The following is a 71,822-nucleotide window of genomic DNA, read 5'->3' as shown; positions in this document are numbered from 1 at the left end:
GGGCCCTCTGCTGATGTGGTGTGCAGGTCACATCACCCCAAGCACTCTCCCTGGTTCTGCCTGCTGGGGAATCACAGGTGAGAGAAGGAAGCACCTGCACTGATTTCACAAGGTTTTGCAGTGAAAGAGGAGAGTACAAGCAAGAGCACCCTGTGCTGTCACCCAACAATGACAAAATGCATTTTAATTCTTGGTTCCATCTCCATGGTCCAACACACTGGGATGACTCCTGGGGGGGAAACAGGCTGGGGAAAGTTCCTCTGAACAGCACAATTGCTGCAGAAATAGTGCAAAATTGTCCCAGCAAACCCCAGCAGAGTGAGGAGGGTTGTGGAGACTCACCCAGGACATGGTGAGAAACCAGGGCTGTCTTGAAGGACTCCACCAAGAGTGGAAGAATCAGGGAAAGCTCACTGGCACTTCTGCTGCCTCTGTTAATTCAGGAGCTTAGGGCAATTTGGGTGATTTCATTCTAATCAAAATCTTTTCCTATTTCTAATCCCTCCAGCAGATTAAATATTACCAAAAGGAAAACCGACACCCACGCACAAAGCCTGGGCAGGGCCAGAGTGCAGTTATTTATTGGGGGTCATTAGGGTTGAAAGACAGGCCCTTTTGGCCAGCTAAATACCCAGAAGGGAAGGACAAGCAACAGGAGAGATCTCTATCACCCTCTAAGTACTTTCTTGTTCTCTGCTGTGGAAAGAAATAGCCTGGAATGAATAAAATTCAAATTAGTCCCTGTTCAGTGAGATGGAGCTGTGCCAAGTGCTGCCATTTACTGAAGTCCTTCCACATCTCTGCTAAAAAGGAAAGTTCTCAACAGTGACATCTTGGAGACAGAATTTGTTCTGGGCACAGGCTGCTAACAAAATGTATGTACTAATGTAAAACTCTCAGGGACTTGGAGTTTCTGCAGCCCATGTCTAAACACTGCTGAGGGTAAAAACAAATAATATTATCATTTCTGCTTGCTTCAAGAAAAGGACACATTTATGTTTTTCCATGTTTTTCCATGTAAAATGTTTAAAATGAACTGTGAAAATTCTGCTTTGAACGCATGAGGGAATACTGCAGATCCTTTTCTCCCTTTCTTGGTGTCACACATTTCTATGTCAGGCACTGCCCGGATGTTTCCCAGGCAAGCAGGTGGTAATGAAGTTATTTCCCTCAGCACCAGGAGTGTTTGGAGCCATGGCCATAGCTCAGCATCTCCTGCACCTTTCATCTCTTGCTGTTAATCAAAGGAGCAATGAAAAGGAGCCCAGGAATGAGGTGTAGATAAATATGAATTATTGAAAGTGGCTAGGAGGAAAGCACTGCAGAAACAGGAGGATCTGTCATTTAAGCTCCAGGTAAGAGAGCTTAAATGAGAGAAGTGAATGTGGAAATGCTCTGAGTGCTGTTTGTGCTGCTTAATAGGGAGCAGGGGCTGTTGCTTGTAGTTTGCAGCAGTGTCTTGTCCTCACTCCAGCCAAGGGGAAAATCATCCTGTCATACCCCATCCTGTCCTGCTTACACTCATCCAAACCAGCAGTGGATAAGTAAAAAATTTTTGGGAGAAGAGAAACTTCACTGGAAAAATTTCTTTCCCTTCAGGAGCCTTTGTGGCATTTTATTTAAGACATTTTCTGTTGTCTTTTTAACGCATTTAGATGAAATTTTAGGTCTTCCCTGAAACACTGAGGGAAGGATTTCCTTTCACCTCATGCTAGCAGCCACTCAACAGCTGTGGATGTGTTACCCATAATCTTCTAAGTTATTTTACCATTTCTTCATAAGACAAAACTTTCACGTCTTTAAATGATTTTGCCAGCCCCATTCATTTCAAATTCTGCAAATCTCTTTCAAACAAAGAAATCCAAAGCCACAGGAGGTGAGAATTTAGCAGCACTCCCATTTAATCCATGATCCATTGCATCTTTGCAGAAATCTCCACAAGCACCTTTTGATTTGTTTGGTGGATAAATTGAACAAATGGAGTCACTTTCTGTTTTGCTGTGTGCTAGCCTAACATGCTGTAAAACCAGCCAGCATTTCTGCTTTCCTGACTCTTGCTTTTCATTGCATTCATCCCTCTTCCTACTTCATGCCTGGTTTGCTTTAGATTAATCCCCCACAGTGGACACACAGTAATTTCCTCAGGTACAGCCTGAGTTTACAAGTGCCTTCCATCTTCTCTAATCTCTCTGTCTCTGTGTCTATCCTGCCAGGCATTTCCCTTGATTTTATTGTTAATTAATGCATCTTTGCAGTGTTTACAACAAAAGCTGGGTTATAAACATGACTCACAGATCCATCCCTTGCCCAGTCCCACCTTTGCTGACTCAGTGTGATGGCAATTTTTAGATTATGGTGAATGAAACATTTGCTGATTGTTTTTCCTCCCTGCCCTTTTAGCAGCCACAGCTGATAAGCCCTCATGACTCCGTGGGATAAGAGGAGGTGGGGAATCCAGATGGAGAGAGCAGAATGATCACTTCACAGGAGGCAATGCCAGCTTTGGGCAGGGAAGCTCACAAGGAGCACTTAGACCTTCCTGAAGTTCCTAATCCTCGTGCCAATCCAGCTCTGGAGTGCCTCAATCAGTGCAAAAGCTCCTCTGCACAAAGGGGTGATGGAGCAGCCAGAAATCAGGGCAAAGTGGGATTATTGACAGCAGGGCAGGAACCTGAGCCACCCCTTGGGGCTTGCAGGGTGCAGGGTTTTGCTGCTGGCAGCCCTGGGTGCTGGGAGGGCTCTGGCCCCAGATGGGGAATGGGAATTCCAAACAAACAGGGAAAGGCTCTGTGGGGAGGAACGGGCAAACCAAGGGCTCCAAATTCACTTTTGAAACACAAAGCTGCAAAGAACCAGGGCTGTCAGGCGGGCTGGAGGTCTCATGAGGGAAGGGCTTGGTTCACAGAATCGCAGAATCAATCACAGCATCACACAATCACAGAATAACGAGGTTGGAAGAGACCTCTAAGATCATCGAGTCCAACCCATGCCCTCACACCTCACCTAGACTATAGCACCCAGTGCCATGTCCAGTCTGTTTTTAAACACCCCCAGAGATGGTGATTCCACCACCGCCCTGGGAAGAGCATTCCAGAACTTTATTATTCTTTCAGTGAAAAATTTCTTCCTAATATCCAACCTGTACCTTCCCTGACGTGGCTGGAGGCTGTGACCTCTGGTTCTGTCAGAGACCGACCCCAGCTGTCTGCAAGCTCCCTTCAGGAAGGTGTAGAGAGCAACAAGGGCACCTCTAAGGCTGTGGTGGTGTTCACAGAGGTCCCAGGATGAGGGAAGAGATGAGGATCTGACTCCATGTTTCAGAAGGCTGATTTATTATTTTATGATGATATATGTATTATATTAAAACTATACTAAAAGAATAGAAGAAAGGATTTCATCAGAAGGCTTGAAAGGAAAGAAATGGAATGGAATGATAATAAAATCTTGTGATTGACCAGAGAGTCTGAGCCAGCTGACTGTGATTGGCCATTAATTAGAAACAACCACATGATACCAATCCCAGATGCACCTGTTGCATTCCACAGCAGCAGACAATCATTGTTTGCATTTCGTCTCTGAGGCCTCCCAGCTTCTCAGGAGAAAAAAGGATTTTTCCTAAAATGTGTCTGTGTCATAAGGCTCCTCTTGTCCAGGCTGAGCACCCCCAGCTCCTTCAAACACTCCTCACAGGGTTTGTGTTCCCTGCCCCTCTCCAGCCTCGTTGCCTCCTCCGGACACGCTCAAGCATCTCAGTGTCCTTTCTAAACACGTTCCTGCCCTGGTGATGGGATTTTAAAAGATGTTCGGTGTCAGCCTCATAAACTCACGCCCAAAGCAGAGCCAGGGACTCTCACAAGGGGGAAAATCTCTCTCCTTCCCTCTCCAAGGGGAAAGGGCAGCTCCCTCCAGGGGCAGAGCCTGGGCAGCTCTCCCAGCCCTGCAGGGACTGCTCTGCCAGCACAGCTTCCCTTCTAAGAGTTCTTACATGATCAGATAATATCTTTATATTTCAGCCTCAACAAGGCTAACATTTCATGGATTAAAATCCAGATCCCAAGGAGAACCAGCCAAGTTATTAAGAAGAGCTCAAGGGTACTTTTCAAGAACAGTGTGGTGCTAAATACACAACAATGAGCTTTATGCATATTGCTTTTAACACAAGGTCTCAAGGCTTGGGAAGAAACATAATTGGAATGATTTTTTTTTCTTACATTTAATGCATCATAAATGGAGAACTGGATTTGTATGGCAATTTAAAAAGTACGGTATTAAGAAAAACAAGAGGAAGAAATCAATCTCACCAGTAAAAACTAAAAAAGAAAATATATTCTCAGACCTTCCTTCACTAGTTTTAAATGATTTGAGAAATAAATTATAACAGGAGTGGGGGAAAAAAATCAACAGCATTCAGTATTCAAACCCACCTCACCTGCTTAGCAATTCATGTTTTAATCTGGCAGTTTGTCACAGTAGCTAATGGAATTTTAACTCTATTTCTCTTTCTGTTTGAAAGCTGAAAGCACTTCTGTGTTTTATTCTTGAGCTAGATAACTTTAAATAATCGGTCTTTCTAGTAACTTACCCACCTGATAAAAAGCTGTCTTCTCCAGCAGAATTGGTTGAAGATCAAATTTTAATACCTCCTGTCCTTCTCCCTGAATGGGAGTCTGTTGTCATGTTTCAGTATTGCAAACACAGTTCTTACAAGGCCACAGTAATGGTATTTATTTGATTTATGGCTAGGAGAGTGAGGCACAGAGATACTGAGTGGTATGGCTGGGATGACAAAGAGAGAATTTTACAATGACAATTGGATTGTGACCACAATATTCCCTTTTAATTCTACACCAGCCAATGGTAGATACTTCAGGGTGCACTGTGAGTCAGGTGTGTGTCTGTGTGTACAGGCAGAGCTCAAAAAATAACAGCACTGGTAGGCAGACACATCCATAACAGAGCTCTTGCAACATCTGGTTAAAATATTCTTCAGATTTTCTTCCTAGAAAATTAACACCTTTTTCTGTCAGTGTTCCTCTTTAAATCCTGAAATGGTGCAATTTTCTCTAACTCATGGTGGCACAAGGACAGTCCCTCTGTCACCTGGCCCTGCAGAGACAGCTTCTCTTTGAATCAAACCTTTTTCTGTCTTAATCATCTCTGCTGTTCCTGGCTGTAGAAATGCATGAAAATGGTAAAAACCCCAATCTTGGCACTCAAAGCAGTCAAATATCAACTTTAGAGGGTCACCAGAAAGAGAAATTATTATCTCTGTGGCTGTATCCTGTACTCTATATTGGATATTTGTGGTATTTCAGTGATCCTGAGCTGCACCACTGAAATGAGTCCCTTGGTATCAGTCATGAAAATGGTGTGATTCAGAAATGCTCTGGAACTGAAATAAAAAGCACTTGGTAAGAAAAGCATTTATGAAGTTTTTCTCACAGTTTATGTTGTCAAGATGTTTCCAGCTCTGAGAGAAACATCAAAATGCACAGTCCAAATGTGCCTGCAGAGCTGGAGAGAAAATGGAGGGAAAACTTCATTTGTCAGCAGCAGCCTCCTGCTGATTATCACCAGGCCTCTCTTTCCAACCCCTGAGCTCTCAGTGAGGTCAAAAATGCTGACCAGACTTGTTTCCTGATGTGCTCAGACAGATGTACCCTTTGGTTTGGACCTCCAGGTGCTCAGAATGGCAGAAAACCTTTCTCAAATAGAATCCACTGAGTCACAAGGCTGGAAGAGACCTTCAAGATCATCGAGTCCAACCCAGCCCCAACTCCTCAACTCAGCCCTGGCACCCAGTGCCACATCCAGGCTTTGTTAAACACACCCAGGGATGGGGACTCCACCACCTCCCTGGGCAGAACATTCCAGAACTTTATCATTCTTTCTGTAAAAATTTTTTCTAAATATCCAGCATGTATTTCCCTTGGTGGAGCTTGAGGCTGTGTGCTCTGGTTCTGTCAGTGCTGCTGCAGACAGAGCCCAGCCCCAGCTGAGCACAGGAGCCTTTCAGGAGCTGTAGAGAGTGACAATGTCACCCCTGAGTCTCCTTTTCTCCAGGTTTGTGTGTGGAGCTCAGGGTGAGACTGCTCACCAGAGCTGGAATCAGGAGATTCCAGATTTTCTGGGTCCTGTTCTCCAGTCTCTGTCTAAATCCAGATCCCACAGCACCTGGGCATTCCCTCCTGATCCATCTCCCACAGCACTCAGCCCCAAGCCTGGCACTCAGCTTTTCCTCTGCCCATGCCACACAACATTTTAATTCCTCAAACCCTTTTAAACCTAAGTGATTCATCCCTTATGCAAAATTCATTGGGGTCCATGGAGGAATGATTATCCCTTTAGGATTCCTTTCCTCAGCCACTGTTTCTTAACAGGCATAATTTTCTAGATAGCCCAGAGGAATAAAAGCACAGAAAACTTCAGGAAACTCCAGCAAAGTTGGCTCAGGTTCAGTTTTCATGCATGGAGAGGAGAGAAACAACACAGAAATGCGTGTGTTACATGACATGAACATTATTTTACATTTACAGAGCAAAGAAGTGCCCCAAATGGTTCATTTGCTTCAATGGTAATTCAGATGTAACCCCTTTCAGCTTTCATCAGATTTGATAGAGAAAAAAGAAACTTTTACAAAGGCAAGGAAGGAAATAAGGAATAAAACAATGCCAGTAATATGTGACCCAGTCTTCCAAGACAATTTGTGGCACAACAGGACCGTGGATCATGGCTGGGGTTTCCAAGGACAGGGATGAACCAGCAATATTTTATACAATATTTTATAAAACAAACCCTGGGTACCCACAGCCTGATTTACCACATGCTCCTGGGCCATTGCAGCATTATTCTGCTGGAATCAATAATGCTGCAGCTTGGGAAGACTTGAATAATGAAGAGGTGGATCGAGTGCTTTACTGTCAATTTAATTATTCATACAAACGAGGCATTTGGCAAGAGAGGGGATTTCTATTGATTCATAAAGGCAAATTATGGGGGAATAAACAGGAACATGAACCAAACATTGCTGGACTGAATAAAATGTTGGCATCAATCCTTCAAGTTTACCTTGCAATGTGTAATGTCATAATTAAATGGAGCAAAGGAGGCCAAGCTATTCTTTATGGCCAGTGAGTAGCAGAGGGATCTGAAAAGAGGCTGAATTTCCATGTAACAAGGCTATCTAAATCCAATTAATTCCAGAAGTGCCAACCACCAGCGAACACAATGGAAGCATTTAAATGCATTTTTGGGTGTTTAAATGTTCTTTTCAATCACGTGTAATTTGTTGTTGTTTTTTTTCCCAAATAACCGAAAAATTGTTTTATTTATCATCAGCATTCACATGGCACAAACAAAGAACCTGAGGAGGGCCAGGGCTATAACTTGGCTGAGGCTTAAAGGAGAATCAGAGCTCACAGACAACAGGCTGGGCACTCAATCAGTAAAAGAAACAGCATCAAATAATTTTGTGTTGAAATTGCACCCACTGGAGATGCAGCACTGAAGATGCTGATTTCTAAGCCAATGAATGAGGAGGCTTTGAAAATTAATTTCTTTTCCTCATTTTTTCCCCTCCTCTTTTCCAGTGCATTCATATTTCCTTAAATAATTATTTTGATTTACACTTTTGTTTTCCCCCCGACTTTAAAAGCCTGAGATGCATCTTGTGGTAGAGATGCCAGGCAAAGCAATTATCTTGGTATTATATTTAAGCATCACAAAAAGCCTGTTTGGGGAGGGAGGAGGATTGACAACAGTGCTTTTATTAAATTACAAGCTGCTCCCTGCAGAATGCTTGGGAGGCTGGAAGCACTGAGCATTTCTGAGTGAGATTGCCCATTATATACAGACATTATATACAGGAGATTCTATACATGCACATATGGGTATAAAGAGATAATTCAGATCTTTTTAGCTCTTCTGAGAGGGAAATACTGTCAGGTAAATATTGCAAAAGGGGCAACACCAAGCTCAGAGAGCCCTGAATGCCCTCAGGTGTCTCAGCACAAGCACAAGGTCACACCAGCAGCCCCCTGTACATCATCCACCAAGAATTTTGGGGGAAAAAGAACAAGAAAAGCATCCAAGTTGTGCTAAAACATCTCCCTGGTGCCCAGGAATAGGTGGGTTGCTGACTTTCTGTGCCAGACATTGGATCTGCCTGGGGAACCTTCATTGCATAAATTTCTCAGCTCTTTCCTAAATACTTTACACTTTTGGCCACTGCAGCAGCATGTGCCCATAAATCCTACAGTTTTATTATGGGCTCTGTGGAAAAGAAGAAATCTCTGTTTTCTGTCTGTATCTGCTCTTCATACAGGATGCTGGCACAGCTGCAGAGAGCAAAACAGGAGAGGTGAAATCGCAGGTGAGCAAGTGAACGCCACCAGCTTTCCACCTCCTGCAGCATCAACCCTTATCAATCCCTGAGTAAAGCTCCTGTGAGGGCTTTAATTACTGAAATCTTCAGGGGAAATGTGCTGCCTTCAAAGGACAGCTCTGCCAGGTTCTCGTGACCCAGGGACAGGGTTTGCACTGAGCCATCACAGCCACAACCTGCTGGGCAAGCAGCTCCTCCCTCAGCAGCAGCACCCTGCCCTTCTCTGCAGCAGGAGAGGGGAAGGGCTGCCAGTTCTTGGCTCCTTTTTTCTACCTCTGCCTCAGGATTGAAGCTCTCCGGGTGATAGTTGGTGTTTATTATTTCTTATCTATATTACAAGTCCTGAGCTCTGCTAACAAGCTACAAAATGGCCAACTATCTTCCTATACAAGGTCTTTTAAGGCAAAACTGTCCAATTAAGAAATGACACCTAAATTATTTTCACTTTTAACCCAATAACTAATCACTCAAAGTTGCAATGTGGACTTTTCTGTCCAATTACAAAATACCACCCAAACCCATGGAGAAGAAGGTGAGGAACAACCAGCACCACCCTAAGACCCTAAAATCTCAAAACCTCCATATTTTCCCATATATATTACTCCATTCTAAAACCCCAAACTCACAGTTTTCCACCCTGTGATATCACACACTTCCAATCAAACTCCACATCCATAATCCCAGTGCTCTCAATCAATTTTGGAAGCTTTCTCCACACCCTCAGGTCAAATATTTTCAGTATTTTCCTGTGGGTCTGTGCCCTTCAGCACAGAAAGTTGAAAATTCTCAGCATCCAGGATTCCAACAAAGGACTAAACCAAATCACAGGAGAAGGGCAAAGCTACCCAAGGAGGGAAACAAGGAGGAGAGAGGAATGTCAGCCATGCCAGCAAATCAGTGAAGCATATGGAAACTGCATTTAAGGCATAAAGGGTGCGTAAGGAGCTGATATAACCAGATGGCTAAAGAGCAAGGAGGGAGCAATTCCAGAAATTGTGAGGGAAACAGAGAACAGAGGAAGAAATTAAGGATTACCAACTTCATACTGAAAAGGGCATGGAGAATTTAAAAGGAAAACTACAGCAGTAGTGGTGAAATTTTTTTTTACAAAGTGAAAAACCACATCAGCAGATGTGAGAACTGAGGCAGGAATTTGCCTTTCTCACCTGCAGAGAGATATCAGTGCTGAGGAGATTTCCCACAGATGTGGCAGAAGGGTCCAGGGGGGCAGAAACATGGACAGGACAGCTCTGGGGTGAGGGGCATGTTTCAGTCCTTCAGAGCTGGGTTCCTCAGACACCAAATCAGGCATTTTTCTTTTGTGTGCATTCATTAATCAATTTCAATAGAAATATTTCTATCCATTCTCTGTCTCTGACAGATATTTGTGTGATTCTAGCCAGCAATGAGGTCCTGATCTACCACAGACACAGCTGCAGGTCCCAATAAAACAAGTATTGGAGTACCCAGTCTTAAAAAATAAAACTTAAAATTAAAGTACATGTATTTCTTGATAAATAAATGTAGCACTCCAATCACTCAATTGCACACAGAATTTTCTCATTGCTTTGGATTTATTCACCTTCTTGTCAGCTGCCCTCAGAAAAATAACCTTTAACAACACCATGCAAGGGCTTCACAAGGTAGGAAGGAAATGCTAATTGGTTTTATCCTTTTGTGAAACAATCCATCCAAAGTTAATTAGAATGGGTTTACTTTTTCCTCACAGAAATAATCCATAGGAAAGACTGATGGGCAGAGCAAGCTGAGTCCTGCACAAAGGTGCAGGATTTAAGTGATTCTGAGCTGTGCTCCCAGAACTCTGCAGCCTTCAGGCATCTCTCTGGTCTTTCTCTGTGGATGGCATAATTAGGCTTTGAATGAAAACCCCAGAGGTGAGGCCTGATAAGAAGTTAATCTTGTGGGCACCTCGTGGGCCTGGAGAGATGTGCCCCAAAAGCCCAATCAGCAAAGGCTCCCTGTCCCAGGCTGTGCCACAGCCTTGCTCAGAGCTGAGAAAAGCTGAGGAGCAGCAGCTCAGGGCTCCAGCAGCCCCTCACTCCTCACAGGGGTGACCAGCACCTGCACTTTGTGCCCATCTCACTTCTCCTGGTGACCTTCACACTCCCAGTGTGGCATTTAAACCCCACAGATTCACACATTGCTCTGAAAACAGGATTCACCTCAGAGCCTGCTGGCTACAGACAGAGCCAAGGCTTTTTGGGGAGCCCCACAGGAGGGACCTGTCCACAGAACCCGACCCCAGGTTTCCTGGACCCTCTGACTGAGGCCAATTTGTGTGAAAGCAAGCAGAATTTGTGTGAAATCTGTGCCATCCCAACTGCAGAACCTAAAAGCATTACAGCAAGCTCAACTCCCTACAGCCATGCATGAGCAAAGCATGATAAGGTTTGGTAAGGCTGGATTAATGATAAGGTTTGATAAGGTTGGATTAATGATAAGGTCTGATTTCCCATCACCTGTAAAGAGCAAAGGAAAAAGTTCTTGGCTGTTGGAAAAGCACTGCAGATCTGGAAAAGAGACCTCTGCTTTACAAGCTAGAGGTCGCTTCTTTTATGGAAGGAAAGCATTTTCCTAACAGCCAAAGGAATGCTGAGGCACAGCATGCACGGACCCCACAAATTTCCCTTTCCATCCAGAGATATTAAAGAGCAAACCCCAGTTCTGAGAGGGATGCAGGTCATGGAAAGTGCTGCTGGAAAACTGAAGTGGTTTCTCCAGCCCAAGCGACTGTAGCATGACTATGATGGAAGGAGTTAATAGACACTGAAATTGTTTTATTAAGTAGATTTGCCAGAATTTACTGATTATCAAACCTCATTAGCCGGGGACTTGTACTCCGTGTTCTTCCCCAGTTGCTGCCTGCTGGATACACGGAGGGATGCTGGAGAGATTATTGCTAAGCCCTTCCCCCTTCCCTCTCCCCTCCTCTTCCAGGACCACATCGACAGTCCCGGGGGAAGAGAGGAGGGACAGGGAGAGGGCAGGGAGGAGAGGAGGGACGGGGAGAGGGCAGCATCCACCCGCTCTTCCTCAGCATCCTCCACCAGCACAGCCCAGGAGAGGATCTGCAGCTCAGGACACCTTCGGGAGGATCCCTTAGCACAACATATGTTACATCCACACGCACGGCTGCTTTCCCCTTCCAGGAAAGAGGAGAAGGAAGGAGAGAAAAGAGCTCCGGAGGGCTCCAGGGATTTTCCATGTGAGCAGAGCCGGACGATGCCCCCGGGAGCCGCTGCCGGGTGCGGCAGGTGAGCATCACCTGCGGGGCAGCCCCGCTCCCGCCTGCTCCGCCGGTAAGAAACTTTCCTCGCAGTTTGCGCTTCGCTGTCTTGGGGTAAAAACCGGGTTTTTAATCTCTAGGGACTATAGGCAAGACCAGGGGTTTGTCACTGAAAGCAGGAGAGGAGTGTTAAATTCTCCGAGGTGAGAAAACACTTTCTGCCTGCTTATAACAAAGTTTTCTCCGAGGTGGGCAAAGATTCCTCTCTAACTTCTCAGCAATTTGGCACGAGGTGGGGTTGACCAGAACAGTCACTGTTTAGACAGAATTTAAGGCATTTTTAATCCCTGCAATCCCCCCGAGAGGCAGAACGGGCGTGCAGCGAGAGCAGAGGAATCACGATGTGAGCAGTCCCGTTAAAGCAATTAGAACTTCGCATCCAGCTGATGGCAGGTAATTGCCCACTCTGTCGCTAATAACTATTAAGCAGCTTAGTTGAGTTAGCCCGTGGTTAGGGGTTTATAGAAATAAGAAAGCGAAGCGACAACGACCGGAAAATAAGGATAAAATAAGGATGTAACGGTGCCCAGACCTGCTCGCAGAGGAGCCCGAGGTGTTCCCGCTCGGATTTGCAGCTCCCGAGGCTCGGTGATAATTATGAATGAGGCTGGAGCTGCGCTCCGTGCCTGTGTTGCCAGACAACCAATGAGGCAGCAAAGCAAAGCTCATTCACGGGCTGCAGGCTTCGGGGAGAGGCACAGAGGTGACTTTTACTTACCAAACAGGCACTCATTGATTTCCTGATTGAGGAAAGTGGCTGGAGACACCTTTTCTCTGGCAGTAACCCCTGCTATGTTTTCTCCTCCTCCCTGTGTCCTCCGGCTGACAGATCCCCCTGCTCTGATGCCGCTCTGGATGTCCCGGTGAGAACTCTTAGAGATGCCTATTCTCTCCAGAGGCAGTGACCAAGACTATAGCAACATTAGCTACAACTCCTGCAATTCCTTGAGCCACTTGTTTCCCATCTGTGTGGAAACCCCTTCTGTCAAGGGGGTCCATTACCAGAGAGCCAGGAGGATTCACCACCCTGACCAAGTGTCTGCAGTCGACCTGAAGACAGAGATCATGATCAACGTTGGGGGCATCAAATACTTGCTGCCTTGGAGTACTTTGGACGAGTTTCCCCTGACCAGACTGAGCAAACTGAAGCTTTGCAGCAGCTATGAAGAAATCATCCAGCTGTGTGACGATTACGATGAGGACACCCACGAGTTCTTCTTTGACAGGAACCCCAACGCTTTCGGGATGATTGTCAGCTTCCTCGCAGCAGGGAAGCTGATGCTCTTGAGAGACATGTGTGCCTTGTCTTTCCAGGAGGAGCTCAGGTACTGGGGCATCGAGGAATCCAACCTGGAGAACTGCTGCTTTCGGAAACTCTTCCAGAAGCTGCAGGAGCTGGCCGAGATCCGCAAAGAAGAAGAGCTCCGGAGGAGCAAGGAGGCTTCGTGTGTCTTGGATGAGAAAACCAGGTTTGGGCAGTTCATGAACAGGCTCAGAGATATGGTGGAAAATCCCCAGTCGGGACTGCCAGGCAAAGTCTTTGCTTGTCTCTCCATCCTCTTTGTGGCCACCACAGCTGTCAGCCTTTGCGTGAGCACAATGCCAGACTTGAGAGCTGAAGAAGACAGGGTAAGTCAGTCCTTCCTAACTGGTCTACCCACAGAACTGGGACAGAAAACACAGCTATGGCTCAAAATAGTTCCATCATGTTCAAGTGATATCATATTAAGAATAATGGGAACAAATATTATACTAATTTTTAGCTAGAATACAAGAAAGCTTTTGGACAGAGCAGATATTTCAGCTCTCCAGTATAGGGTGATTTTCCCTTCTTGAGAAGCAGCTGCCAGGGTAAGATTAAGTTGTTAGCACTGACTCTCAAACTGACATCGTGGAGTTTTCAAGATGCTTCACTCTCTATTTACAGGCAATCTTTCCTTTGGACACATTAGCTACAGAAATATTTTCCTCTGACGTCTTTACTTTTAAAACAGCTGGGTGTCTTCCCTTGTGATAAAACTGTCAGATGCTTAAAGAGGGAGAAATATTCATTAATTTTTATATGTTACATTTCAGTAGTTGCATAAAGATTGAAGGATGAGAGGCAGATGAAGTATTTTTGCACATACTGATGCATAAAAGCTGTGCCTCCAAAAAATCATAATTCCATGCTAAGAGAATTCTGTGTTTGCCCCATATATATGTACATAGTGTAGGAGCAATACCAAGCACTATCTGAACTGCTAACTGCCCTTAAACCCTTCTCAAAAAACTCATCCACATTAATTCAGGGCAAATAAATCAAGCCTGTATCACACATGAAGGATCTTCTCTATAACATTACTGTAAATATTTCAGTATTTAAAAGATTTATTTTTGTAATAATAGACCAGAGGAAAAGTAAGAATCCAAAGTTATTTCAGATGTGGTGACGTCCAAATTCATCAAATAACCTTGACTAATCTCTGTAATGAATCCTGCACTTCATTTGCAAATTGCCCTTCCAAAAGTGCTGAGGAAATCTGTGTCAAATGAACCCCCTGCCCCAACCCCTGCTGTAAGACAAGACACTCCTCAGAGTGTCACATATTGATGAATAAAGTCATTTCTACATTTACAGCACAGCTTGGTGTGCACAAGACAAAAATCTGTATTTATTTTACTGGTCAAAGCAGCCTTGTCATGGTTAAAATACATCCTGATATTTGATGTATTTGGATAAAACTGAGGACTGCACAGGAGGCTGAAATTTAAGATAATGACCTGTTCCTTTTTAACCCCTTGAATATTAGTTTTCATTTGCTAAGGAAGGCTCCAGCCTGTCAGGAATAAGCCTGGTGCTCTTGCAGCCTTCCCCAGCTATTCTATTACTTTTTGGCTGAAAAAAGGAAAAACTGTTTTCACAGCAAAAGCTGTTAACACTCTTCCAATGCTTCTTCCAAGGAAGTACTTTAAATATAGAACATCCTTCTTCCAGCTCCGTGTACAAACATTACAAACTCTGCTCCAGCAAGTGCTTCCTACTAACTTTGTTAATGGAAGTGCCTTTTTATCTTCATTTCCCAACCACTGCAGGAAAAGCTTTGATAAATAAATCCCATGTAAAGGGCCCAGGACATGAGCAGAGCTCTGCTGCATGTAAGGGGTTGTGTGTTTTAAAAAATAAATTACTGAGTTAGAAAGAAAAGCATGCTGAGGGTTATAAGTGTGTCTGGGAGCTGCAGTGAAGCTGCTGCTCCTGGATTTCCTGTAAAACAAGGATGACATTACTACTTAGAGATTTGCATATATACCAGCACTTTAAAAACAAGCAGACTGCATTAAAACAAGCTCAAAAGATGGATTGTTGGAAGTGCAGGGGAGAAGATGAAGGATGAACTTGAGGAAAGGACCACATTTGTCCAAATGTTTGGAAACATTCCATAATTTACACTTACAGCACCAGCCCAATGCATTTTGTCATTGTGCCCCAGAATATAGAGTATTAAAAGTCCCTTTCTATGAATTATGTGATGTTCTGCCACAGGAAAAATAGGGGAATATATGAGACAAAATACTCATGCCTTGTGGAAAAGCAGAAAATCTGAACTACTGACAAGCAATTTTGGCATCCCTTAAATTTCCATCCCTAAATTCTTAGCCTGCAACAACTAAGATTTTCTTACTGGCATCTCAAAAGAGCATTTTAACTAGAGCTGGACAAATAGCTCCATGAAGTTAATTGACTCCAATTAGGAGTTCTTGGCTGCAGCTGAGTCATACTTAGCAAAATCAACTCTCTGTTGATTTGTAACTCAGAGCAGACCTCAGAGAGTGATTCCAAGATGGGTCCACATTTACCAGCAACCTGAAACAAGCATGCAGGACCTGGAATTTTTGCTTTTAGGGCTGAACACAAAGATGATTCAATATCTGTTTGCTCAGTGACAGAAAACAGTCAAATTCCTTCACAAAGTTTCTGAACAACCTGAAATTCCACACCTGAATGCAAAGATTATTGTGAGGTTTAATCACTTTTGAGTTAAAGCTTGGCAAAAGCTCTGAGGTAAATATCCCTAAAATTACTGCAAGGATCCATTTCCCAATGTCACTAACACTGGAAATTGAATTTATCCATATTAACCATTCTGAAAAACAGACAAAAAAGGCTTTACCTCTGCTGCATGTGTACCACTCTAGGGTCTTGTTCCTCCTCACCACAGCCACATTAAGAGAGTGAAAAGTGGCTGGACTCCAGCTCAGGATGGATCAGAGTAAAAAAAAAAGCCGAGAAAAAAGGGAGGAAAAATAAAGAAATAATGCAAGGTGACTTCCACTTGACTCACTTGGCTCAGAGGCTGCTGATCCCACCCTGCAGGCACAGCAGATCCCTGGTCCTGGCAGCAGCTGCTGAGCCAGGTCTGCTCAGAAGGGAGGAAAGAGCAGGCAGAAGAGCAGCCAGGAGTCCTCAGCGTGCTCGGGCAAGTGAAAACTCGGCTGTGTCTCCGCGAGAGGGATGGCAGGGAGCCAGGAGAGAGCATCTGCATCAGGGAAACCCAGTCACCCTGGCAACCAGAGGGGAGGGAAGGAGCCAGCGCCCGGGGCAGCAGAGGGGATGGATGGCAGGGGGAGCCTGGGGTCGGGCATGCAGCTGACAGAGAAATAAAGGAGGAGTTGTTATCACTGACACACCCCAGAATGTGCCAAATGACATTTAGGAGCCTCCTCGTGAAAAAAAAACCCACCCAGATTTGGGCAAACATTTATATTATATGTGGACATGATGAGAATGCCAACCCAGAGGGAACAGTCCCAGGTGAAGAGTGAGCAAAAAGTTCAGCAAAAATGTGGAGTAGTAAAGGAACAGCTCTGGTGAGATCAAATTTGAGTCTGACCATGAAATGAATATACAAAAGGTTTTATTATTTGTGAGACTAAGGAGAGAGGAGTCATCAGTAACAAGGTTATGTTAGTTAAGAATGAAACAACAGAATTATCACATTTACCAGTGGAAATATATCCTTGTCCATCGTATTTGCATCAGTTCTTTATGGAGCTGTTTTTACCAAACAGTTTTCACCAAACTGTCTTTAAGAACAGATTTAATATCATCAATGTGCAGTAATCAAAGCATGTAGAGAAAGGAAAAAAGGCATATTTAAAGTTGAGAAAATCTGTTATTGATCTGAAAAGGCAGCCTGAGAGAACTGCAAATGTGAACTGGAGACCAGGCACACAGGGTAGGAAAGCTGAAGTGACAAAATTCACCAGTGTTACCCTCGAATGAAGAAATTCAGATCATCCCACTAGAGACAGGACAGAAGTTCCATCAAAGCCCCCCAAAAGTCCCAGTCCCACATAAGAGTTATAATCAGGATCACTGAAACAGCCACTGCTCAGCACATCCAACCCAAAGGGAAAAACCATCATTACACCAGAAAACTCTGAGATAAAACCACTGCAGAGGGGCCTGGAGAGGGAGAGCACTTTGAAGTACTCTTGGGACTTCCCTTGGCATGAGATGTTTCATTTAATGAGTCCCTAAAATTGGCATCCTCTGGAGAAATGACTCAGCAGAAAGGCTGCAGCAAGGTGTGTCCTTCAGGAAGGCAGCAAATTAAGGTCAGGGGGGAGAGAACCCCCAGATATTTCCATTCCCTGACCCTGTTACTACTAATTCTTGTGTTTGCTCTTAACTGACTTGAAAAGCTTGGAATTGCTTTAGGTATTTTATAGGACTTAATGAAACAAAATCATCATAACCTACAACCACTGTTGTTTCACATGAAGGTTTTATCCTGAAACACAGAATACTCATTTTAAAAATCTTCTTTTCCTGGGATCATTTGATTGTGTGAAAATCAAGTTCCTTTTAAGAGAATATGTTTCTAGTCTCTGGTTGCATTTAGAATCCAGAAAACAGAACAAATGAGGAGAACCAGTACTTAACAAATAGAACCACTTTAAAATTATTTTTTATATTCTTCACCATTATTCTGGAGGCCCTGATTAGTGTTTTAATGCTTGATGTTGCTGAAGTTTTCTATATGATACTAAAGAATATTTAGCTTGCACACTGAGCGAAACTGCCAAGAAACAGGTTTTCTTTAAAATGGAATAATTTTACTTTATGAGGGAAAAACCCAATTTATTCACCTTACTATGAAGAGAAAGAAAATGTAATGCTCATTTAAAGTGTAAGACTATAAAGGCATATATGTACATGCCTATCTATAAATATACTGCTATTTACATATGACTTGAAATTACTTGGAACAAAATAAAGCTGGATGTGCTTTGGCTTTATTGCATCTGCTCAAGCACTTTATTCTGGGTTCTTATCAGGTCACTTTCTGCAGACAATCCCTCTCTTAAGTTGTCCAAGCATCCAGTGCAATTCTGATTTTTTTTTCTGACCATTTTGATTAGCAAGGGAAGTAGGAAAATGTGCTTCACTGGAGCACCAAAACCTCCTGGTCTGGGTGTGCTCAGCAGAGTGAAACCCAGCTATTTATGTGCTTCATGGACTGAATTAGCTAAATTAATAATGACTGAAGAAAGGTTAAATAAGAAACCATTAAACAACAGAAATCAGAATATTCAAGCTTGGGACTTTGATATATATTTATGAATTATTGCTTTATTATAAATATTTAGGAATTATTGTTTTATTATATATATTTAGGAATTATTGCTTTATGATATATATTTATGAATTATTGCTTTATGGGATCTGCATTTTTTTGACGCCAGAAACACCGGGAGCTTTGAGATGGAAATTTCACCATCATGTTGAGACTCTGATTTCAGAGTCCTACACAATCAGTGATCATTTCCCAGGCACTCATACTCAGAACTGCCCAGTTCAGCACTGGGTCTGTTCTGTACAGCTCTGGTGAAGCTCATTTTACTGAAGCCCTGCTCTGCACAGCTCAGAGGGCACAGAGGGGGTTCAGCTCACTGCTGCCCATCTGTGCCCAGCTCACCCTCCCTGCCACACAAAATCAGTGTCTGCACAAACTCTGGCCCTCCAGGGAGGGAATGGATCCTGCCTGCCTTTCCAAAGCCAGTGTCCAGGGCTCAGGAAGCACAATTAGACATTATTTGTTTGCCTTATCTTCATCCTCTCTTGGCTGTGTCCCAGCAGTGCTGAGGCTCCGAGCTTTGCACGCCATGCTGGGGACCCCCAGCTGTTCCAGCTGTTCCAGCTGTTCTGCACTGGGCACTGCACCAACAGCTGTGCAGTGTGCCAGCACGTGGCCCTCACTGGGAGCCAGGATTTCTTCCCCCTCCTGCTGCTTTCAGGACTGTAATTATTACAAAAACCTGTTCACTCCCCTCACCTGGCTCTCCTCAAGGTTTCAGCACAGGTGAGGGTTTAATAAATTAATAAATGAATAAATGTTGTTTGGGAAGATGGATGCTGCTTTTCCATCTCAGGAAAACTCTGCTTGAAACTAATTTATCCCCCAAGTTCCTTCCCACAGTGTCAGCACCTCTCATTAGCACCAGTATCTCCCACTAAAACAGATTTAACCACCTTTGGAACCCCCTGTGCTCCAGAGTTACAATAAAAAGGAATTTCTTCTCTGAAGAATTTGCAATGCAGTGAGAAAAGAAAAGAAAAAGAAAGAAGAAAGAAAGAAAGAAAGAAAGAAAGAAAGAAGAAAGAAAGAAAGAAAGAAAGAAAGAAAGAAAGAAAGAAAGAAAGAAAGAAAGAAAGAAAGAAAAGAAAGAAAGAAAGAAAGAAAGAAAGAAAGAAAAGAGAAGAAAGAAAGAAAGAAAGAAAGAAAGAAAGAAAGAAAGAAAGAAAGAAAGAAAGAAGAAGAAAGAAAGAAAGAAAGAAAGAAAGAAAGAAAGAAAGAAAGAAAGAAAGAAAGAAAGAAAGAAAGAAAGAAAGAAAGAAAGAAAGAAAAGGAAAGAAAAGAAAAGAAAAGAAAGGAAGGAGTAACAGGCAAAGTGCTTTGACCAGCAGCAAAACTGTCAGGTTTTGGCTATCCTTCCAAGTCCAGATAAATTCCTTGTCATTTTGACTATACTGCTCTGCACAGTTACAAATCTGTTAGATTCCTTACTAGAAAAACAAGAAAGATTTACTCTTTCACATCTTTCTGCTAACACCAACACTTTAGAGTCACCAACTGGTTTAAATCAAAACCAGATTCTTCAGATTGACTCTAACAGTGTCTGCAGACTAAAGTTTAAAAGTTAATTTTAACAATTTATTTTAGGTACACTTCAGCCCCAGAGGGGATAATTATTTGTTGGACACAGAGCATTAATTCCTTTCTCTGTTCTTTCTAATGTCCACATTAATACAATACCAATATTAGTTCAGTTTCCTCAAATGCTGTAGTTGTGGTAATTGTTTTCCTAAGTCCAGGCTTCTTTCCCTCAAGTAGAACAAGTGGGAACTCACTGTGTTCTCAGAATACACAGCACTGCTTTAACAAGCTCATCATTCCCTAAATCAAGTTAGAGTCTTTCTCAGCAGGCTGTAACCTTCTGATTTTATTGCATCAGGCTGAAACCATGAATCCAAGAGCTGATGTGATCCATAACACGGGGTTTTCAAGCTCTCCCTCCCCATTATTTGATTCAGCAGAGCGTGGTTTAATTATTCAAATAACAGCGTCAATGCGGCCGCAGTGATTCAGCACTACCTGCAGCACTGCAGCTGCATCCCAGAGCTCAGGTATGCAGGGAGCCCAGGCTGGCACCACATTTCCTAACCAAGGCAGCACTTCCCAGCCAGAAGTGATTTCTGCCGTGTATCTGTTAATTTCCTGCAGCCAACAGGGTAAGAAAAGCTTGGAGCCAGCTGGGGAGCTCAGCTCCCGACACCCAGCTCTTGCTCTGCCTCTGCTCCTTCCCAACCCTTCTCCAGACCTTCAGCATCCCCTGTATCCCACTGCCTTGGCTCTGTGGGAAGAATCAAAACTTGTTTTCACACCATCCCATTGGTTTGTGTTTTTCACACAGAGGGAATTGCTCAGGGAGAAGCTCTAGAGCAGGATGCGCTGCCCAGCTGTGAGAAGTGCAAAAGGCTGGAAAACAGCCCCCACCCAGGAAATGGCAACCTTGGGCTTAGAGAGGGAAATTTCTGCTGGTTTTACTTTGAAATCCTGCACCTAGAGGGCTGGCTGGTTTTGGCCAAAGGGCCAGAAGGGATTTCTGCCCTGTATCTGTTCATTTCCTGCTGCCAACGGGGTAAGAACACATTGGAGCCAGCTGGGGAGCTCAGCTCCCAACACCCAGGTATTGCTCTGCCTCTGCCCCTTCCCAACCCTTCTCCAGACTTCAGCCTCCCCTGTATCCCACTGCCTTGGCTCTGTGGGAAGAACCAAAGCTTGTTTTCACACCATCCCATTAGTTTGTGTTTTTCACACAGAGGGAGAAGCTCTAGAGCAGGATGAACTGCCCAGGTGTGAGAAGTGCAAAAGGTTGGAAATGTTAACCTTGGGCTTAGAGAGGGAAATTTCTGCTGGTTTTACTTTGAAATCCTGCACCTAGAGGTCTGGCTGGTTTTGGCCAAAGGGCCAGGCTGCAGGAAGAGCAGTCCTGCTGGGATAAGTGCTGGACAGCACAGGCTGGCAGAAGGCAGGGCAGGAGCTGCAGGACAGGCTGATCCCATCTGCTGCCTCTCTGGTGGACCCTGGCCTCTGTCCACAGAGCAGTGTGTGCATCACAGGAAGCATCTGAGCAGCAGCTTGGCTGTGCCAAACAAAACCTGCCCCTGCCAGGATAAATTTAGCAGATGTGAACCATGACCTTGCATCAGCCACAGAGCCAGGCTCGTTCCTGGTGTGAACGGTGACATTCTGTCTGTCCTTCCACTGCAGGGGGATGAGAAGGTGCAGGTCCTGTGCTCAGGGAAACTCCTCTAGGACTCAATAGGATGGAGCAGGTGCTCTCTGAGCTCCTTTCCTGCCTGGTTCTGGCTCCATTGGGTGTGGGTCACTGAGCACAGGGCAGCCTTTCCTCAGGAGTAATCCCTGCTAGGAGCAGGGCTCAGATCCCTTCAGCCCTTGTCATTTGTTTGATGATGATGATGAGCCAGCTGCTTCCCACAAACATGCCCTGGGAATAACAGGGGTTCTGTTATGCCTTCTAGGTGGGTTCAAGGACTTTAGTCAGCTTGGCTTCATAAATGACACGAGATTCCTTTCTCACCAGTGTGCTGTGTAAGCAGCACATACACCTTGTGCTGAGGTACACATTGATTTCCACTCCAAAGCTCTGGAAATATGGCATGATTCTGAAATAATCCAGATACTGATCAAGCTGTGCTTATTAGCAAAGTGCTCCACAAACACTGGAGAAACTTCAGCTATTTAGCCTGGGAATAGATCATTTGACACAATGGATTATTTGCTATTTGACTTGGGAACAGATCATTTGACACAATGGATTATTTGCTATTTGACTTGGGAACAGATCATTTGACACAATGGATTATTTGCTATTTGACACAAGAAACACTTGGAATCTGACACCACCCCGAGCAGAGCTCCCTGGCAAGCACAGGAAGGAGATCACAGGAAATCCTGTAGTTTTGCTTGTTTTACCTCCTAGGCCTGTTTATAGATTGTGGGAAATCCCAAATTACACAGCACAGAAAACAGACCCAGACTGCTGCCAATAAATTTCCACTTAGAGTCAATCACACCCAGGGCAGAAAGCTGGTGTCTGTCCAATTTTATCCTCACACAGCTGCAGCACTGCTCTCCCAGCATAATGGGAATAACAGGATTTCTTTCCTGATTGTACTTCAGATTAAGAGGGAATAAAGGGTAAATACCCACTGCAAAAGGTATTGGGGTAAATCTCTGGCAGCAGGAAACTCATTGGTGGATCAGGTAATGACTCAGAACAAGTTTTCCAAAGCATATTTTAATTGTCAATTGTCTTAAGAGAGCAAAAAGGTGAGACACAAAATGATCAGCACAGAGCAGAACCTGAAGGAACAAGAGGAGTTCCTTGGTGGTGTCTTACAGTTATTCAGTAATAATCAAGTTTTTCCTTGTCTACATTAAAAAAAAAAAGTGAGCAGCATCTGGAAACCAGCATGGATAGATGAGGGATATATTCTGCAGGGGAAATTCTGATTCAGTCTCCCTGGGCATAACTGAAATTATTGATGCATGAAAAGATATTATTTTCACTAGATGAGATTTATACCTGTTGTAAGTTAGGCTACTGCTGCATAACCCTGGGATCTGATTCTGTTTGTTATCCTAGATGTCATTACACTTTAATTAATGTTTCCTGGCAAACCAATAGGCTGGGAAATTTATCTCTTTTTATCTTGTGAGTGGCACATATCTCAAGCACATTTGGCTGGAATTCACAATTAGTGAATAAATTGCCTTTTTGCTGCTCCATCCCTGGAAGTAGCCAAGGCCAGGTTGGACAGGGCTTGGAGCAACCTGGTTTAAGGGTTTTAAATGGATTTAAGGTCCCTTCTACCCAAACCACTCTGGGATTCTGTGAGTGGAAATCAGAAACCAGGAGGGTTCCCCTGGGCACTTTTTTCCTCTGGCTGTTGAGGGAACTGGGTTAACTGCACTCAGTACTGCTCTTCTTCTCTTTTATTATGAACCTACCTTCTTTTTTTTCCTGTTTAAAGAGAATTTAACAGAAATATCCTAAAATGAGCAATCTCACTGTAACACCATAAACTCCAGCACATAAGAGAACATGGGAAATAAGCCACTCTCTTATACACCAGAAGGGGATAATCAAAAGGAAGCTTGAATTTTTTTACTGTCTCTGGTGGTAGAGGAGTTTGAAACAACTCCTTTGCTTCTTTGAGGTAGTTTATAAATCTAAGAAACCACTCAATATTTCAGACACCAGACTCAATATATATCTTTTTACACACAAAATATTGTTTCATTCATTGCTGAGCCAAATGCTCATTTCATACAGAAGATCAATACCAGGCACTCATTTTATTACATTTATATCACAGGTTGCAGAATTTCTGCTGGAGGCAAGTTCCATAAATCCTGATAAATTCTTGGATTGTTGAAAAGTAAATCTGCAGGATGAATAAAGTATGAAGACTTAGATACTCACTGCTGGGCCTGTCATAACTACTCTCCCATCAAAGTCAGAGACAGGATGAGTAGAGATTGATGTCAGATGGTGTGGTTGAAAAAGCTCTCCCAAAATATGCTGTGGTCAGTTCTAAATAAAACCTCATCTTCCCCTCTTGCTCAGGGTAAGCACCACCCCAGCTTGGAGCTTTTAGAGCTCCCACTCCACCGTGAGCAAAACTGCAGCAGGAGGAGAAGGAGCTCAGTGAAAATTTCACTCAAAGATCTGGAAATAAAACCCCAGAATTCTCTATTTGATGGTAAGGTCAAGGGAGGGAGTTTTTTGTGGTTTGTGGTGGCAGGTGTTGAGCATTAGAATATCCAAATGTGACTGGTTTGTTCAGAAAGAGGAATTGTGCAGAAGTTGCTGTGGCACAGAGATTTCTTTTTCTGCCATTTAGGCAAAATGGCTTTCATGGATCAGAATATTTGGGCCATACTGAAAGTAACTAATGGGAATGTGGTGGCAAAAAAAATTTTGAAATCTCCCATTGACACAGGAGCATCAGTATTTTGGTGAGAACAGAACTTTGAAGTCAGAGTGTTCTGCCTGTTCTTTGGACAACAGTTCTGAGAGCAACGTAAAACACTGAGCTGTAAAAATCCTCAAAACTACTGGGAGAAACAGAAATTGGCTTTGGTGCTTGATATTTCCTTCCCTATCCCCTCTTATTTCAATATTTGCTGCTTTTGACCAGGGTATTCAAAAGGATGAAGAATGTTTGAAGTGACTGACATTAGAGAGGGATATTCTATATAAATCAAGTCAGGTGCATTCCATAATATATACAAATGTTCCTATTATATAAAACATTCACATGCAAACTCTTGGGATGAAATCCATCTCCCCATGTGAAGGCAATGAGCATGTTCTCATTATGCTGACAGCATAAATTGCCTTCAGTAAGTAAATATAAATTTCCATAGGGAATACTGAAGTTACTGAGGGTGGCAAGAATTAAAAATCTCCCAAGCAGTCTCTACATTGCTACACCTTGAAATTTCATGCTCAGTTCAAAAGCCTACATCTTAATGGTTAAACCTTCCAGGTTTAAAAAACCAGCAAGTTTTAACCAGGTTAAATAAAATTTCTTGTATTTCCTAAGGAAGGAATAGGGAAAACCCCATGATGATCTGAGAGCAATGTCACCTGCAAATGTCTAAAGGCAAATAAATAACAGATGTACTGGAAATTCAGCCCAGCTAACAAAAAATTAAATAAATCTTGATGGGAGCAATGAATAATTCAGAGGCCCCATCACTGGGGTGACCAGAGGCAGGTTTGCAGAGTCCAGGCTGCTTTGTACAAATAATTCAGGGCTCAGAGAGAGTGAGCACTGCAAAACACAACTGCTGATTGCAGGCAATCTCATCAAGCCCAGTCAGCAGCTCTGCAAACATCAGCGTGCTCCAGCCCTGACTGCAAATGGAGCCACAGCCTGACCCTGCATGCAGAGCCCTGGCAGGGCTGATGAAGCTTCTGTGGTGTTTCATTTTAGGGGTAAAATATGAACTCAGCAGCTTGCTGTGCAGAAAGGAGAAATCCCCAAATGCTGCTACAGAGCTAAATTGTTCTGAGGGTTGGGCAGGGTAAAACTCACTCCTGAGGGGGAACCTCTGCTGCCCAATTCTGTAACACAAAAAGACTTGTTACTCCCAAGCGCAGCAGAAAGTGGGAAATATTGGGTGTTGTAAAAAGTCTGCCGTGATTCCATTTTCTTCATGTGGGAAAAGCCAATATTTCATTCACACAACTCATTTTATACAGTTTTTACAGACCTCGTGGGCAACTTTAATTTGTTTATAACTTTCTTGTCAATTACTGTATTGGTTAGTAAAAGGTATTTTCCTTGTCCATCAAATCTCTCTATTCTTGAATTGTTTACATATTTTCTTCACTGATTCTCATGGGACAGATCCTATTGTTTATACAGGTGCACTTGTTTTTCACCCTAGAAATAGATTGTTGTGTTAAAGAACTCTAATTTTCAAGATGCTTTCACAAAGTACTTAGCTGCATTTAGAAGTGACAGCCCTATTAATTTAATAGGGCATGCCTGATTTTATGAGGCCTCTCTTTTATAATTTTTTCTACCTGTCTGTGACATTCAGAACTTACAGCCTACATGCCAGGACTTTATACATAGATGGGTTTCATTGTAGTAGTTGGAAGAAGCAACAGGGTAAAATGAGGCAGGTAGACCTCATGGCCTACCTGACAATGAGGCCTGACCAATGAGGCAAATGAGCTGTTTGTTCAGCTATTTTGTGTGCTCAATATTCTCTGTGGAACTGAAGGACAGCTGCCACACTACCTGTGAGCTGGTTTTGTTTATCTCTGCTGCCAGTGACTCAGGCAGATCCATATTGCCTCTCCCTCAGCGTTTTTGGATGCCGGCTCACAGACTGTTCTTTTGTTTATTTCCCTCTCTGTTTTGTGGCAGGGTGAGTGTTCCCAGAAGTGCTATTACATCTTCGTCATCGAGACCATCTGCGTGGCTTGGTTCTCCCTGGAGTTCTGCCTCCGCTTCATCCAGGCCAGGAGCAAGTGTCAGTTCTTCAAAGGACCCCTGAACATCATCGACTTCTTGGCCATTTCCCCTTACTACGCCTCCCTCATCTTCTCTGAGGACGACTCCAGCGAGGAGGAGGACAGGCCGAGCAGCAACACGTACCTGGAGAAGGTGGGCCTGGTGCTACGGGTTTTACGTGCCTTGAGGATCCTGTACGTCATGCGCCTTGCCCGCCACTCGCTGGGCCTGCAGACCCTGGGCCTCACCGTGCGCAAGTGCACGCGGGAGTTCGGGCTGCTGCTGCTCTTCCTGTGCGTGGCCGTCACCCTCTTCTCCCCCCTGGTGTACCTGGCTGAGAATGAGTCAGGCAGGGTGCTGGAATTCACCAGCATCCCCGCCTCCTACTGGTGGGCCATCATCTCCATGACCACCGTGGGCTACGGGGACATGGTGCCGCGGAGCGTGCCGGGCCAGATGGTGGCTCTGAGCAGCATCCTCAGCGGGATCCTCATCATGTCCTTCCCCGCCACCTCCATATTCCACACCTTCTCCCACTCCTACTCCGAGCTGCGCAAGGAGCACGAGCGGTTGCAGTCGCGGCTGAGCCGAGCCAAGAGTGCCAACCGCGCTGGGGAAAGTGACACCTTCAACGAGACGGACAGCCTGATCCTGGAGGGACAGGCCTCCCCCATCAAATACATCTACACAGGGAACTGAGCCTAGAGACCATATCAAACACATCTGCACAGGGAACTGGGCCTGGTGTTCTCCTCAAACACATCTACATGGGGAACTGGGCCAGGCCTGCCCCATCAAATACATCTACATGGGAAACTGAGCCTGGGACCACATCAAATACATCTGCACAGGGAACTGAGCTGGGAACCACATCAAATATATCTGCACAGAGACCTACCTGGGCCTGGAGATCCTATCAAATACATCTACACAGGGAACTGAGCCTGGAGACCATATCAAACACCCCTACACAGGGAACTCGGCTTGGTGTCTCCCATCGAACACACCTACACGGGGACCTGGGCCTGGAGACCCCATCAAACACATCTACACGGGGACCTGGGCCTGGAGACCCCATCAAACACATCTACATGGGGACCTGGGCCTGGAGACCCCATCAAACACATCTACATGGGGACCTGGGCCTGGAGACCCCATCAAACACATCTACATAGTGACCTGGGCCATCTACACAGTGACCTGGGCCTGGAGACTACATCAAACACATCTACATGGGGACCTGGGCCTGATATTCCCCTCAAACAGATCTACACAGGAACCTAGGCCAGGCCTCCCCCATCAAACACATCTACACAGGTTAGTGAGCCTAGTATCCATAACAAATACATCTACACAGGGAACTGAGCCTGAAACCACATCAAACACCTCTACATGGGGACCTGGGCCTGGAGACACCATCAAACACATCTACACAGGGGTCTGAGCCTGGTCTGGGCCGTTCCCAAAACCACAGACAGAAATGTGCACATGTGTACATCAGCAAAATACACAAATTAAAACAGCAGCACAGGTTACAGTGCTATCCTCTCTCCTAGCATAGGTATAAGCAGCAGCCAACCCAACAAAGCCAGCTCCAAAAAATCCCCGTGGAGCTGGAGGTTGGGAGAATGTAAAAAAGCCAGAGTTTATTCAGTGATAAATGCTCATTCTTTATGACTACTAAGAATAAACTTTGTCTCTACCACTCATGCATCTTGCTGAATACCTAACACTGAATGAGAAACAAACAGCTTCTGTTGGCACAAACACACTTGTTATTTCATTTGCCTTTGAGTTTCCAGTGTTCTTGCAATGAATTTCCTGAGCCAGGCGTTAGGACACATTCTTTTAGGGCTACACACCAGTGTGGTTATCCACAGCTCATCCACCAGGCATACAGACACAAATCCAAATTCTGTATTTAAAGCCAGTAACAAGCTTAAAATAAAAATAAAACTGCTGTATGTGACAGCTTTCAAAGTTTGCCTGTAGCCAGATGATCAATCTGTACCTAACAAATTGCACTGCTTTGTATAAAACACTGTTTGCAAGAGCATTTGCTTGAAATGCAGTTGTGGTTTGCAGACTGTAAACATATCATACTAGACAGCAAAAGTCTTCAAACTTCTTTTTCATATAATTATTTAAAATAAAAAATGAGGAATAAAAAAAAAAAAAAGCCCAAGCTTACTGACCATATCAAAAAAGCCTTGGTGTTATATTTTGTGTTGAATGGTGGTTTCTCTGGAAGAAAGATAAAAAATAGGCTTGTAGAAAATGTGAAAATTGGCTTCTGAAAATGTGAAAATTCTTCTTCTAAGAAGACTCCAAAGGTTTAAATAGTGAAGAATGAGGGGAATGATTGCCAGAGAGGCAATGGGAGTCATTTTCTGATGGAAATGGAAGATGCCCCTTTTGGGACAGCAAGAAGGAATTAACAGGGCTTTGCAGAGGTCAGCAATGCTCCTTTAAGGACAGAATGGATGGTTATGTACAATTTGAGCCTTTGGATGGTGTGAAGGTGCTCAGTGAGTTCCATGCAGGTCCCAGAGGCCAGGTGTGCTCACACCTGAGTGTTCATGGCCCCAGTGAGAGCCCCCCTGATCCCCAACAGGGCTCTGACACCCTGAATTTCGGCAATGTATTTAAACATTGAGATTAAGCAAGGCCTAAATTAGTTTTTAATCAGATTCCCAGCTTTCATTACTCCATTTTCTTAAAACTTGCCAAGGTCCCCATGCCCTTGTGATGGGGCAGAGCTCAGTGAGTGAACATTCCCCAGGGCCAGCTTTGGGCACGGACCCCTCCTGCCCAGCCTGGGGACATTGGGAGCCTGGGGACACCTTCAGGCACTGCCACATCTTCCAGCTGGACATGAAACCCAGCCTTCTGCAGGAGCTGCTCCCCTCCCTCCTGCACAGCTGGAGTGGAGAAAAGCACAGTTGTTGGCACCACTGGCATGGCGTGACTGGAATTAATCTCTTGGGTTTATCTTGCTATTGACCTTATGATTCAAAGCAGAGAAACTGCAGGGGATTATTCAGGGGGATGTTCCAACAAGAGGAATAAGTTGGCTTTAGATGACAGGCATTTACATTTGTCCCATTAAATATGCAATTTCTGCTGGTTTATGCATAGGTCCATCTGATTTTTTATTTTTCACAATTTTTTTTTCTGGCAATTCTCTACAGTGGGTCCAGTGAGATGATAAATCAGACAAAATCCTGGTCTGGACTATGAAGCAAACCTCTCCAGGGTCCTGTCCTCTCCAGGGTCCTGTGCATGGTGATTCACCTGCATTTGTCTGGAGATTCTGCCCCTCTGGCCTGGCAGTGCCAAATCCAGTGCTAGCTCCTGATCACTGGTGGCTGCTGGGACACAGAAAGTGATCCAGAATTGCTGAAGCCTTAAAAAAAAAAACCACTTCTCCCATTGACACACACTTTGGGGACACAAACAATCAGGTGGGGCAGCTGATTTGCTTTTCCAAGTAACAATTTCCTTATTTGATCAGAAGTTAGTTCAACATGGTTACACACAAAATTAGCCAGCACATGGTTATAAAAACATAGATATCTGGTGAAATATTGGGGGTTTTACTGCTCAAGTGCTTGTAACAGCTCCATGTCCAACAGGTTCTGTGATGTAGCTGGGACTGTGGACAGTGACAGAAATCCAAACCCTGACTCGCTCTAGTGTTTAACCCTGTGTAAGTTCCATAACATAACCCAAGAATGTGCTGAATCACAGAGTTCAAACAAACAAACAAACACCAGTGCTTGACAGGAGCTGAGTGTTTGAATGTCCAGCTGAATTTGGACCATCACTCATATTTCTGATTTTGACTTAAATCTCCTCTAATAGCTGGGTCTGGGCTGCACCAGCTCTCACAGAAAATAAGTCCTGCATGATTCATGGTGTTACAGGGGAGGGAAAAATATGTTAGGAGGAACATTTAGTGCCGGTGTAACTCAAGTGAGTAACACATTCAGAACAAGCAGTTACAATTAGCAGATCCTGTTGTTGCCAAGATCGAATCATTTCCTAACCAGATTTAATTAAAAGAGCAGTTGAGCTGCCTGGCACCCATCTCCCCTGACTTCAAAGCCTTTCCCCTGGTCCTACATCCCAGAAACAGCAGAGGGACAGCACCCATCACCCAGGGGATCCACGTTGTGCAGCCCTCACCCATGCACTGCAGCCCTCTTGAAGCTTTTAATTCGTGCTCTGCCACAGCAACACCTCCTGGTGTTGTAGGAACCTGCAAAAACGCCCATCTTGCTGCTTTTTGGGGGAAATCAGGAATTTCAACCCAGCCTGTGGGAATCCTGTGAGAGCACAACACAGGATGCTCCCACCTGGACCTAAACCACAGAGAATGGCTTTTGATCAGGGGCTGAATGCAGATTTTCTGTGATGTTGAAATCCCAACGAGGGACTGAGACCTTTGTTCTGACCTAACTCTGGTTTCCCCAGGGGTTCTGCAGCCTGTTCCAGCTCTCTCTGCAGCCCTGGTGCCTCCCAGCTCTCCTCCAGCTGTTTCTCCTCTGTGACTTTCACCACTTCCTCTGGCACAGAAGCATTACATAAGAGAGACATGTTATTATCCCACTAATTAACTTCCTTTAATTTCATTGCTTCTGTATTTTATTATTTCAGCCTACTATTAGAACTCCTGAAATTTGCTTTTCACCTGTCTTTCCATCAGCCACTAACGTAAAGTTACCAGGTTGATTAAGCCACAAATTCATTGAGGGAACAGTGTTTTATTTTAGGAGCAAATTGTAAAAGAATTCAGGGACTGGACTGCATATGCCAAGCATTAATTATAGCAGAACTATTTAAAACTTGCAGTGGTCAACAATTTTATTTCAAACACACCCAAACACTGGTGTGCAGTTATTTTGATCAATTAGGCACATCTGCTGACAGAAATTACACTCAGCATGTCCCTTTTGGTTTTTTTCCCCATGAAAGATTTTCTCCTTCTTTTTTTGGTTCAGAAAATTATTTTAATACATTGCAGTAACCTATAAATAATGATGAAAACCTAAAAGGTCAAGGAGAGGAAGAAGTACAGCACATTCCCAGTTTTTACTTCTACAAGTAATAAATTATTAGCCACGTATTGAAGTTAAAACTGATAAAGGGCTGATATAAAAGTCATATTTTCTAAGTGCAATCCAGTTTCTGCATGGTAAAATGAAGATATTCCAGCCCATTTCACTGAAAGTGTTGAATTCCTTCCTGTGAACTTTTTGTTTTGGTAGCAATGGGGCTTTTCCCCCTTCCCTGAGCGCCAGCCATGGCACAACACCCAGCAAAGCCCTGAGGAACAGGCTGCAGATCTGCTGGGCAGTTCTTAATTTGCAATATTAGGATGAAACCTAATGCTCTGGGTAACTCTGGTTTGTTCCTGGATGATTAAAATTATGTTCACAAGAAAAAGGCAAAGGAAAGACTGGAGGTGTTTCCCCTCCTCCTGTGCTCCTGTCTCTATCATTTCACTTCTGGCAGAAGACAGCTCTTAAAAAACTTATTTCCCCCAAAGTTTCATGTTCCTGTAGTTCCCTTATTCCAGGGAAATGCTCACAGAGGGGGGAAGAGCCTGACCCAAAGCTTGGGCACTGTAAGATCTGCAACCAGAACAGCATCCCATGAGCTCACACAACAACCCAAGCCTGGATTAGCAGCACTAAGGAGCATTTTAGCAGATTATTCCAGCAGATTCAGCAAGAGGGATAAAAATGCAACTCAGATTTCATTATTTTCATACTCCATTCCTGCCATAACTACAGCAGATGTAAAAATGAAGCATTTATCTAAAAGGGAAGGGCTGTAGAAGACCCTTCAGGTGTTTCTCCTCTGAAAGTTACAGCCTGTTATACCATCAATAATAAAACATAATCATCCTGAAACAACACTTCAGATTTTAATGAAAAGCTCTATTGCTTCATACCTGGCAAATTTTGCTTTAAAAAGTCATTTAGGACTTAATATATTAGCACAGAACTCCAGACATGCATATAATTAAGCCATAATGTCTCCCAAAATGTCTTTTTTTCTTTCCAGTTCTAATGTTCAGCCAGATATTAACCAACCAGATGAGCCAACAGGTTTTGTTTCAGATTCTTCAAAATAATTCCATCAGCTTCCAAGAGGCTGTTCTCAGTAAGAACAAATGGACCAATACAGAATTTTCCTGCTGCCTGAAGCTCAAGCAGATGAGGAACAATTAGTGTTGAACTCGAGGGCAGTGAAGCCTCTGTGAGAACCCAAGGATGTTTCACTTTATTTCACACAAAGTGCAGGAGCATTTGCTGGTGTTCCACCCTTTGGTTTAACTTTGCACCCAGGCAGACAGGACACAGATTAAATCCCTCCCCAGTTCCATGGCTTCTCTTGTTTTCACCTGCCCACAGCAGGAATTGTTCCTTTGCTCACAAAGTTGAAGAAATTTCTTATTAAAATTCAACCCCTTAAAGGTAATGTGTGAGAAATGCTAAAGATAATTGGGTTGCACTCATGAATAAAGAATATTAATAAAATGAAGAAAGTGCTTTTATGTTCTTCAACCAACAGCTCTTGTACTGCCCTTTGAGGGCGTTGCACTCTCATTTAAGAAAATAGACACTAAAATTTTCTAATTAAAGTTTCATTTGCAAAATCCCTGGTTTTGAACTGTCTTCACCAGAGCAACAAAGCAGGTAACAATCCTAAATTTATGCCTGGAGGATCTGATTTTCCAAATCATTTGTGTTTTCATTGGTCTGATGTTTTACTTTCACCTGACTGTCCTGAAGATTCCTGAGCTCTCTTGCTCCACACTAAATTAATCAGAGCTCTTCTACCTCTGAGAGACTTTTATAGGAGAATTTCACAGAAAATCAGCTCAGCTCAAAGGCAACAAAGTCCAGGAAATTTCAAAGGTTCTGAGAGACAAAAAGCTACGAGCTCATGATTAAAGGAAAAAACTATTACACACTTCAGCAAAGATTCATGGATACATTCCTCCAGCACAATTACTATGATTTTTAGAGGATATTTTTAGGAAAGAGAGGGTGAAACCATACACTTCATCTGTAATTCCAAGCCAGATCCAAGGGTTCATACCTTGAATGAGGCTGGCAGGATTTAGAGCAGTCATTTCCAGAACTGATCAAGATAACGCTATCAGCTCATTAGGGTGTGAGTATGCATGCTTAAACAAATTAAACTCATTTCATGCTGATAAAAAGATATCTGAGGAAAACTGAAGGTCAAAGAGATTTATCCCATAAGGGATTCAGAGTTTGAGGAATGTTCCAACAGAATTTAAAACTCCAGAAATGATGCATTTCTGAATAAAACTGTAACAAGAGTCCATTTTTCTGTGTTATTACACAAGTGGGATTAAAAAAACCCCCAACACAAAACAGCAATGAAAATACACAGAAATTAATCTTTAGGGCAAGGTTATTGAAAAAAACACTACATAGAAGAAAAATAAGTTTCAAATTATCTCCCAAAAGAGCAAAAATATGTCAGTAGATAAATTTGCTGGGCTTTAATCCTATTTATTGAAATAACAGCAAATTAAAGGCCCATTTTTGCAGGTTCTGGGATAATCCCTGTGCTAAGTGCTTCCAGCTTTTTGAAACTCTACAGAGATTCAATAACCCAGCACACTGAGATCTCTAAAGAGTGCAACTAAATATTATGATAAGGTAGTTAAATTTTATATTTGACTATACTTCATTTTATCCAAGTAGCACAGATTGTGATAGACGCTTCTCCTTGCTTGCCCTATCTCAGTGTGGGGCAACAGAGAGAGGAAGAAGAGCAGCTCAGATGTGGGGTAAATCTGTGTCCTCCTGAAATCCAAAGTTCAGTTCAGCTCAGTCCAGTGTAGGAGGAGCTGTGAGCACCCTGACATTGCTGCTGTGTGTTCACTGCTTCCTCAGCTGCTGCACTAAGGTAGAAAAATCAGAAAGAAAACCTTCATAAAACCAGGCCTGCTCTCCTAGAATCAGTGCTGGCCTTGTCAAGCTGGCACTGTGCAGGTTCCCGTGTGGAAGCAATCCTGGTGTGAGCAGTTCATTAACATAACAATCTATTCCTGGGTAAAAAACAACTGACACCTGTATAAACTGGTTTTACACCTGAGATAGAAAAATGAAAACTATCTCTCACAAACAACTTTCCCTGCAGGTACACACTGAGAGTTTGAGTGACCAATCAATGCAGAATAACAATTTGTTACTGACCAATAAAGTGATTGGCAAGAAAGCTCCTGACCAGTTGGAGTCCCACACCAGGTCTGTAAAACTGGATAAAAGGAGTTTTGTGAATAAAGAATGGGCTTTTTCCCCCATGAAGAAAATGGAGTCTGGGTGATTTATTCCCATACTCATCCTCCCCTGAGGGATTCTGAAATGTAAAAAGCATCAATCAGGGAGCTGAATCAAGATTAACCTTTCTTTTACCACCAAGATCAACTCTCCAGGCTCACAAGTTTTGTTGGTCTGCGAGTCCTGCAAGCTGTTCACGAGATTTGCAAACCCAGACACAGCCTCAAGCCTTTGCATTCCATTTTTATCTTATAGTGTAATTTTACAAACCATACTGACTGCATCTATCTAATGATTACACAGAACAATCTCAAACACTTCCATTTCCAAAAGGGAGGGAATTTCACAAGGTCTTCAGAGATTTCCAGGATGGTTGATTCTGGTGGGAAAGAGGAATAAAAAACTCCAAGGAATTCTTGATTTGTTCTGTTTCCAACAAAGAGTAAAAGGGTCCACCAGAAGCAAAGAATATCCCAACCTGTAAACCATTAGGTAAAAGTTGTGTCCCTGTGTATGAGACAATATATTCCATTTATAACTACAAAGAGGTGCTGAACCTGCTCCTCAAGGGCACATTCAGTCTGAGAGAGAAATTGGCACAGACAGAGCTGTTTGCTGGCTCAGCTCTGGCTAAAAAGCACCACTGAGGACTGCCAATATTTATGTGATCCTCCTGTTTTATTCAGAGAGCAAGAAAACACAGCCAAAAAGCCCTGGACCAGCACGCTGAACGAGGCAGGTACAGCACTCATTTCTCATAACTGATTTTCTGCTGAATAATCAAGCTGGTAATAGTTTGGGAAGCTTTCTTCTTGTAAAATGTGGTGGGTAAATCAAGTAGCTTATAAAGTTAATACTGCACAGGGCTCAACTCTGCCAAAATCCATCCAGTCCATCCAAGGAAATTCTCCCAAGGTCCTGTGTTTGCAGGGAAGCAGGTATAGGGGGATGTGCACTAATGGGGGATTTTCCTCATGGAACCTGTGGGTTTGCTCAGAAGAAACAACAAAATACAACAATTTCTAGCTCATGGGTTTCCACAGATAGAATTGACATAATTATTTTCCTTTCCCCTTTCTTTTTTTTTCCTTTTCCTTTTCCTTTTCCTTTTCCTTTTCCTTTTCCTTTTCCTTTTCCTTTTCCTTTTCCTTTTCCTTTTCCTTTTCCTTTTCCTTTTCCTTTTCCTTTTCCTTTTCCTTTTCCTTTTTCCCTTTCCCTTCTTTCCTTTCCCTTTCCCTTTCCCCACCCTGCAGCTGCACATCTGGAAACCTCTGTACCTTGGCCTTGCCCCCCTCTATCCCAGACTTTTTCAGGCTGCAGGGAATGTCTGAGGAATTATCACAGAGGCTCCAAATGTCCCCCAGTGTGAGCACAGGAGCCGAGCTCTGGGGCTGAGCCAACAGCAGCTCAGCAGTGCTGAGGATTTTCTCCCACTCCTCCAGCCCCCCAAGCAAGTGAAGCACACAAGGATGGATGGATGATGTGCTCACTCTCCAGGGGTTGTGTTCCAGCTCTCTTACAGACCCTCTCAGGGGAGATTTTATTCCTTAATCTAATCTCAATCTCCCCTCTCTCAGTTTAAAGCCATTCCTCCTTGTCCTATCATTACATGTTGCTTTCCAACAACACTTACAACAAATGCAACTTGAGCTTTTCTGCTTTCTTCCTAAGTCCCCAGCTGGAATCCTCTGGTAATCCAAATGCTCAGGTTTACACTGATGCCTCAGGTTGAGCTTTGATATTTTTCAGATTCTATACTGCTTTAGCAGGGAGACAAAACAATTCCTGCTCCAGCTGGGCACCAAGGACAAATGATCCAAATCTCAGCCCAGGAGCACAAACACCGTGGGCTGGAGAGAGAAAAACAAGCAGGGTGGGACTGCAGGGGCTGAAGGTGGAATGGGACAATGAACTGCAAGGTGCAAATGGACCAAAAGTTAAAAACGTGAGACCCCATGACCAATTGTCCATTTTGTGACCATTTTGGGTTGTGCTGCCCAAGGTGGATCCATTGAGGCCTCTGAATAAATCCCTACTTTATTCTTTATCTCCATCTACTCTCTGCTCTAGGTCAGCCTTCACCAGGCATCAACACCAGAATGACCTCAAGGCCTTTGTTGTGCCTTTATGTTCATTTCTCCCCTCCTGTAACCTCCTTTCACCTGAGCTTTGCTCTGCATGGTCCCCAGCAGAAGCCAGAACAAATCTCTGAGCTCCTTTGCCTGACAAAGCAGCAGAAGGCACAGAAACCTGAGCACATTTCCAAGCTCAGCAGAGCATTGCACTCATTTCTAACAAGAGACATCCTTCACCAGGCTGAGATTTTACAGGTGCTGAGGCTCTGAGAGCTGTGAAATGAACAATAAAAGACTTTGGGTAGCTTAGCATGAAGGCAAGATTGCAAATTAATGTTAAATTTTATTCAGGTTTACCCAGAGGGCAGGAATGGATCCTGCTGTTAAGGGAAGAAAGAAAAAAATGTTTAAAATTTGTATCACAGGGGACCTACAAGGAGTCCAGCTCTGAAGTGAATGGGGATCAAACCCACACTCTTTGCATTTTTAGCACCATGCTCTAACAAACTGAGCTAAATTCAGAGCCAGGTGTGTTTATTCCATATATCACCCACAGAACATCAGCTGCCTGCAGTGTTTGCCTTCAGCTGCACGTGGAGGCGTTAAATCCCAAATGGATGGGTTAAATCCCAAATGGATGGGTTAAATCCCAAATGAATGGGTTAAATCCCAAATGGATGGGTTAAATCCCAAATGGATGGGTTAAATCCCAAATGGATGGGTTAAATCCCAAATGAATGGGTTAAATCCCAAATGGATGGGTTAAATCCCAAATGAATGGGTTAAATCCCAAATGGATGGGTTAAATCCCAAATGAATGGGTTAAATCCCAAATGGATGGGTTAAATCCCAAATGGATGCCAGAGTTCAGGGGTAAAACTCACTACCCAAAGCATGATTTACCCCAAGGCACCACCTACTCCAGCTCCCACCCAGGTGGCATCAGGCACATTCAGAACCCAGGGCTCTTCTTGAAACAAAAGCTGTAAATGGGATTGGAAGGGACAGGGACTGAGTTCAGCTACCAAGATAAGATATTGGGCAGCTCTCAGCACACTGGACCCCAGGCCTGCTTTTCCTCTCCATTCAGATCATTCAAGCCTAATTAATTAAAGCCTTTTTGTCTCAGGGCAGAGATAACTTGTATGCAATGATTTCTTGAAACACTCAGAAGGAATGAATCCCTCAGCCAACAAATAACACAAGAGAAACTGGTTAAGTTGAAAGATTGAGAGAGAAAACCCAGCTCATTTCCTCCAGCCTGAATTCTCTACAGAAAAAATGGGGTTTTTTGCCCTCCTGCCAGCCAGCACAGCAAAAAACACCTCAACCTCAAGTGTCATATATATATATATAATTATTTATATTTTATCAATATATATATTATTTTTTGTTATCTCTATATTTATATATTTTATATATTATATATAATTTTAATATATATTTTATATAATGTATATTTATTATAGATATAATATTTATTTATTATAGATATAATATATAAATATAAAATTATATTATATTATATTTATAAAATTAGAATATATAAGTAGAGAATTTATAGGGGAAAAATAAGGAAAAAATCCTTCACTTTTTCTTTTGTATAAAAGCAGAAAGTTTAGCTCAAGCTTTTAGCTGGCAGCTAAAAGTAAAACAGCAATTGTTTCTTAGGCATTATCACTACATGTTTCATAAGGATTAAGTAGTGAGTTGTTATTAGAGTAGTCAGTGGTTCAGGATGCCAGAAGATTGGAAGATTAAACAAAAGCTAATCTCTAGGAAAGTAGGACGAGATGCTTCGTTTCTTTTTCAGGAAAAAGGATTCCCAGGTCCTCAAAGCTGGTAAGGTGACATTTTTTTAAACAGCAATATTTTCTCATCTACCTCTTCCAGAATAATTCATTTTCTAAAAACTGTGTGTACAGATCAAGTTGTTATTTTTTTGACAAGTCAGCAATAATAATAATAATAATAATAATAATAATAATAATAATAATAATAATAATAATTTTTCTTCTTTCTATAAATTAGGGAACTCTCTGGTTGCATCAGTGATCAGGCACAACTGGAAAAGGTTTTGTTTGAAGGGGTTTGCAGAGTTTAAGGGGTGTCAGCAAACCACTGGCAAAATGCTATGAGAAACCATAATTTAGCAAGATTCTTAGAAAATGTTAAGGTTTTTTTTATATGAGAAAGATGGTGAGCATAGAGCCAACCTCCCAGCACAATCCTGCATTAGGTTTGCATTTTATTTTTTATACATTTTCAGCAGCATCTCCCACCAAGTTCTCTATTGCAATATCAGTTGCATTTAGGACTGATAAACAGGTAAAAGTGACATTGATAAATACAGTTCTTAGTAGCATAAAACGCAGAGAAATTCCTACAAAATCTAAGTGGTATTTAGGACTGATAAACAGGTAAAAGTGACATTATAAACACAGTTCTTAGTTGCATAAAACAGAGAAACTCCTACTAAATGTTTAAGGTTTTGGAAGGTGGCGTAGGTTTTGGACTTTGTAAAGGTGCAAAAGATTTTGGTCCAGTGCTTAAGGGACTTTTGACAGCTCTCAACAAAAAGAATCCCATGAGTTTAGCACTCAGCTCATGCAGAAAGTCCTGAAAATGGTCTAAAACAGCCTTTGAAATTCACAAATACCTATAGCAGCTCTGAGAAATGTTTGTTATGCTGCTGTATGACAGAGAGATGGCACACATGAAGTAGATCTCATATACATCCATTAAATGCTCTCTGCACAGGAAGAAACTTTGTCCAAGAGCAGGAGAGCAGCCTGGAATGGGAGCAGCACAAAGAGCAGAGCCCTTGGAAGGTTTCACCCAGGGGAGAGAGGGAAGCTTTAAAACATTTGCAATTCATGTCTGAGCGATGTCTTCCATGCCCCCAGGCTCCCTGTTCTGCTGAAATCCCAATTAAACAGATGAGGCTGCTCAAATTAGGGATGCTAATGGCCATGCATGGGCCAGGCCCTTCCTGGGGAGCAAAAATAATCCCAGAGGGAGGGACTGGGGAGGGAGCTGAGACCTTGCCCAGGGCAGGCTCTGCCCCAGCAGCTGGCACTGCGTGCTCTGGCAGGGATGCAGTGACCTGTGAGGAAGAGGATGCTCAGAAATGGGGGTTTGGGGCTCCCCTCCAGCTCCAGAACCAGCTTTGACTTCCTGAATTGATTAATTTCAATATTCCCTGTCAGTCTGGCATCACGCAACTCTGTCCCTGGAGCCTGGGACTCAGCACAGGCTGGCAAACCATGTTGTGGGAACCTGAGGGAGTCTTTGCTTCTTTTTTGCCAAGGTTTAATGTGTGAGACATTATTTCCTGTTTGCATTCAGATGTTTGTTAGGTCTTATCTATATTATATTATCTATATATTAGATATATAATATATAATAGATATAATATATAAAAATATCTATAATAGAGATATATAATATAGAAATATATAATTCTGATATAGAAAGAATATAATTGTAATATACAAGTATATATAATTTATAAATAGATACTAATATAGAATAGATATAATATAAACAATATATATAATATCACAACATATTATATTATATTATATTATATTATATTATATTACATTACATTACATTACATTACATTACATTACATTATATTATATTATATTATATTATATTACATCATATCACATCATATTACATTAATAATATATAATATATATAATATAATATCTATAATAGAGATATATAATATAGAAATATATAATTCTGATATAGAAAGAATATAATTGTAATATACAAATATTATATATAATTAATAAATATATACTAATATAGAATATATGTAATATAAACAATTATATATATTTATATATTATATTTTATTATAGTATCTATATTATTATCTAATCTCACAAACTTTGAGTTCTATAGCTCTTTAACAAACTAAAAATGGAGCCCCATCTCTCTCTCTACAAGGCCTTTAAAGGATAAACTGTCTAATTAAGAAATGACACTTAAATTATATTTACTTTTAACCCAACAACCAACCACCCATGGCCCACAGTGTGGATTTTTCTGTCCAATTACACAAAACCACCCAAACTCATGGAGAAGAAGGTGAAGAAGAAGGAGCAGCCTTCACCCCAAAACTTCCATTTTGCTTTATCTAAATTACTATATTCTAAACCTTAAACTCCAAGTTTCCCACCCTGTGATATCACACACTTCTATCCAAACCCCACACCCACAATCCCAGTGCCATCATTCCATTTTGGAAGCTTCTCCATGGCCTCAGGTCAATGCAGTGTTCTCTTGGGGTTCAGTGCCTGCCAGCACAGAAAGTTTAAAATTCTCAGCAACCAGGGCTCCAAATGTAACCTGAAAGAGAAAAATGTTAATATTGCTTATCCAAAAATAAAGCACGAGAAATGTTCCTCTCAACGAGATCAGGCAAATTACAACAGCCTTAAAACAAGGGGAAAAGGCTTAAAACAAGGGGAAAAGGTTTAAAATAAAGGGAAAAGGTTTAAAATAAGGGGAAAAGGCTTAAAACAAAGAAAAAAGGAACCAGACCTTGTTCCTTTTATCTGTTTTTGGCTTTGCTCTCCATCTCCTGCATTTCCCCTGTGGTTCCTGACTTGCTGCTGCCTTGTAGCTCTTTTTGAGGAACACGACCCAAATCAGTGCTCAGGGAGCCCAGGGGAGCCCTCCTGGATTTGCAGCTTCAGGTTGGTGTTGAAGCATCATTGCATAAACAATTGAGAGTCTGAGCTGGCTCTAAATTCAGCATCCTTTAGGCTGGAGTGGAATTTTTATTAATCAGCTCATATATTCACTTGCTAACTCATCTCCTAAATTCCTCTAGCCAGCCCATGAAAATGAGAGTAACCATTGCTCAGTAATGAATGAGGCTTCCAGCATTTCAGATCTCAGAGTACAAAACTATCAGTGCTACAATATTTAACATCTGCTGCAAGTCCCTCACAGCTAATTATCAGCTCTTCTATGGCTCCCTAATGAATTTCTTAGGGAAAGAGAGGCAAGGACAGATTACATTTGACCTGCAGTGAGATGACAGAGCTCATGCTGGAAGGGAAATTTGGAAAATGTTTCTCTGGAGTGAGGAAAAAAAAAAACACCCCAAAACCTGTGAGGAAGAATTTAGCAGATATTCCTATTTGCAAACAGCCAGTTTGGAATGTTAATATCTCCGGCAGTCTGAACAAAATGGCAGAATTTCCATTGGAAAATAAGGTTCCATTGGAAAATAAGGTTTATTTCCATTGGAAAATAAGGTTCCTAACAGAACTCAAATCAGGAGGTAGAGCTGTTCAAATTGCAACATTCTAATTTCAGTGCAACATTCTAATTTCAGTGCATGTTCAATTTCAAAATCAAATATATCAACAGCACCATTTCCAGGCTGTTTTGGCCAAAATGCACCTGCTTGTATTTGGTAGATGAGGCTGAGAGTCCTTCCACACACAGCACAACTCAAAACCCACAGAGTCACAAAGTTTTATTGACATTCTCTATGGGATTTGCAGGAGTTGGTGGGAAATCCAAGGAAATGGCTATTATATCCCCAGCTGATGGAAACCAGCATAACCCCAATGAAATAAATAAAACCAAACTCAGATTTGGTGAATGACTTCTGAAATGAACTGTCTGAGGTGGCTCTGTGCAGCTCCTTTTGAGGGGACAGGAACTGTGACAAAACCACATCTCATTTTTAACAGGCTACAAACCAACCCCACTGAAATGATGAAATTATGGAACAGGAATATTTCCATCCCAGCAGCTGACCTCATTCTGTGATTCAGGTCTGCTCATCTGCCTGCCAAATTACTTCAATTTTCATTAAATCATCAATTAGTTTGGCACCAATTCCGTTGTATTTTATATTTTTGAGCTCACCATTCCCTGGAATAAAGGAGCTGAAGAATTGACTATTAATGTTGTTGTAACAAAGTGTTTTGATAACTAAACACACATCAGGAGTTAGAGTTATGGTGGCAATTCTTAGTCTTCCTGAGACAGCTGGAAACTGGGAGAAGCAGAACCTGGAGAATTTTATGATCCTTTTAGTGAACATAAATTAGATATGAAAAATAATTTTTCTGCATACTACAGTTACTTGAAAATTCAGGCTGGAAAACAGGGATAATTCTGTCAGAGGCAGACTGATTGTTCTTTCTGGAATCAGCTTGGTTCCCATCCATTACAGCTCCGTGGTTGGCACTTTTTTACCCTGGAAGCATTGAGGATTTCTAATATACTTTTGTCTCCCCTCACAGGTAAATGCCATAAGAAGTTTTTCTGCTTGCTGGTTGGGATCTGAAAACACTCCCAAGAGGACAGAAATCCATCAGGAGTGCCCAGGAGGGCTTGGAGAAGGAAATATCATCGGAAAAAATCAGTGGCACATCCCTCCACCAAAACCTAAACTCAATCTTACACAACTGGAGGCTTTTGGAGTGGATCTGACTATTAAAAAAATAAAACAAAAATCAACAACCTGCCATATAACTCAGTTATTTGGGCCCAAAATTGTTGCTGTTCCCACTAACCCCTTGTGTTTTTGGGATTAAAAGCCTGGACTAGAGTTTGTGACTGTTACTCAGGATGAGGTGCATTAATAAGGCTCAGCCTGAAAGGGCATTGAAATCAAAAATGCTGAATTTTATTCTTTGCCTCTGTCAGAGGTCCCAATAACAGGGTTATTCTGTACTCACTCTGCCAAATGGACACAGAAGGAATTTCATCTCTACTTGTGAGTGATTGATTACTCTCTGTGGTTTCTAATTTTTTCCTGAGTAAATATTTCAAGTCCTGGTCTTGATGTTGTAAAATAAATCATGATATAATTATACCTTGTCAGTGTTTCAGAAGACAAAAAGAGCATGGATTTATTATTTCTGATAAGCAGCCTTCTAATAAGAGAAACCTGAGCCAGACAAACCAATTTACAGTTTCTATGCATGTATTTCATTCCAGATTAAAATGGCTAAACCCAGAATTTAGACCTGATCTACCTGATTCTGGAAGATTAGCAGGTTTATCTGGCACAGGATCATGGAGCAGGATTGTTCCTTTGGAAGGCAGCTGCCAAACACATCCAGCCCATCACTGCAGCGTCCTACCCACTGCCAATGGTTATAAATCGCTTTATTTTACATACAAGTGCAATTTGTAGAGCCAATGTTTGGAGCTCAAGATAGGATTTTTGTTGTGTGCTGCCTGATTTCTGGCTGCCAAGCTGGAAACTCCCTGCAGAGGATGAGAACCAGGGGCTGAGGTTCACTCAAGCTCCAGAGCAAGATTGCCATGACAGGTTGGACACAAAGAGTGCAGCAGAAGGGAAAAGCATTTAATGGTTTGTGATAATTCTGTGTGCTTGGAGTGGGCAGTGCAATTTCCCTGGAACCTCAGCACTGTGCAGCTCCAGCTTTCCCTCCTCCCCTTGGGCACATCCAGTGCACAAAGAGGAGCTGGCTTCAGTCAGCTGCAGAAGCAAAAATTTCCAGTTTGGAATGGCTGACAGAGCTCAGACAATTTTGAGTTTTCCCAAGCAGGAGCATGAAGATTGGTCCTGAATTCATGCTGAGATTCAAGAGGCAGACAGCACTTAGCATGGATACTTTCCTGGAAAATCTGGGTCTTTTTCACCATCTTTGACAGATAAAAACAACAACATCTGTTGCAGACATCTTTTATGAAAAATCCTTTCCTTAGGATTTTTCCTCCTGAGAAGCTGGGAGGCCTCAGGAACAAAATGTAAACAATGGTTATCTGCTGCTGTGGAATGCAACAGGTGCAGCTGCGATTGGCCCATATTGGATGTTTGTAATTAATGGCCAATCACAGTCAGCTGGCTCAGACAGAGAGCCCGAGCCACAAACCTTTGTTATTCTATTCTTAGCCAGCCTTCTGATGAAACCTTTTCTTCTATTCTTTTAGTATAGTTCTAATGTAATATATATCATAAAATAATAAATCAGCCTTCTGAAACATGGAGTCAGATCCTTTGTCTCTTCCCAAATCCAAAAAACCCTGTGAACACCGCCACACAACATCAGTAATAATAGTAATAATAACAATAGTAATAATAACAACAAAAATTAATATCATTACTAATAATACTTTATTATTATTATTATTATTATTATTATTATTATTATTATTATTATTATTATTATTATTATTATTATTATTATAAAAAATCCAGCTTTTCACCCCCTCACCCACTCAGAACATTTCTGTGCCTGGCAGCAACCATGACCCAGCCCCCCTCAATGTCCCAGCCATCTGAATTTGCTTTGATAAATGGGAGATTTCAGTGGATCCCTAATGATTTCTCTCAGGAGAGTGTAAAGGCAGATCCCTGACAATCTGGAATCATGAATCTCCTGCTGTTTCAGTGCCACTGCTCTGCTTTGCCTGGCTGAGCTGCACAGAGCACAGTGTCCAGGCTCTCCCTGCATTTCTGCTCCCCAGCAGCTCCTGATCTGGGAGAATCCTTGGGGAATATCAGAATGCAAAGGGAATTGCAGCTTGCAGGAGCTGGGATCCATGCTCTGGACAGCAGGCAGTCCCTCAAGGCGGATTATTTTCAGCCTTCCAGTCTTTTAAATCATTTTCTCTGTTGAGAAGTTCTGAATTATACAGCAGTACCTTTTTTAGCAATGGAAAAACTCACCTTAACCACTCTGCTGCCCAATCTCATTGCAAGTGTAGCATTCAGGAATGAAAGGGTCTGAGATTACTTTAAACTCATCAGGAGACACTCTGGGCAAAGCTGCTTCAAACATCAGATACCAACCTGAGCCACAGGCTCTGAACAATGGACTGTGCTGAGTAGATATGGAAAAGAGACTTAATTTCAAATTACCTCATTTAAAAAGACACTTCCCATAATCACCAGACTAATTCTTCAGGGACTCAGTTAAATCATGTCACCTACCTAGTGTGGTTCCTGCTGTAATTTATTCCCTGCTCATTTTGAAGGGATCATTAGCCCAGCTCTGGGAGGTTTTTATTAACTGCTGTTGATGCTTCCAGAGGGGAAGGGATGGGGAAAACCAGGGGTTTGAAGATAGGAAATAAAGAGTTTGACCAAATCCAGATTTGTGGAGTAAACACTCCAGAGTTCTGGCTCAGGTTGCATCCAGTTTGAAAATGAACTCACTTACAAATAACCTTTCACAAAAATAGAGGGAAAAGAAGAAAATCCCCAACCACTCTAATTTTGAATGCAACTAATAAAGATCCATGCAGTCGTGTGCTGGGGGACTGAAATTTATTCACAGTGGGTTGAAAACACAGCACAAGGAGGGCAGAGATGGTGAGGAGCTTCATGAGACACCCTTGCTCAGACAGCTCCTCTCTGAATGCCCAATTTCTGAAAAATTCCTGCTCATCCCAGGCTTTCAAAACCCTAATCATCTCTGAAACTGGTGGCTGGCTTCCATATTCAAATGATTCCCCAAAATATCAATTAAAACCTTCCTGTTTTGGCCAAAACTGCCAATTTCAGAGCACCAATGTAGGGATTGGCATCCCCTGAAGCACAAAGAGAATTACTCTGGTGATGGTCAGACTGCTGCAGTTCTGAATTACCAGGCTGTTATGACTCACTGTGAGTACATAATTAGTTAATTAAACTTTCTGTACAATTTATCTACAAAAATGTAAAGCCAAAATGCTGATTGCCCTGTGAATAGCTTCAAACTCAGCTAAGCATTAAACAGAAAACAAAGGTAAATGACACAGCATCTGAATGGCCAGTAATGCTAAAAAATAAAAGTTTACTGTGTGGGAAAGGAGTTATAGAAGGAGATCTTGTCTTAGAAAGCTCCTGACTCTTCAAGGATGTTATAAAAAGATTTGGTACAAGCCACTGCTAAGCAATTTAGTTTTCTAGAAAAGCCACAGGGAATTGCAAGGGTTCATGTAATGGTCAATGGAAGATTAAAATAATGAAATTTTGACCCCACAAGATATTTTAAACCATATGATTGGGATAAAGCAATCCCATTATCTGGTTCACAATCTGATCTCGCTGAGGAAAGCAGCTGAAAACATTTCAGAGGGTGCATCAGATGCTGTCCATAAAGACCTCAGTGGCTGTGGTGGAAACTCCAGAGGGCAGAAATCCATCCCTTGGGCTTTGCAACAAGTCAAAATAAAACACTGAGGGGACACCGAGGCTCCTGTGTGCGTGGAAGGATGGGAAAGAGATGGAGATCCCTGATGAATCCCATAATGACTTCCTGGGAACTTGACGTCCTATAAAAGCCCTGGAACCCACGAGGATGAGGATGTTTAGCAGCAAGCAGCAACAAAAGCATGCAGGATAAATAATAAATGCCACATCCTGCAAGCAATCAGACACTCAGAAGTCTCCTTTTCCCTTGTGGGAGCCATTAAAACCATCCAAAATTCCAAAAGGCGTTGCCCAAAGGGAATTTTGCAGCCATGTCTGTCACAGAGAGCAGTCCTACAGGCTGTGGAGGGCTCCCAAGGTGGGACACAGAGGTTTTCCTGCCAGGATCAGTTTTTAGGAACATTTATGACCAAAAAGTTTCATGGTGGATGACTCTGAGGGCTGTAATACTCAGCACAGTTTTTCCTACTGAGTGAAGATTCCTTCTACAGAGAGTCCCATTAAAGAGAAAATCCTTGTCCCAAACTGATGATTTTTTCCATGGAAATCAGACTTTTAATAACAAAAAAAGGCTTTTGACAACTGGTTTCTTGTTCATTTATTGAGTGAAGGCTCCTTCTACAGAGAGTCCCATTAAAAAGAAAATCCTTGTCCCAAATTGATGACTTTTTCCCAAGGAAATCAGACTTTTAATAACAAAAAAGGGTTTTTGACAACAGGTTTCTGGTTCATTTATTGAGTGAAGGCTCCTTCTACAGAGAGTCCCATTAAAAAGAAAATCCTTGTCCCAAACTGATGATTTTTTCCATGGAAATCAGACTTTTAATAACAAAAAAGGCTTTTTGACAACAGGTTTCTGGTTCATTTATTGAGTGAAGGCTCCTTCTACAGAGAGTCCCATTAAAAAGAAAATCCTTGTCCCAAACTGATGACTTTTTCCCAAGGAAATCAAGCTTTTAATAACAAAAAAAGAGTTTTTATGACAACAGGTTTCTGGTTCATTTATTGAGTGAAGGCTCCTTCTACAGAGAGTCCCATTAAAAAGAAAATCCTTGTCCCAAACTGATGACTTTTTTTCCCATAGAAATCAGACTTTTAATAACAAAAAAAGAGTTTTTGTGGCAACTTTTAATAACAAAAAAAGAGTTTTTATGGCAAGTTTCTGATTCACTTATTGAGTGAAGATTCCTTCTGCAGAGAGTCCCATTAAAAAGAAAATCCTTGTCCCAACCTGATGACTTTTTCCCCATGGAAATCAGACTTTTAATAACCAAAAATGAGTTTTTATGGCAACTTTTAATAACAAGAAAAGACTTTTTATGAAAACAGGTTTCTGGTTCACCTATTGGGTAAAGACTCCTTCTAGAGATGTCCCATTAAAAAGAAAATCTTTATCCCAACCTGTTGGGATAAATATCCCAATTTTTTCCATGGAAATTAGACTTTGAATAACAAAAAAAGGGAGTTTTTATGGCAAGAGGTTTCTGGTTCACAGCCCAGGGTACTCAAATGCTAGAGGAAAAGGACTTCTCCAAAATCCCATCTTTACACTCAGCGTTTGTGAGAGAAAACAGAACTGTGGTTACTGAGGAAAGGGAATTCCATGACAAACCCCAGAACTGTTTCTGCTCTCTTGAAAGAGACAATGTGGGACATCATCCCATCCTTCTTTATTTCCCCGCTCTGTCAGCAAAGCCCCAGTGTTCACCCTGCCCCACCATGACGGCATTTCCCACCAGGCTCATCCCCTCACTCCACATTGCACAGATACTGGACATTCCTTTTCAGGGCACAAATCTTCCTTTTCAGGGCACAAATCTTCCTTTTCAGGGCACAAATCTTCCTTTTCAGGGCACAACTCTTCAGGGCATAAACCTTCCTTTTCAGTGCACAAATCTTTCTTTTTAGTGCACAAATCTTCCTCTTCAGCGCAAAACTCTTCCTTTCCAGTGCACACACCAAGTCTGCAGCCAGCAGCATTGATCATTCCATTATCACTCTGTTATACTTAATTTCCTCTTCATCTTTCCAGTCAAACTCCATCCCAGAGCCCATCAATAGTGCTGCAAGCAGCCTGATGGATTGCCCTGGCTCTGGCATGCTGCAGGTACCCTGCAAAAATTGCTTTTGTGCTGCCCCAGCACCACTGAGCTCCACTCAACTGCTCAGAGCAGAAAATTAACAAGAGGGGAAAAAATCTTAATGGAGCAGGCACAGAGAATAATTACCCATTCTCCTCCACACATGAAGTATTTATAATCAAATCATCCAGCTTTGTCTAGCAAAGCAGCAGAAATGCCAATGGATTCTAGAAGAGATACTCATGAAATGTCATCCTTTAAATTTTCATTTAATTCTGGGTAGATTGTTAGCATTCAAGAGATAAGACCTACCTAAGCTTAATTTAACTGCTCCTCCAGAAGAAAGCAAGAAGTAAAATAAAGGAATATTTTAATATTGTGCATTAAAAAAACAAAACCAAAACCAAAACCAAAACAAAACCCACAACAACCCAAAAGAAATAACACAAAAGTAATAAAATAAAAATGTAATAAAACAAAAGTAGTAAAAGAAGTAAAACAAAACAAAAAGTAGTAAAAAACAAAACAAAAAGTAATAAAATAAATAATGAATAAATTATTATATAAAATAAATAATAATTTTAAATAATAAAATTTATTAATAGATAATAAAATTCCAAATTTATTATTTATTAAAATAAATAATTAATTTTTCTTTGTGCAAAGAAATGAGGACTTCAGGAACCTAATCGTACATATTAAACAGAGACAACAGCTGTCATTCAAACAAAAATGCATAGTCCTTAGAGAAGAGAAGCTCTTTACATAGAATGATTTAGCACCACTCTCATACAGCAATAACCAATAGAAGACAGAAGCTTAATTAATAAGAGAACAGCACAATTTTCAGCCGAAATGTAGAAATAATGAAAATTTTTAATTGTGCCGCTCTGGGGACTACTGGGGATGGCCTGGGGACTACATTTCCCACAATGCCGCGGCGCGGGCGCTCTCGCGAGAGCTGGCGGAAGCGGCGGGGCGCGGCCCGGAAGTGGAGCCGCCGCCGGAGCCACCATGGCCGAGACCGACCCCAAGAGCGTCCAGGACCTGACGGCCGTGGTGAGGCCCGGGCCGGGCTGCGGGGGCTGCGGAGAGCCGGGCGAGGAGGGAAAACCCGCTTCTGGAGGGGGCTTGGATAGACCAGCTGCTCCGCGGGAGGGGTCGCTGGTCATGCAGGGCGTGGAAGGAGAGGGGGCCCTCATCACAGCCCGTTCTGTGACCTCACAGAATCCCCCTGTGGTTGACGGGGCCATGGATATCAACAGGGCCATGGGCATTAACGGGGCCACGGACATTACCAGGGCCGTGGATAGTGACAGGGAAATGGACGTTACCAGGGCCATGGACATTAATAGGATCATGGAGGTGCTGTCCTGACTTTGGTCCTGGCTGGGAAGGCGGCCGGGTTTTAAATCTTACAAATATTTCCTGTAACACCACGTTATACGTATATTTAAGTAGCATTTTTAGCTCTAGGTATAACTGTACTGCAGGGGTTTGAGTTTAGCAGTGAAAGATCAATGTAGTTGTTACATGAGATCGGGTAACAGCCTCTGAAGGAAACAAACCATTTCTTTTTTTATCCCTTTCCATTAGGTGCAGACATTGCTCCAGCAAATGCAGGACAAGTTTCAAACCATGTCTGACCAAATCATTGGAAGAAATATCCTTTTCTAAACTCACATGGGGGCAGGATTGCAAGTGTCACCGAGTCTGTTGGCCAGTGGGGTTTGTAAGAGAGGTTTGAAGTGGGGAATGTTATCGCTTCAGTGCTGGGACTGGGAATGGAGGGACCAGAGGAGGCTCCAGGCTGATCAGAGGATGGAGCAGCTCTGCTGGAGGAAAGGCTGGCAGAGCTGGGAATATTCACCTGGAAAAGTGAAAGTTCAGGGTGGTTTAACTGTGGCCTGAAGTGAAATGGGATTGGAGTGACAGGAGGGGGGAATGGGCTCAGACTGAGGAGAGCAGGGTGGGATGGGATTTTGGGAATCAGGAATTGCCCCTGTGAGTGTGCTGAGAGCCTGGCATGGCTGTGGCTGACCCTGGCAGTGCCCAGGGTGGGCTGAGGGGGCTCTGAGGGCCCCGCTGAGGCTGCTGTCCCTGGGCTATCCCTGTCCCTGTTGTCCCTTGACCCCTGGGCAGTCGATGACATGAGCTGTGTGTCCCTGAGCTGTCCCTGGGCTCTCCCTGTCCCTGGGTTGTCCCTGGGCTGTCCCTGTCCCTGTTGTGTCCCTGTTGTCCCTTGACCCCTGGGCCATCGATGACATGAGCTGTGTGTCCCTGGGCTGTCCCTGTCCCTGCTGTGTCCCTGTTGTCCCTTGACCCCCGGGCAGTCGATGACATGAGCTGCCGCATCGATGACCTGGAGCGCAACATCGCCGACCTGATGATGCAGGCGGGCGTGGAGGAGCTCGAGGGGGAGAACAAGACCCCGGCTTCCAACAAGGGCTAAAGTAAATCCTGGCTTTGGAACAGGCCAAAATTATTACTGGGCCTTTGGAATTGCTGGCTGTGACACACAGAGGGAGCTGCTCCTTGGTTTGAGGCTGCTCTGAGAGAGAGAGAGGGAGAGAGCATGGCCAGGGTAGGGAATGGAGCACCAGGAGCTGCTGGGGGGGCTCAGCCTGGAGAAAAGGGGGCTCAGGGGGTCTCTCCTGGCTCTACACAACTCCCTGACAGGAGGGGACAGGCTCTGCTCCCAGAGAATGGCCCCAGGCTGGGCCAGGGCAGGCTCAGGGTGGACACCAGGAGGGATTTCCCCATGGAAAAGGCACTCAGGTTTTGGAGCAACTGCCCAGGTGGAGCCCCAGGGGCTGCTGAGGAGTCCCTCAGCTGTAAATTCCTCCTCAGCAGTGCCTCCCTGCCAGCTGCCAAGCTGCAGGTGCTGCCTGTGTGGGAGGGCACTCAGGCATTGTGCAATCCATGTCCCTGGAGGAAGGCAATTCACCTTTCAGTAAAGCTCTGTTATATTATATATTCTATTATATTATTCTTCTTATTCTTTCTGATTGCCCACTTGCCCCTGTGTTACAGTGGGCCTGTGTTTGGAACAGATATGTTCTTGCTTGTTAAGGTGTCTATTTTTGTGTTACCTTGTTAAAAACACAAATTATTACTGGCTTTGTTGCCCTCAGTGTCATTTCCAATAGCCTGAACCTCACAAATGAAAATCTCTGATGAGCATAATTCTGTTAATTCCCCGTAATCTCCTTTCTTATTATTTTTTCCCCAACAGGTTGCCAACAACTCAAGATAAGTCATGGAAGATTACTTTTTCTTTTTTTTCTACAAATCCTTGGAATTAAAAAATGGCTCTTTGCAACTCCAGTGTGTGAAAGCATTTTTATATTGTTACAGAGCTTGCATTCCTAATGTACATTGTATAGTTGGGGTAGGGTAGTTTCTTTTTTGATTTTGTGTACTGTAATTTCACTTTTTGAATTCTTGTAACGAGGATCACTTGGTTGTGTTATTAAAACACAGATCTTATGGATCTCAACTCCTGGGTGTATTTTTTTGTGGAGTCACTTTTTTCTCTTTCCTGTACTTTTCTAGATGTTTCATGTTTGATAGCTCAGCATTTTGTGACTCCCTCCAAATGGGAACCTTGCCTTGTGAGTTTGTGGAGTGAAGCACAAGATTGAAACTTAATTAATTGCATTCATTGTAGCTCTGAGCATCAGGCACTCTCTAGTTGAGGATTGTGTTGTCTTTCATCCATGTGATAAAGGTGATTTTTGGAAACAAGAGGCACTGAACATCAAAACCATCTCTCCTGCTGCTGGTGTTCCTGGAGCATCAAGGAGATGCAGGTTGACCATGAGAGACATCTGAGCAGCTACTGCCACCCCAGCTGTGACACCAGGAACTGCTCACAGAGCAATCTCACCGTGGGACTGAAGGTTTTTAACATGTCCCTTTGATCCATAACTGGATTAAAGGGGTGGGATTGATGGACAGGGGTTGTGGCAATGTCTGTGTGGGGTTTTCAGTGGGAATCACTGCCTTGCTCACAGCAGCTTGCTAGCAAAGCAGTGATACATGAACAAAAAATGAGAGACTCCAGGTAGATTTTTAAAGCCTTCTCTCAGAATAACTTCAAAATATTTGATTTTTTTTTTTGTTTGCTTTTCTAATCACACCCACATCTTTGGGCATGGAGTGTGTATTTATTATATTTTGGCCATGGAAGGTGTGTTTGGGAGAGTCTGGACTTGTCACTTGTGAAGAAAAATGACCAATGTCAGCCATTCCTGACAATCACTGCAATGCTCCTCCAGCTTCAAATGCAAATTTCAGCAAGCACTAGTGGCAGGCAGCAGTTGCAGGTGCACCACACTTCAGCTGCTCCTTAAATGCCACCAAATTAGCACTTGAGTGCTGTGAAGGCAATATGACAGGTCATTTTTCCAAACTCACTGTAATAAAAGCTCATAATAATGGGGGAATTTTGTGAACATGAGAAATGTATCAATATATACTTGTAATACCAGCCTTAGGTCCTTTGTAATGTCATTTCAAAAAAAAAACAACAATCTAATAAATGGTTATGTGGTAACAAATAGCCAGCTCGTGTGTGTTACAGCACAATCTAGCATAAAAATATAATTATATGGGAGATTATATTTAGTCGTGAGTTATAAAAAGACTTCAGCACAGCTGCTGCTCACAGGAAAGTCTAAAAATCCAGGGGTGCTCTGTATAATAAAAAGGTGATGATTTGTGCCCTGGCAGATCTGGACTTCAGCAGCTGATTAGAATATAGGAAAAATATTAATTAAAAATAGTATTGATAATAGTAGTAATGTATTATTATTATTTTTTAGTAATAAATTACTTTTAGTAATAATTTTAATTTTTAGTATTATGATTTTTAGGTTTTAGTTAATAGTAGTAATAATATTATTATTACTACTATTTCTACTAATAGAAATAGTAATAATAATATATATTATTATAATAATATCCACTTTAATGTGCTTTCCTATATTCTAATTAATAATTCTAACTAACAATTAGAATTAATTATTAATTAGAATATAGGAAAGCATATTAAAGTGGATAATAATTTGATATTTTGTTTATACATGTATATTCTCTTATATATATATGATGTATAATAAGTCCTCATCTGGCTGTGTTCCCCCATGGTCACTGCTCCCTGTGCAGCAGCAGCAGCCCTGCTTTCCTCAAGTTTATTCTGGCAGAATAACTTTCAGGAAAATCATTTCAGCTTTAAGAAGCAACTGTATTTTTGCAGTCACTGGAAAGATTCCAGTCATTGTTCAGTTGGGATATTTTTCCCTCATAAATGTAACACTTGACTGATTTTAGCTGCTCTTCCCTGCACCTACTCTGGGTTTCCATTGCCATCCTCTCCCAGCCCTGCTTCTCTTCAGAGCTTCTCTTCAGCTGTAGATGTTTGTCTTGGTTTGAACAGCCAGGTGTCTGCTAAGGAAGGCAGGAGCCTCCCCTGAAATGGAAAATGCAAACCCCCTCCCTCTGAATTATTATAATTTTGAAATTAAGGGGCTCTCAGGTAAAGATGGGAGTAGGAATAACAGTTCTTTATTAGGAAAATTAAAAATACAAATGTAATAGTACAAACAAATAAACTACGGACAGAGTGAGAGCAGTCCCTGCCCCCTGTGTGTCAGGGCGGTGCCCCAGCCCCATCCCGTGGGGGCTCAGCCCTCCTGCAGTGCCAGCTGTGGCTCTGCTGCAGCAGGGATCCTGCACAAGGGGGGAGTTTTCCTCTGCAGCTCCAGGGCTGCTGGAGATGGCCTGGGTTTCCTCTGGGAATGCAGTGGGCAAAGGCTGCTGTGGTGTCCCAAAGCTCAGATTGGATCCAGGCAGGAATGCTTGGCTCCTCCCCTGGGCGGAGCATCATCCCCATGGGATGATGGGATTGGATCAGCCATGCAGGGACGCTCACTGGCCATGGACAGAAGGTAATAAATAATTAATGGTCCATGAACAGAAGAGATCTCCTGGAGGGAGGATTGGTTGTGGAAAGTGCCCAATCAACAGAGATAACTGCCCCACCTCTGACAGATGGCAGTAGAATACACACCCCTGGCCACATTGTGCATTTCCAACCTAGGACAAGGCTCTTTCAAGGATCTGCATTGGGAACCGCAAACAGAATCAGTGCTTTCCTGTGACAGAAATTAGGAGTGACCTAATGCAAGTCTTCAGCCACAGATTGTGCAGGCAATCTTTAACAGCAATGCTGGTTTGGAATTAAGACCTGAGAAATAAGTCAAATATCACAGGAGCTGTGTGGCCTGTGTGTCTTGCAGCTCAAATAAATTTGACATTGCTGTTTCATCTCTTCTGGTTTCCTAATTCCTGTCTTTATAACAGGAATGTTATAAAGGCATGTTATACAGCATTCTAATAAAAGCATATTTTAAACACTTCTGCCTACTGATAAATGATCCAGAGCTGTGATATCCTTAAGAGGATTTTCCATTTAATCTCTGCCCTAAAGGCAACGTACAGTAAATAAGACTGCAGCTTTCAGCCAGCAGCATCTGGTGCAGGCACCGAATGAGGCTGGAGAGAGCCAGTGGTACACTGACCTGTGACACTGACCTGTGACACTGACCCCAGGCAGGAGCCAGCCTTGGAGCCTCCCCTCGCACAGGGTGAGCCCAGCTCCCTCAGGGCCAGGCAGGTGTCGCTGTGTTGTCATCCTATCACAGGGGTTCCATGCTGTTGCCTCCTTATCACAAAAGTTTCACACTTTTGGCTCTTCTTGGCGTTTCTCATGGGCAGCTCCTCACAGCACCAATTCTTTCTTCCTCGCAAAGCAACCAACTGGCTCCATTTCCCCTCTCAACACCACCCCACTCTTTTATAGCATCTTCTTCTCATTGGTTACACCTGTGGCTTGTTAAAGTCAGGCCTGTCCCTAATCTTTCATAATTGGCCCAGCTGCAACTCCTTAGGGGTGAGATTACTTTCTACACTATATTTTCTTATATTCTATCCCCCCCATCACTGCCTGCTCTGGGACAGAGGAATTGTTGGGCTCCATCTGCCTCTCTGGTTTTGGCAGGGAGCCTTTGTGCCATCTGATGTTTCCTGTCCTCCTTTAAATTGACTCTTAACACCCCAGGAAAGTCCCCTTGGTTCCCTTCCTTGATACCTTGGGAAGGCTGAGCTAGAACAGAAGCTGGACAGAGCTACAGAATAAAGCAGGGATTTATTAAAAGGATCTCCTCAATGGTTCCACCTTGGGCAGCACAAGAGCCCAGCCAGGGCTGCACCCAAGATGAACCAAAATGGTCCCAAAATGAACCCAAGATGAACCAAAATGGCCCCAAAATGAACCCAGGATGAACCAAAATGGTCCCAAAATGAACCCAAGATGAACCAAAATGGCCCCAAAATGGTCCCAGGATGAACCAAAATGGCCCCAAAATGCTCGAGCGCTCCTGGGGTCTCTCCCTGGGATCAGCTCTGCTCCATTTGCACCTTGCAGTTCATTGTCCCATTGCAGCTTTAGCCCCTGCAGTCCCACCCTGCTTGTTTTTCTCTCTCCAGCCCACGGTGTTTGTGCTCCTGGGATGAGATTTGGATCATTTGTCCTTGGTGCCCAGCTGGAGCAGGAATTGTTTTGTGTCCCTGCTCTGTGCACAGAGCTCAGCATCCCCTGATGTGAGCCCAGCCCCACACACTAAAGCAGCACAGAGAGTGAAAAATAAAAAGCCAAAACCTGAGGCATCATCCTCAGGTGGCTGAGCCACAAGGAATTGGTTTGCCAGAGGTTCCTGTGGAATTGCAGGTGTCACCTGCCTGTCCTCCAAGCCCTGGGCAAGTGCTGGAGTCACTCACTGGCCCTTCCCCCAGACCTCAAAGCTCGTGGAATTCAGTCCTTCACACTTGGCACTGCCCTCCAAAGGGAAATAACGTCAATTCTACCATTTAGCTGGCAAGCAGCTGTAACCACAGCCAGAGCCTGTATCCAGCATTTCTCTGACGTTAAACCTGAACCTGCACTTTTCCTGGAGGTGCCCACATGGAATTATTTAATGAAAATCTTCTCTTTTCCCGACTTTCTAGCAGAGAGTGCCTTCTAGTGGCACAGGCACTGCGAGGAGCAGCACTGCTCAGATGAATCACTCAGCCACCTTTAATGTGGGGTCAGAGGCTGGGGCTGTAAGGAGCCACACACTGCTGAGCTGTGGGGATTGCACTGAGGATGGTTTACAGTTCAGAAAATGAAAAGCACGCACAAATCACTCCCTGGCTTAAAGCCTTGCTGTTTTGAAAAAACCTAATGCTTGCTGAGATAGTTTTTCTCACTCTGATGTAGAGTTAATGAAATTAAATTAGGAAAATAAAGAATGAGAATAGACACCTAACCTCTTACAAACATTCTGAAATCAGAAAGGTTAACCAGGAATTGCCTCTCTGAAAAATGTGCATGTGATAATAGAATGTGCTCTTTTACACTGTTTTGCTACAAAGCTGACATTTTTGTTTATGAAGTTCCTGTAGTTAGATACAGATATAAAAGTTCCTGCAGCTTACAGATCTGTGCAATGTGCAGACCTTGCTTGAGAGATCCAGTCCTGGAGGGGAGTGTCACAGACATCTTTTATGGAAAATCCTTTCCTTAGGATTTTTCCTCCTGAGAAGCTGAGAGGCCTCAGAAACAAAATGCAAACATTGATTATCTGCTGCTGTGGAATGCAACAGGTGCATCTGGGATTGGTCTCATGTGGTTGTTTCTAATTCATGGCCAATCACAGGGAGCTGGCTCGAACAGAGAGCCAAGCCACAAACCTTTGTTATCATTCTTTGCTGTTCTATTCTTAGCCAGCCTTCTGATGAAATCCTTTCTTCTATTCTTTTAGTATAGTTTTAATGTAATATATATCATAAAATAATAAATCAGCCTTCTGAAACATGGAGTCAGATCCTCGTCTCTTCTCCAATCCAAAACCCCCTGTGAACACGGTCACGGGGCAGGATGAGGTGAATGGCTGAAGGAGTGGGAACACAACCCCATCACCTTTTCCTGCTTATCCACAAGTCCCTTTATGTCCCAGAGCTCTTCCCAGAGTCACAGAATCCCAGGATGGTTTGGGCTGAAGTGACCTCAAAGCTCATCCCAGCCCTGCCATGGGCAGGTGTGGTGTTGTGAGGTCCCCAGGACGAGGTGAGAGATGAGAATCTGACTCCATATTCTCAGGAGGCTGATTTATTATTTTGTGATGTTATATTAAAAGAAATTATATACTAAAACTATTCTAAAGAAAGAGAAAGGATACATCAGAAGGCTCGGAAGGAACGACAATGAAAGCTCATAACTGACTCCTCTGAGTCCGACACAGCTGGCTGTGACTGGCCATTAATTTAAAACAACTCAGATGTTTGGATAAACAATCTGCAGACCACATTCCAGAGGAGCAAAACATGGAAAAGCTGAGGCTTCTCATTCTCCCAGGAGAGGAAATCCTGGCGAAGGGATTTTTCAGAAAATATCACGGTGACAGGCAGGGACAACTTCCACTATCCCAGGGTGCTCCAAGCCCTGCCCAACCTGCCCTTGAAGATCCTTGCTTTTCCAGACATGAAATTTATGTAGCCCTGTGTTCTTCCAGAGTAACAAAACAACAAACTGAATGGAAATTTCTACTGTCTTTACACATTTGTAGCCTTGCCAATCCAGAGTGTTTAAGAAAACCCTGCTCCACCCCCTTGAAAGCACTGAACAAAGTCATTGCTTCACACATCACACAAAATTAAAAACAAATTCATTGAACCCAAGGCATATTTAAAAACCAGGAGGCGTTTCATGCCATGAGTTATTTTAAAACATCTTTGAAACTACTCCACAGGCTGAAGTTAAACAATTAAAATGCATAATCACATTTAAAAAGCAGCACCAAAAATGTAAGTCATCTTGTCACAGAGGCTGCTCCAGCGTGGTTTGATTATTTAATGTTATGCTCCAAAACCAATTTATACCCTATACCCTTGATCTCTGCTTCAATTTCAGGATGTTAATGCATTCACCATTGCTGTATTAGCTGATAGGGCAGAACAAATACTTGAGAAAAAAGTCATGATTAGAATTTGAAATGTCTCTCAGCCATGTTTAATCCCCAAATGTTCTCACCTCACTGGCTTTTCCCGCTGCTTTTGCCCATTGGAACCCCATGTTTTATACCTGGGAAAAAAAATTATTATTTAACATCAGTAGCAGATGAATGCAGAGCTCTACAGGGAGGATGGAGGTGTTGGACTGTTAAAAGCTGTCAGGCATCAATGAAATCTCTTCAAGCTGATCTGACACCAGCAGCCTGTGTGGGGACAGAAACCCTGGGGTCAGCCCCTGAGGCTGCCAGGGATTGCGGCTCATTCTCCTCTTTTCCTCTTTTTTTTTTTTCTGCTCATTCTCCTCTTTTTTCTACTCATTCTCCTCTTTTCCTCTTTTCTGCTCATTCTCCTCTTTTCCTCTTTTCTACTCATTCTCCTCTTTTCCTCTTTTCTGTGCATTTTCCTCTTTTTCTCTTTTTCCTGCTCATTCTCCTCTCCTCTTTTCTGTTCATTCTCCTCTTTTTTTTCTGCTCATTCTCCACTTTTCCTCTTTTCTGCTCATTCTCCTCTTTTCCTCTTTTCTGCTCATTCTCTTATTTTCTGTTCATTCTCTTATTTTTCTCTTTTTTCTGCTCATTCTCCTCTTTTCTGCTCATTCTCCTCTTTTTTCTGCTCATTCTCCTCTTTTTTTCTGCTCATTCTCCTCTTTTCCTCTTTTCTGCTCATTCTCCTCTTTTTTTCTGCTCATTCTCCTTTTTTCCTCTTTTTTCTGCTCATTCTTCTCTTTTCCTCTTTTCCGCTCATTCTCCCCTTTCCCCTTTGTGGCTGTGCCCAGCCCAGGGAGGAGCAGGAGTCAGGCTCAGTTTGTCTTTTTCTAACTGATTTATAGAAAAGGATGGAAATATCTCCCTTCAGCCATCTCTCAAAACCCACAGAAACAAGTAGTTCACTCCTGAGAGCAAAACCCGTGTGTTTTCCAAGGGAGCTTTGCTGAGCAAAGGGACTGTGACATTTTGCAAAAGTTCTGCAGTTTCTCATGCTCAGGATGGGAAAAAGGGATGGCAGGAGAAGAAAGCTGTCCTTCAAGTGGCCTTGCCCAAGCAAAGTGGAAGAAATGAAGGCAAAATGAAAGTGCCTGCCATCAGCAGGAGGCACACGGCTCAAAACCCTGAGAATTCTGCACAATTACAGCTGAGCAACCACTCAAAAATTAAGCAGAAAGTTTTCCTGAGAGGGAGTTTATCTAGGGGGAAAAAAAAAATTGTTTACACTAAGGTCAGCATGCATTAACTGAGCCTGAGTAGAAAAATTGTTGTTTGGAGATAAACAGAGAGTTTCAGCTCTCAGAGCGAGGGAGGGTTCAGGGCCTCACTGCAAGGACTGGGATGATAAATGCTGCACCCCAGGGCACTGCAAACAGCATCTGCAGCTCCAGGGTGGTGGCTGAACAAGCACTCAGAGCACAGCAGAAATGTGTAATTACTGGGGATTTTCTTTAAAGATGGGAAAAGTGTGGCCACACAACGCCAGCTGACTCAAAAACTGATTGTTTTGGTTGTGGGGGCAATTAATAGCCACAAACTCACCATAGCAGGGGTTTTCTAGTTTGTTGGTTTTCTTTTTTTTTTTTTTTTTTTTTTTTTTCTCTAATTCTGTCTTTAAAATAATAGAAAGAAACACTAGAAAGTACCTGGAGAAGTCAGTGTGCTCCAAAGAATAACTCTGCCATGAGGTCTGACAGGTTTAATTTAACTCTCACAGATGCTCAGTCATAGAAACCCTGAGAATTCTGCATGATTGCAGCTGAGCAGCTCCTCAAAAATCAAGCAGAAAGTTTTCCTGAGGAAGTTTATCTAGGAAAAAAAAATAAATTGTTTACACTAAGATTGGCACGCATTAACGGAGCCTGAGTAGAAAAATTGTTGTTTGGAGATAAACAGAGTTTCAGCTCTAATTCCGTCTTTAGAATAGAAAGAAAGTCTTTAAACTTTTAAAAGTTATTAAAAAAAATAGATAGAAAACTAGAAAGTACCTGGAGAAGTCAGCTGCCCCTCAGTGTGCTCCAAAGAATAACTCTGACAGATTTAATTTAACTCTCACAGATGCTCAGTCACAGAAATCCCAGTGGGTTTGTGATCCTGGAGCTCTCCAGCCTGGCCATCCTCAAGGATGATGCTGATCCTGTGATTCTCTGGGCTTTGGATGCTGCATGCCAAGGTCAAAGACCAGAACCAGTGAGAAGAGGTCAAGCAGGTCAATTTTTAATGATGAAAATGGCTCTTGTACTTTGTAGGAGATCCTGCAGGTTAAACTTTATCACAAAATGAACACACACAGTGTAATTCCCCAGAATTGTTATACAAATGTCACTAGATATTTTATTTAACCAAGGAATTTGGACTCATGGCTAAAAATCCTTTAATCTTCACCCAAATATCTCTTGCTGTTTAAACACCAGTCCATCTTACTCATTTCCATGTTCAATCCTCCTCCTATGGTGATGTGATCTGATTTGATTCCCTCTGTGCTCCACTGCCTACAACTGAATTGTCAACTGAGTGGCAAAATCCTTGCTAACACAGGAGATATTTCTATAGGCTCAGGAGCAGAAATATGTTGTTTTTTGGGGGTTTTTTTTCCTGAGCAGACTGGTGCCACATTTCTATTACAGAATGAAATTAGTCCAGATTTTTAGGAGCAAACTTAAAGCACACAGATTTCCTTTAGCCATTTCTTTGATTTTGCCACTCCTCAGGTGTAGCTGCTGGAATTGACTCTCTTCTGAAGGGATCACACGGGCCAGACCCAACCTAACCTTGAATTCTGGAACAAAACAGAGCCAAACTTCCTCTCCCAGGAAAAAACTCCCAGAAACCTCCCAGGTTACATGAACAGAGCAAATCTCACCCATTTCTCCTCTGGATGACATGTGTGTACAGCCTTTAAAACCACCTAGGACAGCACTGTTTCATTAATTAGCTATAGAAAGCCACAGTGTTTGTTTGAGTTTAGAATCAAAAACTGCCACCACATGGCTGCCTCCAGAGCTTTTCCCTTGGGACCATCCCTAACCCTAGGCTGGTTTATGGCCCACTTGACAAAGATCACTCTCTCTTTGAGTGACCACAATCACTCCTCCCTCGGGAGGGGACATTGCTGATAACAGCTATGGAATGTCCCTGCATGGCTGATAAGAACTATAACATCCATTGTGAGATGCTCCGCCCAGAGGGAGGAGCCAAGCATTGCTACCCAGATATAATCCAGAGGTTTTGAGACACCAGCACGGCTTTCTCCATGGGATTCCCCAGAGGAACAGCAGCTGCCTCTTCTTCCCCTGGATCTTCAGAGGAAGAATCCATCCTTCTCTACAGGATCCCTGCTCCAGCAGAGCCACCCCTGACACTGCAGGAGGGCTGAGCCACATTTCCAATGGGACTGCTGCCAACAGCCTGACCCACAGGGTGTCAGGTTGGGTTCTGACTCTGGCAGTGCTGGTCTAGGGTACTGCATTGTTTATTTTATCTTTTTTTTTTTCTTCCCTATTAAAGAACTGTTATTTCCTGCTCCCATATTTTTTGCCCGAGAGCCCCTTAATTTGAAATTTATAGCAATTGGGAGGGGTGGGGAGGGTTTACATTCTCCGTTTCAGGGGAGGGTCCTGCCTTCCTTAGCAGACTCCTGGCTTTGCAAACCAAGACACTGCTTTAAAAACCCTAACCCTAGGTGTAACCCTAACCCCAGGCAGGTAAATCAGCCTAGGGTTAGGGATCCCAAGGAAAAAGCTGTGGAGGCAGCCACGGTGTCTCAGTTTTGTGCTGCCCTTGGGATGCCTTTTCTATGAGCCCTGTCAAACAGTCTCCAAAATGACACAAAACCATGGAGGGTTAGGGTTGGGATAGTGTGACTCCTGAGTTGCCTGTGTGCCTGTTGTGGTGCTGTCCATGGTTTACTGGCAGTGTGCTCAGCACCAGAGCCCACAGCAGGGGCTGTTTCTAAATCCAGAAATGCACCAGATCCTCTCAGGTTTTGAGCCAGTTCCACAGCCAGGCTGAGTCGGGGCTGTAGATGGCACTGTCCCCTCTGCAATGAAGGCTCAGGGAGCTCTGCAATTGAAATGCAGCTGAGATCCCTGCTGGTCCCTGCTCAGATCCCTGTCCTGGTGCTCATGAGATGCTCAGATCCCTGTTCCTGCTGCTCAGACTCCTGCTCCTGGTGCCCATTAGGTGCTTGGATCTGCTTCTGGCGCTCATTAAGTGCTCAGATTCCTGTTCCTGGTGCTCAGATCCCTGCTCATGTTGTTTATTAGGTGCTCAGATCCCTGTCCTGGTGCTCAGATCTGCTCCTGGTGCTCATTAGGTGCTCAGATCCCTGCTCATGTTGTTCATTAGGTGCTCAGATCTGCTCCTGGTATTCAGATCCCTGTTCCTGGTGCTCAGATCCCTACTCCTGATTCTCAATCTGCTCCCGGTGCCCATTAAGTGCTCAGATCCCTGCTCCTGGTGCCCATGAGATGCTCAGATCTGCTCCTGGTGCACAGATCCCTGCTCCTGGTGCCCATGAGGTGCCCATCTCCCCTGCAGTCAGTCTCTGATGGCCTCAGCAGATGGCAGGAGCCCAGGGTGGCTCCCAGGCTCAGCAGCTCAGCTCAGCTGTGGGTTGGATATGGAATCTGCCCCCCAAATTCCTGAGAAGTGGGTGTGACCGTGTTCACAGGGGTCTGAGGATGAGGGAAGAGATGAGGATCTGACTCCATGTTTCAGAAGGCTGATTTATTATTTTATGATATATATTACATTAAAACTATACTAAAAGAATAGAAGAAAGGGTTTCATCAGAAGGCTGGCTAAGAATAGAATAGGAAGGAATGATAAAAAGGTTTGTGGCTTGACTCTCTGTTCGAGCCAGCTGACTGTGATTGGCCATGAATTAGAAACAACCACATGAGACCAATCCCAGATGCACCTGTTGCATTCCACAGCAGCAGATAACCATTGTTTACATTTTGTTTCTGAGGCCTCTCAGCTTCTCAGGAGGAAAAATCCTAAGGAAAGGATTTTCCACAAAAGCAATGACAGCTCCAAGCTTCTTTCCAAGCCAATCAAGAACCTGTATCACCTCTTTGTTCCTCTGAAAAAAAAAATAAATTAAAAACCCTCTTGTGTTTTATTATCCCAGCACAAATCAAAACCATGAGGCAGGATCAGAAGGATGTGAGGGAATAAATCCTTTATTCTGGAGAGCTGGCACCATGAGTGGGGTGGGATGGATGGGTGAGCTGCTGATCTCCTCCTCCTCCTCCCAGCTCAGGTGACAGCTTGGAATATGAAAGAGCCATAACTCCAGGGCTGTTGAGACAGGGAATGCATTGAAGAGCCACAGATCACACTGTTATCTCACTTCTGGGTGATAACAGCCTCCTGCCTCCCTATATCCACCAGAATTTCAAACTTTGTCTTGACAAACACGGGATGAGTACAATTTCTGATTGCAGAGAAAATCAAATTTATGTTGTGCATTTGTACCTGCACTGACTCCTGACAGAACAAGTGATCAGGAGGGATGATGTTCCACCCTTCGTGCTGCTCCTGTCTTTCCAAGCAAAGCCAGGAAAGAATGGCAGAGTCAATGTTCTTCTGCTGAGAATTCATTCACCCCTGTCCCCCAGGGTTTTGGGGTTTCATGCCAAAAAACAAAAAAAAAAAAAACCACCAAAAAACCAAACAGCAACAACAACAATAACAACAACAACAACAAAACCACAGCAAAACAAACAAAAAAATAAAACAAACAAACCCCCCAAAAACCAAACCAAAACAAACAAACAAAAACAACAAAAAGGAAATAAAAACAAAAACAAACAAACAAAAAAAAGGAAAACCCCAAAACCCAACCTTCCACTTCAATTTTGAACAGGGATTTTTCAAAGTGAGCTCAGTTTGCCATGACTCTTCTCATGACACTTTCCCTCCTTATTTTTTTTCCACATCAGCAACTTTGTAATAGCAACAGGGAAGAGAAGAAGAGCTCCATAAAACAGCATTAAAGAAGGAGGCTCGTTGGTAATTAGAGAGGGAATGGAGATAAAGGAACACTGGGTAAAGCCTGCTGCTGCAATGCCTCTTTGGGACGCTTCAAACACTTTTTTGAAACAACATTTCTGCCTTTCTGGAGCTAATTACACACGTGCCACACACTGAGCAGGAGGGGAAATTAATTGGGAGAACAAAGGTGATTTGTTGTGGGTTGGAATGAGGCCTTGGATGCTTTTTTCCCCTCGTGGCAGAGGAACCGGTGACCTGTGCTGGGTTTGCCATGGACAAAAGATGGGATGGAGGAGCTGGATGTGCCTCCCTGTGCCAGCCTGGGTGGGTTTGCAGGTGGAGCACCCCTCTGCCTTCCCTCCTCTCCATTCTTCCACCATCTGGCAGGAGATTGCTTCCATCAGAGCTGCCCAATCCAGCGCGTCAGCGTTGATCACCAGAGCCGCCGTGGGTTTGTGAGGCCACCGTCGCCCACGCTGTGCCTGTCAGGCTCATCATCTCCTCCGAGCTGCTTCTCCAGCAACAGCTGGAGCTTTTTAAACTCCTTATTAAAATAGAATGGAGCAGCAGCAGCTGGAGCATTTCAAAGATGAGTGGGCTCCATGCCAGTAAATGGAGGGACTTGCCAAAAAGCAGGTGGCAACTATAACTGCAGCTCTCTACAGGAGTGCCGCCCTTGCTGTTGCATTTATTGATCTGGACAGGCAATACAGGTATTGAATACTTATTTCCTTCCCCCAGCTTGTCAGAAGTTGCAAATATAAACCATGTGTTGTCAGACTTCCAGAATGTCTGCTGAAATATGAAGAAAACCAGTAATTCCTTCTTCTGATGAGGTGGGGGAGAAGTATAATAAAAAAAATCCTGCTGAACATTTGTAGGAAATCAATTTCTCTCAGGAACAAGAGAGCCTGTACTGGCAAACCTGGAAGCCTTTCAAAACAAAATACGTTTCAGTTTGAGGTGTTAATGCTTTCATGTCAGAATATACACATGCAGTTGGTCTCTTTAAACTCAATTTTACTCCCTCGTGAGAAAGATTTAATTGGCCTTAAATAAGAAATCACTGTTTTACACCGCACAATCTACCACAATACTCACATATCTGTCTCAGGAGTTGAAATTACAGGTAAAACACTTGCTAATGAGCTCATGTTTTGCAAGAAATATTTGAACTTCACCACTTTCCTGTCCAGCAGGACAGGGTGTAGAGGGAAGGCAGCCAGGGTGCTGGTGAGAGAGCAGGGCTGTTTGACAGAGTTGTGGCCCTTCATTTCCCTCTCAGCATTTCCCTCTAATTCTCTGTTTAACTTCAGGGAAGTCACTTAACCTCAGCTCACACGTCTGTGAAACAGCAGATAAGTCACCTCATTCACGGGGATGTTATGGAGATTAATTAACCAACGCCTGGAAAATGTCTCCAGATCCTCTGTGAAAGGCATCATAAGGGCAAAGACAGCAGTGTAGCCATGTGCAGGAGCTTTTATCACTTGGCACAGGACGGGTTGGTCTCGGGTTTTGTGTTGCTGAAATGGCTCCTGAGGTATCAGAACGTCTCTTTATCCCAGCCCTATGACTGGAGAAGAAGTCGAGATTCCTTGTCTCTGGTGTTCAAGGTTGTTTATTTTCCCTTATCCATTCCATTCTTTCTCTGACCTGCTGAGCTCTGTCCAGCAGGTCGGGTTGTGGCACAGTCCCTGCCCTTGGGGTGGTGTTGGCTTTTTATACTAAAAACTACCTGTACTTTATTTACAATAACTTCCTAATACCTATCACCTGTGTCAGACAGTCTGTCTGTACTGTAAACCAATCCAGAAGTGTCACCATAGCAGCAGAAGATGGAGGACAAGAAGGAGAAGGACATGACATACCCAGATTCCTCCATCTTGCCTCTTGAACCCCCATTCTAAAATCCCAAAATTCTACCCAGCCACCCTCCTACCCCAAAAATCACACTGCCAGCCCTGCCCTGGTTCTCAATTGCCTCTGCAGTTCTCTGAGCCACGGAAACCTTACATTAATCCCATTTTGCAGTACCCACAGTTGCTGCTCTTTGGCATGAATGGGGAAAGGAAAAAGGTGGGGAAGAGCAAGTGGGGAAATGCTCTTCCCTTCAAATCAGAAATAATTCCCAGACTCCCTTGTGATGGTGTTTGCAGGGGCCTTAGGATGAGGGAAGAGACGAGGATCTGACTCCATGTTTCAGAAGGCTTGATTTATTATTTTATGACATATATTGCATTAAAACTATACTAAAAGAATAGAAGAAAAGATTTTATCAGAAAGCTGGCTACGAATAGAAAAAGAGTAACAACAAAAGCTTGTGACTGACTGAGACAGTCCAGGCAGCTGACTGTGATTGGCCATTAATTACAAACAACCACATGAGACCAACCACAGATGCACCTGTTGCGTTCCACAGCAGCAGATAATCATTGTTTGCATTTTGTTTCTGAAGCTTCTCAAGAGAAAAATCCTAAAGAAAAGATTTTTCATAAAACATGTCTGTGACACTCCCTCGTTCCTGGTATCTAATTCCCAGACCCAGCAGCTTCCTACCACATTTCCCTGATCTGCCTTGGTCCACCTGCTTTTCCATCACCATTTCTTGTGTTATCTGATGGAGCTTTGACCCAGGAATCTGAATTCCACTATGTGCTCTCTCCCCTGAGCTCTGCATGCAGCTTGCCATGCTCCACTCCCCTCCATTGCTGCCTGCTTTAAAAGCCAATTTCAGGTAGAAAAGGATCTGTCACAAACATCTTGCTCTCAGCTGCAGCATGGCACGTTGCAGTAATTTCTGCTATTAGGGAGAGATCTGGATAACTTCGTTTTAAAGCAGCTGGTTATCTTCCTGAGCTGTTCTGATTCAGTTTCCTCTTTGAGCAGCAGGCCTGGAAGGGCAAGAGAATGGGGAGGAAGAAAGATTTGGTCACAATTTAGAGCCATTTGTTCCTGTCAGAATTTATATGAGCTAAATCTCAAACCTGGACAAGCCTTAATAACTATCATATTTAAAGTTCAACTTTACAGGGGAAGACTGCACTGCCCAAGGGGATAAGTAATAGAATACAGAGCAGTTCACCTTTCCTGTGCCCACTCATACCCAATCCAGCAAGGACAGGCTGGGGCTGGCCTTTCAGAGGCTACATGACAGGAATTTAGCAGCCTGGAGCTAAATTGGGCTGAAGTGCTGCTAATTGGGGTCCCTGCAGGATGAAGTCCCTCAGGAAGTCACTGCCAAAGCCAGGAGTGTGCCACAGCCACGGCAAAGCTCTGCTTTCCCCTGGCCCACCCAAACAAAAGCTGCTGTTCCTGCCTGCTTTATCTCTGCAAGGTTTGTTCCAGGAAAATGAACAGCACTGGGACAGGAAGGTGAAAGGGAGAAAAAGGGAAAAGTGTGGGCAGGCAGGTTTGCTGTGGAGTGAGGGGCACAGGGGGTGGTGAAGACAAGAAGCAGAGCCAAAGCTTCTCCACTGAGGTGTCAGCAATGGAAACATCCTCACCAGAAAGTCAGGAATGGCTTTAGCATGTTCCCACCACTGCAGGCTGGTAAGAAATGAATGGTGCCAGAGCAAAGCAATAATTGACAATGAACTCTGCAGAAACTGGCCATAAACACGGGGGGAATTGTGGGGATCCACAGAATTAGAGGGTTTTGGGAAAGCTGCAAAAGGCAGGCCTCGGATACAGTAGAACTGTGATTGGAGCTAAGCAGTAGCCACGAGTTAGGTCAGCAGAAAAATTATCTAAACTGTAGAAAGGCAAGGACAAACAGAACAATGGTCTGTGTATTAATGCTTGTCTGAATAGCTCTCTAAGCTGCAGAAAAGTTTATCTAGCAAGATATTAGGAAGTTTGAAGATAATTAATAGAGCTCTGTGCATTGTGTTTTAAGGCTCACAAGCAGGTATTGCATTGGAAATAAGCAAGCATTGTTTTAACCAAAGGTACGTGTGCTTGTAGTGATTGGATAGAACTAGTGTCAACGTGCTTTTGCTTTGTGTGATTGGTCAAGAAGCTTATAAAGTGAGTTGTAACATTAAATTCTTGATCTGCTGGGAGGTGAGCTGCTGGCATCTTCCCATTGTCATAACCATGCAATGAGACTGATGCTGAAAAATAAAACAGCTCGAGGCGCTTTCCACAGCAGTCCTGTCCCGTTTGTGATCTGTAAATAGGACTCCACTGTCTCGTTTTTGGACACAAACCTCTGGTGTTTGTGGATTAATTCTCCTGACAAAACCATTACTTCATGAGTCCCCTTTTGTGTTTCCCCAAATTTCCTTCAGGTGGAAGCTGGGACCTTTTGAGGAGCTTTAATCCGAGATGTGCTTACTGCCCACAGTGCAGAATATGTCTGCATGAAAGGAAACATAGAGGAAAAGAATAATTCCTTATTTTAACAATCAGTTTCATACTGTTTTAAATTCTCTGAGTTGAAGCTGGAGCCAATTTGCAATTGCTAACACCAGGTTTGCATGGAAGGGAGAAGGGAACAGTTCTAAAATTAGAAGACTAAATAATCTCAGGTTTTACAGCATCACAAATGCTGCTCTTGTAAACACTCTCATCACGAGGAACACACGTGCTTTTGCCATAGAATTGAAAATAATATGGAGAGGAGCAGCAGATCTGTAAGGACAGAGGTCACCCATGATCCTTCACCTTGCCTCCAGGACAAAATACTCCTTGTCATAATTTCATTTCCTGAGGCCTCCAGGCTGTGTGACACCCAGACAAAATCCTTGTTTTACCTCTCTTTTACCAGTAACTCCATATCTCTCCAAATCCTGGGCACCCTGAAGAAAAATGAACAGGGAAATGTGCTTCAAGATGGCAAAACAAAAGGGGTCATAATAACCTCAATATTCACACACTCCAGGGGTCTGGTGTAGGCTAAATCTATTTCCAGATATCTCTAGGGCTTCTGGGATGTTCAGGATCCAAACATGAATTTAAGTAAGTCACTCCTGTCTGTTTAAACTGAAATATTATTCCACTATTATGAAACTGAGGTGCTGCTATTCCAATGATCTCAGCCCAGATCCTGCTGCTGGATGCTCAAACTTCAGACCCAAATGTTGCCAGCTGGAATTATCTTCTTTTTTTTCACACTTACACTTAATGCTGAGTAGGGGATGAGTGAACTGAGGCATATTAGGAGGTTTTGCAGGAAAATTTATCCTGCAGCTTCAATGTCTCAAGAGGATATTTGCTAAAATGAACCAAAACATCACAAATTTAAACTTGTGGCTTTCACACAGGTCCGGGATCAGCACAGAGCTGCCAGATGGTGTCACACTGAGCTGCAGTTCAGGGGCCAGGCTGGATTGGCTCAGAAAGCAATGAAGAAAAACCCTGTGTCTGCTGAAAATAATAGATTTGCAACTCGTGCAGCACATCCACACACGGACATGTCCTTCCAACCCAATCCCAACCCCTGCTATAATCAAAGGATATCTAGCAGCACATTATGCAGCTTAAAAATACACCCAGGAGCTGGTTGTAGCAGCTCCTGTAACTTTAATCTGCAAGGAACTTTTCTACAGTGGCATAAATGCTGCCTGTCAGCAGCACAACACAAATCCTATCTCAGGAGCCTCAGCATTTAGATCCCTTTTGAATGCATGACCTCATTTACAGCGTGTAAGAGCCAAAGTGAGTCCTGCTGAACAATGTTTTCCATGTTCAACTTGAGCACTGTTCTTCCAGGCTCATGGTAGAGAAATATTGGTTTATCAAGGGAAGCTATAAAAAAAAAAAAAAAAAAAAAACAAAAAAAAAACCAAAAAAGAGAGAAAAAAAGATGGATGCATTACATTCTCATTGACTTTAGTCAGAAATATGGTGGATGCGTTGTTAGGAAGAGGGAAATGGAAGCTTTGGATAAAACCTCTATGAAAAGACTTCAGCAGGTATTTTCTAATGAGATTCATGTGATAAAATCTTGTGATTCTGTCTCTGCAGCTGTGTCAGTCAGAGAGATAAGGAGTGATAACTGCAGCACTGGGGGTCTCCAAGTGTTCCCAAAAGGAATTCTCCATTTTATCTCCTCCCATGAGATCATATGTGCTCGGAACGCTGCCCAAAGGCTTCCAAAAAGCCACCCCAAGGCCATGCTAAATTCTCCAGTTTCACCTAAGAAGACACACCCTGGAAAGCTCAGTCTTATTTAGCCTTGCTAGGACAATGTGCAGTGTCTGTGCTGGGAACAGGAACACAAATAAATAAAGATTTCACTGGCATGAGTATGAGCTGAGCAATTTTAACACAGCAGTAAGGTTTTGTAGGGATCAAAATGAGCTCTTAATTAAGAGAATTTCTTCTTGAGGTGTTTCTTGTCGAGATCCCCTGATTTTAGTGGTCAGAAAATCAGCTCTGAGGAATAAAATGAAGCCAGAGCAACACAAGAGCCCAGGAGCGGGGACTCACTGCAAGGACATCAGGAATAGCAGCACGATGAAGAGAAGCGGCCAAAGTCGGCCAAGAATTGCAAGGAGCTCTGAGGAAAAGCAAGTGGAGATGGTTCAGAGAGAGCTTTGGAGTTTTTAAGTAGGAAATGGCAGCAAATGTCCCACCAGGCACAGCTTCAGCAGCTTTAACTTCCCCTCAGCACCTTCCCTTGCAGCTGAATTCAGCTCAGCTCCCAGACATGGAGAGCCAGAAGATGGTGCTCTTGGGCAAAGCACAAGGACTGGACTAAAATAAAATAAAATAAAATAAAATAAAGTAAAATAAAATAAAATAAATTTAAAAATAAAAATAGAAAATAAATAAAA

General features: G+C 43.1%; 2 protein-coding genes across 2 annotated transcripts; both read left to right on the top strand.

Moving 5' to 3' along the window:
* The first annotated feature begins 12,569 nt into the window (after positions 1-12,569).
* KCNG4 (potassium voltage-gated channel modifier subfamily G member 4) lies at positions 12,570-27,000 on the top strand. Its single transcript, XM_058813737.1, has 2 exons — positions 12,570-13,319; positions 26,215-27,000. The coding sequence occupies exons 1-2, from the start codon at positions 12,570-12,572 to the stop codon at positions 26,998-27,000; spliced, it is 1,536 nt and encodes a 511-aa protein (XP_058669720.1).
* A 22,894-nt stretch (positions 27,001-49,894) lies between these two features.
* On the top strand, positions 49,895-53,516 carry HSBP1 (heat shock factor binding protein 1). The gene is made up of 4 exons (XM_058813457.1): positions 49,895-49,999; positions 50,537-50,603; positions 51,274-51,393; positions 52,176-53,516. The coding sequence occupies exons 1-3, from the start codon at positions 49,955-49,957 to the stop codon at positions 51,390-51,392; spliced, it is 231 nt and encodes a 76-aa protein (XP_058669440.1). The 5' UTR covers positions 49,895-49,954; the 3' UTR covers position 51,393; positions 52,176-53,516.
* The last annotated feature ends 18,306 nt before the right edge of the window (positions 53,517-71,822 follow it).

This window comes from Ammospiza caudacuta, chromosome 13 (assembly GCF_027887145.1).
Source record: "Ammospiza caudacuta isolate bAmmCau1 chromosome 13, bAmmCau1.pri, whole genome shotgun sequence".
In the NCBI taxonomy this organism is placed as follows: domain Eukaryota; kingdom Metazoa; phylum Chordata; class Aves; order Passeriformes; family Passerellidae; genus Ammospiza; species Ammospiza caudacuta.
The sequence above is the reverse complement of the archived record's forward strand: the minus strand, read 5'-3'. Positions and strand labels throughout refer to the sequence as shown.

Excerpts from the sequence above, each read along its gene's own strand:
- KCNG4 (XM_058813737.1), top strand. The coding sequence starts at position 12,570 with ATGCCTATTCTCTCCAGAGGCAGTGACCAAGACTATAGCAACATTAGC. Across the intron at positions 13,320-26,214 it reads TGAGAGCTGAAGAAGACAGG|GGTGAGTGTTCCCAGAAGTG; the intron begins GTAAGTCAGTCC and ends GTTTTGTGGCAG.
- HSBP1 (XM_058813457.1), top strand. The coding sequence starts at position 49,955 with ATGGCCGAGACCGACCCCAAGAGCGTCCAGGACCTGACGGCCGTG. Across the intron at positions 50,000-50,536 it reads TCCAGGACCTGACGGCCGTG|GTGCAGACATTGCTCCAGCA; the intron begins GTGAGGCCCGGG and ends CCTTTCCATTAG. Across the intron at positions 50,604-51,273 it reads TGACCAAATCATTGGAAGAA|TCGATGACATGAGCTGCCGC; the intron begins ATATCCTTTTCT and ends ACCCCCGGGCAG.